The sequence below is a fragment of the Dicentrarchus labrax genome, unplaced genomic scaffold (assembly GCF_905237075.1).
Source record: "Dicentrarchus labrax unplaced genomic scaffold, dlabrax2021, whole genome shotgun sequence".
Lineage (NCBI taxonomy): Eukaryota > Metazoa > Chordata > Actinopteri > Moronidae > Dicentrarchus > Dicentrarchus labrax.
The window spans coordinates 5212381-5284469 of NW_026136710.1; the positions used below are offsets into that span (position 1 = coordinate 5212381).

The window sequence follows — 72089 nt, forward strand, 5'->3', positions numbered from 1 at the left end:
TGAGTAAGAGTGAGGTAATAAAGTATGAATATAGATTGTGCTTTATTGTTATTTTATTTAGAAGGAGCACCTCTCTGCCGTTCAACTTTGCCTTCACATGTGGCTGTTAGTGATGTGTTGGGTTGAAAATGGTTTAGTAACTTTTTTTTTGGTCAGTGAAAACAGCTCACACGGCCCTAAATTTTAGCAAAAACTATTAAAACAAAGCAAAAACATTTACCATAATAATATTACACTCTGTTAAATTTAATCAAACCATTAAAGAAAGTAAAACAACTTTCTCCTCATGTGCATTTTACTTTTGACTTATTTCTGTCCTGAAAAGAGAAACAGTCAGCCCGTTCTCATTAATGCAGTTGGCCTATCACACATTTAAGACATTTATTTAGATAATAAAAATGTATAGCATACATAGGGTGGCTTATCATGACTTTATTTCAGATTGAGTGACATATTCAGGTACTGTGTGGCCCCTCAGTAACTTTTCAGATGTTTCCATTTGACCAGCGCCATCTAGCGGTGAACTTGTCTCATAATTAAAACACTTTTGTCCATTAATAAAAACTTCTGCAGTTGTAGTTGACACATCCAGGGATTTATACTAATGTCCCTAAACTTTTTTGATGCAGTTTATTGTAAATATAGTTTATCCGACTTATCATCCTGGCATACATCTCTAAACTACTGGCCTCTATAAATATAAATAGAGTTTTATATTTAATAAACGCACTGCGCTATTGTAAAATTATAGTAGAGTGAAAAATATAAACAATAATCTCGGCATACACTGATCGTTACTTGTCTTCATTATAACAGATTGAGGCCTCTATTTTATGTATTATTAATCACCTGCCACTTCCCAGTTTGAAATAGCTTTACTATCACCATATAATTCACTTTTATACTGATTATTGGTTTTTAATTTATGGATAAAATATAATCTGATAAAAACTCGACAGAGAAAGTTAGACACACACTCGCTAATCACGTTTTATATGAATTAGTTACAAACATTTTGATTAGTTCTTTAAAGCAAAGTGAAGGAATAAGTTTTGTCCATGGATGTAGACGAGCAGGGTGAGACTCGTTCATGCTGAGACTGATGTTGTTTTAATCGAATCCGCTGTCATAAGCTTTTTGGCCTCACTGATATATTACCTCGATCAATAACCAGTTCATATCGATTGTGTTGTATCTCATCAGGAATGATAGCAGGCTAAAACACTACACAATGGGTTTATCAATAACAAAACAAACAAAAACATCTGCCTTCATTGGAAAAAAGTTAACTTCTTTCCAATTTTTTTTGTGCCTTATTTTAAAAATCACACCAAGGACTTGTGCACATTAAATAGTTCCATGTCTTATTCCTCAGATATGTATTATGTTGAACTGACTCCCTAACATTTGTAAATTCAAGCCAATATTAAGTTTTATTTAGTTTATCATTAGATTTGGTCAGGTCTGTTTTCCCAAGGTTACGCCTTACTTTATTCTTATAGAAAACTAAAAACTTAATAAAGTAGCGAATAAAGAGCCATAAATATGTGAAATTAAACTCAAGCACAAGAACTCTTATAGAAACTTATTTCAATGACACTATCAGAAAAAAAAAAACCTGAATGAAGTCCAGGCGATTTTTTTCTCCCCCTTTTTAAACCGACACTTACAACAGCAGCACTCGCATGTGTGGTAAACCACCTCTAAAGTGTTTCTAAATTCCCCCTTTGCGATCCGAGGGTGTTTCCGTGCCACGGGGTACCAAGAAAGCACTTAGCTGTTTAAACGCAGTCCCTGCCTGCCTGCCTCTTGCTCTGACAAACCCCGAGTGTCACCAAAACGGTCCGTCGGAGAGAGAGGGTCTGTGGGGCATGTGATTAATGTGTATCACATGCAGAAAAGGCGAGACAAAGCACCAACAAAGATACTGTGCGTGCGGTGGAGTGGAGAGAAGAACAAGCCACGTGTGTATACATGAAGACTATCACACTCATCCAGGTTTAAAAAAAAAAAAAAAAGAAATTGCTTGATTAAAATTTTAAATATTTATCTGTATTAAATCTCAACGGGAATATTTAGAAAATATATATATATAAATGTAAAAACACTTTGAGGGTATAAGTGCCATACTTTTGGATACTTTGGTCTCTCAATATTTCCAAAATAAGGTTCTGAAAAGCTTCATATCTGTTAACGCTCCGCAGTAATCCAGCATAAGTAGTTAGTTCAAGCCTCTCTTCAAATGTGTTCATATTACTAAACCAAACAGTTAATTGATTGCTAAGAAGGGGCCATGTGATTCTTATGGGGGTGCATGACAAAAAAAAGATATATGAGCTAATTGGTGTTGTTATACCAATTATTAGGCCTTATGTTCTGGTTATGAATATATGAGTGTTATACTGTATAGGCTATTGTGTGTATCCATGTTCCTGAAGGTTTATTGTTGTCTACAAGGGAACATGCTGATTTGTTATGTTTACTTTTTTATTTATTGTTTAGATATGTTTTAATGTCTTATTGTGGAAGGTATCATATAATAGGTGCTGCAAATATTTGCTGCACATGCAAGTTTAAGATAACTAAATATTACTATTCATTCATTTTTTATTTTGAAGTTTTTTTTTTTTACAGAATATGTTTAAGATATGCCCCTATCATATATGTGTGTTAGTTGATTTTAATTGAACAGCTCTATGTGAAAATGTTTCTTTCTAGACTGACTGTTTTGTGTTATAATGTTCAGCACCATACAGGAGACGAGGTTTGTCACCTAACAGCAGCCTAAAAAGACCAGAATGCAATGCAGGGTTGTGTTTTGAGTGATCAGCCCGATAGTCTTACCTTCCCCCCAGCTTACTTCTGCTTCTTCAGTGCAACAAGCTGGAAACCCTGAAAACTACCTAAAAGAGAAACAGACAAAGCTGGATGAGGTGAAATCTCTTCACTCGCTCACACACACACACACACACACACACACACACACACACACACACACACACACACACACACACACACACACACACACACTACGGGATCTACGGGATTAAAGATGATTTGAGGTGAATTTTCAAAGAGAGTGCACTAACTGATATCATATCCTCCTATTTTATTCTCCTGTTTTATGGATTTGAGTCATTTATCATCATGAAAACATCAGTGTGAAGTTACTGTAATAAAAGACCCCAATGAACACATTCATTTGCTATATTTGGGCAAAAAAGATATATATCACATCATATTTATTTCATATTAAAGGACAATATGCTGTTACTGCAATCCATTTGTCTTATATTCCCAATAAATTACAACAATTACGTTGTTGTAATTATACATGTCTTCCTCCTTCTGCCATAACAACTCATCCATCTTTTAAAGGGGAGAGTGAGTGTACAGTGAGAAGTAATCACGAAAATATAACCGGTGTTCATCATAAAACAATTGTCTTGTGAGCATGCCAAAATTGCTCTATAAAATGTAAATTTAACACTCAGTAGTGTTCTGGTCTATAATAAAATGCCTCATGCTCTTTCCATGGGTGTCTAACATGTCCATGTCCCATGACCACTCAACTTGTGACTGTGTAATAAACCTATGTCCATCTAAATGAAGCACAATCACCTGCGGCTTGAACTATACTTTCATCAACCAACACAAACAAACAAGGTAGTGGAAGGATTTCTTAGTGTTTTAATTTTGAATCACCCTCCCTTTGAGGCAAGACTTGAGGAGAGTTAAACATAATCATGGCCAGAGAATGCATTTAACAAAGGGTGGAGTTTATTCCCAAACATATGAGGGCAACTTCTTGCGCCAAGAAACCACATTGTAAAGTTGTTGTGTCAAATCTTAACATCATCTTAGTGATCCTCTGATAACCATCCCATCAGCTGAGTTACTTTGATCCACAGCCCAGAGGACCTCTGAATGGGGAGTCCTATTTCAAAACAGGATGAGGGTGTCATTGTCATAGGACACAAGTTGTTTTTAGTGAGTGCACAGTTTACAGGCAATCTGACCATCCTGGAGGTATCCACCACTCCTATTTCAAACTCTACAGGTTGCAAAAAAATCCTGAAGAGAACAGGGGATCTTGTTGCTCAGACTAAGTTTTGGATGACAATCCCTTGTCTTTGTCTGTTCATCGCAATGACCTTACAAAAGAGCCCTGAAATTACTCACTTCAGCAAGCAATCACTTCACCTTCCACGCTATCTTAAATGTCTATGCACATTGTGCACCTGCATGTGCTTCACAGTAAAAGCCTTCCACTCTTGGAGATGGACAATCTGACAAAAGCAATGAATTAAGTACAGAGGCATCGGTGGAAGACTTTTACATGTGAAGCACCTGGAAGTGTCTGGCATGCCTGTTGCTTGAACTTAGTAGATGTCAGTCTAAAGATTGATTGAATTAACATTTCTAAAATGGTGCATAATGGTTGCGTATAATATTATTATTTCATTTATGGTGTTTATTTATTTATTATATTTGCATTTCAACATACAGTAACACAGCTCATTCCAGAGGTCTATAGAAAACCCCAGGAAGTGACAGCCTATAATAAGCGTTATGTTTTTAACACATGCATACAAATTTCAAACATCTTGCATAATCTTCTCAATCTGAGGAGTCTGAACTGAACCGAATCTTTACATTTCATTGATAAAAGATAGTTTCGAGCATGAATGTGTTAAGGGAGTGGTGAAAGTGTTGCCTGCGAGGCTAAACTCAGGGCGAGAAAGAACCCACAGCTAGATTGCGCTTTTCGCCGTACGTCACTTCCTCCCTCCTCTCTCTCTCTCTCTCTCTCTCGCTTCCATCTTGCTCCCCGCATGTGTCTGCCGTTAGTTTACAGGTCAGTGAGGAGCTTTAAATACCTTCTTCCCTGCACTGTTTCCCCCCGATCCGACGGCAAGAGGTAAACGAAAGCCTTTTCTGTCTAGGTGGCTGAATTGTGCCGGGGTTTGACGCTGACGTTACTGACGGTTGTGTGTGGCTGTGTGAGAGGCTGTGAGTGACAGGCCGTCCACTCCACAATCTCCCAGTTAGCTGAGAAAGCTAGCTCAAAGTTAGCCTACAAGTTCTTGCATAAAAGCTAAACCACACCTTGTTTCGGTGGAGTGGGTCGGCTGAATTAGTCAGCAGCCGTTCGCTTAAACCTGTCTGACGTTACCCGCTGAGCTGTTGAGTTGTGCCCATTGCAGCCTTTAATAATTTGGCTGTCTTTAGCTTGTTGTTCACAATACAGATAACAAATGGGGTGAGCCATTAGCTCTAGGTAGCACTGACAGTTCCTCACTGTTCTTCTTATCGCTTTGAAAACGGTCCTGCCGCCGACCACCACACCCACAACAAAGCCTCTGCTCCCCGCCTGTGTGTGTGTGTGTGTGTGTGTGTGTGTGTGTGTGTGTGCACATGTTGTGTTGAAGTAGGATTTCCATACATTCACTTGTGTACACCTTGTTTATCATTAGGATGCATTTCTGCCATTTTCCCCAGGGACACAGTAAGCATGTGTGAGGCCCTATCCAAAGAAATTAGACCCAGACAGTGTCAGCATTGTATGTATTTCATGTACATTTTTTTATAGTAATTTATTAGTTTGAATTTTATGGACTAATTTGAGGAATAAAAACAAAACAGTCTATTCTGCAGGACTCAGCTTTGTTCAGAATAACACAATTCTCAGCATGTCACATGTACGCTGTACCAGGTGTGTTTGTGTTCCCAAAATTCATGTTCTCTGAACGCAGGGATCAGATACACAGCCATTTGGTCATGTTAAAGCCCCCAAGGCTGTAGCTCATTCGCCTGATGTCTGTCAGCATCTATTGTCCTTTTCCATTATCCTTTACGCTCCATGCGTGTACCATATTGTTTGTGTTCTGGGTTAGAAGTGAAACAGAAGACTGTGTTTGCAGTGCTCAATGAGCTCAGAGCCTCTAGTCATGAATGAACCATATCACGCCCAGTGTGTGAAAGTCATAAAACACATGAGACAAGTGCCTGTGAGTTAATTGGTAATCAGGAGGCTAGGTAAGGAGCTGCGAAGCTTTCAGGGAAGCATTAATTTCTGTGCTCAACTGTACATGCATTATAGATTCATTACTGCTAGGCTGTAACATTGCAGCTCACGTTCTAAAAAAAAAAAAAATGAATACGTCTCTGAGGGTTCATCTCATTCACCCAGACAAGACTAAATAATATACTGCTGCTTATACAGCTTCTAATGTATTAATACTGTAAGGATATTAATCTTTGAATCAGTACAAGAAAAGATAGAAAGGTGGTTTCATTTACTCTAAATTCATGTTGGGTTTTTTTTGTTATTTGATGTCAGACAACTACAACATGGTGTGTTACAGCTCCTTAGTTGCATGGTGTGCTTTGTGTCTTGGTGCCTGCTTTGTGCTGTATTTTCAGCAACATGACATTTTGTGAATTACCCTTAACATGATTTTCTGTCTTAACTGTGACACTATGATACTCTAGATCAGCTGTGCCAGTGACACTAACGTTTTTTTTTTCCAGATGAAAGAAGCAATTATGAATCAAGAAAAACTTGCTAAACTGCAGGCACAAGTCCGCATCGGCGGAAAGGTAATTGACAAAATAAATGCATTATTACAGGTAACATGAAATGCTCGATTTTCTGCAAAGCCCTCAGTGATCTGTGCTATTTCTTAATGCCTTACTACATACTTAGTTTTAAGGGTTAAGCACCAGGTTGTCAAAACCATTACAAATGGGGCTACATCATCAACCCAGTTACTGCATACTTTACTGCACCAACCTAAAAAAATGGAGAAAAGAAATGCTCTGACGTAAAATACTGTACTATTTTGGTAGATAACATGGAGACACAAGGCTGAAATCAGGCATCTTAACATCTTAAGCTGTGAATATGCCTTTTAAAGGTAGTTTCTATGACAACCAGCTATTTTATCCATAGTTTGTGTTGCATAGCAGCAGTAATTTTAGGCAACAGCGTGCTGTAGGCCAGAGAGTGAACTAAAAACAGTTTTCAGTTTCTGGGGCAAAAAAGGTTTATTATCTAGCCTACAAGTTATGTTAGATACAGAAGATGATGCTTGGATACATCCTTCAGAATTGAAGGTTTACACAAAAATATGATTGTATGAATTTCCCCATAGGGTAGTGCTCGCAGAAAGAAGAAGGTTGTACACAGAACAGCAACCGCAGATGACAAGAAGCTCCAGTTCTCCTTAAAGAAACTCGGTGTCAACAATATCTCCGGCATCGAAGAGGTAGGCAGAAACTCTCGTCTCAGTTTTGTCCTACCGTGATTTAAGGTGAATCTGCGTCAGTACTGGCCCTTATTTTGTTGCTGACAGTATAAAACTTTGGTCTGTTACAGGTTAACATGTTTACAAATCAAGGAACAGTCATCCACTTCAACAATCCCAAAGTGCAGGCCTCCCTCGCGGCCAACACCTTCACCATCACTGGCCACGCTGAGACCAAGCAGCTGACCGAGATGCTGCCGGGCATCCTGAACCAGCTGGGAGCAGACAGCCTTACGAGCCTCAGGAGACTTGCCGAGGCTCTCCCCAAACAGGGTCAGTAATTTATAATACTAAATCATATTCAGCAATGTTGAATGAAGCATATACCTCATTATAAATTCATTGCTGTATTTTCTGTTTAGTCAAATTTGGTTCAAGAGATGAGTCCTTGCCCTTAAGGATTGTTTGTTTCTGGCCACTTGACCATTTGAACTGCCCGTCAGGCTTCTCACAGATCTTCTTTCTCCCCACACAGCTGCAGATGGAAAAGCGCCGATTGCAACAGTAGAAGAGGAAGATGATGATGTTCCAGGTGGGTGCCCTAAATGTCTAATTTTGCACTTCACTGAACTGTCCATGTACATTAGTCTGTTCCACCATTCAAAATTAATTCTGTGTCTCAGGTTAAATTTGGTCCTCTTGAGTGAAACTCCTTCAAAGTCTTATTTGGAAATACTCCTTCACACTTGTCCATTATCAGACCTTTTTTTTTTTTTTTCTTCTTTCTCTCGGTTAAATAACCATGGCAGGTTTGTTTTTCTTTTGGCTTGTGAAAGGGGTCATATGAAGGGGATTCATCAATGACTTTACGTGATGGTGCAATGCAGCGTTTTGTGTTTGAATCTCATGTTCATTGTTTATAAGATCTTAAGGTCCAGTTTGCTTTTCTTTGTGAGCAAAATGGGCCAAACACATGAGGTTGCCATTACAATAATCTCAGCTTTTCCCAGGGCTTCTCTTCCCGTAGCCTTAGTTCTCACTAATGTAACAAACGATTACACATGTATTCAGCAATAGAACAGTTGAAGCCTGATGGCACAGGGTTAACAGACACTGCCATCATGTTGTTATTAGAGTTAAGTTTCCTTTTTGTTCTCCCACTGCAGGAACATGTTTATTCAGACCTTTTGGATTGTTTCCAGTTTAACCCTCGACCCTTTAAGCCAAAACTTGGAAAGGCAGATTTCTCACATTTCATGGAGTAATTGAAGCCAACTTTTTGATGCTTTACGCCATAATTTTTGCAGCTGCTTTCAGTAGTTGTGAGGGCCTTCATATGCCGAGCACATTGCAGTCTATATAGGAGTGGGGAAAGATGAGCAGAGAATTGGGATTGCATTACACCTATTATGTTTCAGATAAACACGCCTTTTCCTGAATTGGGCTCTGGCACTTCATTCTCTGGCAGTCATTTGCGCAGATGGACATGCCTTTCTCTCCAACTCAGCCAATTTACCACCGAATCTTTTGTTGTTTCAGACCTGGTGGAGAACTTTGACGAAGCATCCAAGGATGAGGCTAACTAGAGGAAAAGGGACTCCCTGGAGTGTCAAAACTTGACAGGACCAAGTGGGGCACAAGATGTTTTTCTGTCTATTTTGAGAGGTGGAATGTTAATAGTTAAAGTACCTGACGTACCTGTACCAGTAACTGAGAAGATGGATAACCTGTCAACCTTTGGCTGTGAGAATTCTGTAATATGTGCAACACCTGAACAAAGTACTTGTATACTCTTAAGTGAATTATTTTTGAGTAATTTTCTAGAATAGTACTCTGAAGTATTAAAAAACGGGGGGGAACAGTATTTAAGCATAAGGTATTTTAGTACTCATTCCACCTCTTTTCCACCAGACTCTCCAAATGCTTGTTGTGCTCTTTGGTCTGTATGTCCAGTTAGAGTGAGAGATTGTGTGTAAAATGTGGTGTTTAAGGCTCCTGCTGTACATCTGTTTCCTCATGTTACTGAACCTTAATTTCCTTGTGGCCTCGCTCAAACCACCATATCTGGATAAACCTTTGCTACTGTCAATAAATTGCCAACATTTCTGTGTTTCTTTTTCCCTCAAGTACTATTTCCACTGCTGAAATACTGTAGCATGCTCTAGTGTGCAGGTTGATCTTGGCCAGACTGTTTACATCATTAGAGCAACTCAGTTAAAGGAGCACTTCACTAAAAAATCTCAAGTAGATTTGAAATGATTCTCACTGCTTGGATCACAACTGTATCACCAGGTGTTTGATTTTGCATAATGTATAAGATATTACCTGTAAGACCTGTAGTATAACGATGTAGATACAAGTAAGACCTCGTAACATAATCATATACATAGAGACAGAAAAAATTTATAACCACAAACACGTGAAATACATTTTTAGCCATGCTGGCAGCACGACTGTAGGGTTGGTGATGTTGGTCAGTTGACCAGTTAAATCCAGACTGAATTATCTCAGTGACTGTTAGCTGGATGGCCATGTAGTTTAGAACTGACATTCATGGTCCCCCAACTTTGGTGATCCTCTCTAGAACCATTATGAGGTTGACATTTGTGGATTGTTGTGAAATGTCTGAACCATTGAAAGGATTGCTGTGACATTTGGTGCAGACATTCATATCCCCCCCCTCCAGGAGGAACTGTGCTGACTTTGGTGATCATCTGACCTTTACCACTATCATCTGGTCTAAAATTCAGTATGTCCACACAAGCCCAATTCTAGCATACCAAACTAAAATGGTGAACATGGGAGATATATCTGCTTAAATCAGCTTGTTGGCATCATTGAGAGCATGTTAACAGCACAGCAGTGTACCTAAGAATGGCACAGAGCTGCTACCATGGCTGTAGCCTCTTATGAAACACAGCTCAATATTATGAAATGTTATTTCATCATTCTACTTTTCATAATAAGAGCTTATTGTGGGTCTTTTTTTCCCCTATTCCCGCAGCTTTTATTTCTAAATGTCATCTTCCCCAATGACCTGCCTCAGTGGAACTTTGCATTCATTCACTGTGTGTCAAACATGACACACTGGCCACAGCCAGTTACGTGATTTGAGACTTTGAAAAAAGGACTCTGAAATAAAGACCCACAATAAGCAGTTATTATGAAAAGAAGCATGATGAAATAACTCAACATTTTAAAAGACAATGAGCTTGTTGGTTATGGTTATATATTTTGGCTATATTCATTCAAATGATTATTTGTTTGGCTTATTTAATGTTGTACTGTATTATAAATGTACAGAATTTAATAGTACCCTACAGTTATTATTAGATTCTTAACTTGTAACTGGATAGCCCTATAGCTTTACATTCAGTGATACAGGCTTCTCTCCTGTCTTACTATCTATCCCTACTAGCCACTAAATAAGTGTATATTCTCCACATAACTGACTCTGTTGACTGCAGTTTAAAAAGATATTTTAATTAAATAACAGCTTAATTTCCATTACTATAAACAGTGGTTTGACCTTTCTGACTTGCAATCAGATAAATATCTGTACAGAATGATGTCTGAGACTGAGGTCAGTACAAGTAATTTCTTGATACACCACTTACAGTACGACTGGTATAAAACACAAGCACACTCATACAGTGGCAAACAGCACCACAATAACCCCGTGGGACATTTAAATGAGGTGTGAGGTCACAACACATCAGTAGAAATTAGTATCACAATACAGAGAAACACAAAGGACTTACATCAATATGATCATTTTATCACATTACGACACAATGTCCAAATTATTCAAATAAATAAACTCAGTACAACCAACACAAACATCTTCAGGAAAAACAAACAGCTTGGCAGCGTCGTGAAAGCACACAGTCTGTGCCATAGGCCTTCCAGTACATAAAGTATTTCCAGTCCACCCACTGCAGTCTTCAGCGGAGCCTCACAAATGTGCTCACTATGAAGACCATACAGCATGAATGTCAGGAAATTCAACGTATTATATTAATATTCTTTAATTCTTCAGAACGGTTTATTATTATGGTTAATAAGCTCGTTTAAAAACACTTGCCATGATGGCAAAAGGATAATGTAAATATACAATATTAAAAGATTCAAAACAAAACCTCCATGCGTATTTCAATCAAAATCAACCATACACTGCACTGCACATTTTACAGCATACTACAGGTGCAGTGCAGTGCATGCTGGGTTGTAGTGACGAACGTAACTTTTTACGTTCCTGTTGAAAACCTTTCAGTGTATCTCGAGCTGATTTGCTACTCCCCATTCGGTGTGAAAAAGTGCAGAGTAAAACAGTTTGGGGGAGGGTTAAAATTGAACATTTACACGGCACAAACCTTATCGTGCATCATGCCAACAACATAATATCGATATGATGCAACGCTGTTGAAATGTCACTTAATGGAACAAACTATTTCTGTTGGTCGACAGCCTGGGCGTGCTAAATGATTGTCCAGAGCCCAGCGTTGTCCCTTCAGTATTTGTTTTCCTCAAGTGTCACAGTTCATTCTCTGATTCCCATCAGTAACTTCAGTAAGTGTGCCTCCATCACCTGTTGAACTAAACAGAGAAACACAAGATAGTTTATTGAATTGAGCTGTGTGTCATTTCAAAGTGGATAGTGACTTTTTCTGAGCAGGCTTTTACTGTCTTGGGAGCAGCAGCATTATCAACATCTCACCTGCTCACCAGTACAAACTTGAATTATGTACATTTAGAGAAAAAATCCAACTTGCCTCCTTTAATGCTCACTTCTGAGTCATGAGTCAAAGTGACTTTATTTCAAGGGATTGTGAGACTCAAATTAAATAGAAGAAAATGTTTCTCAGCCTTTGTGTATCTACATGTTTTGTTTTTTTTTTGTCTATTAGGCTAATGTTTAATTTACACATACCATTCCGGTGGCCCATAGCCACAGCCATGTCCATTGCATTGAATCCAGAATCTGACTCTATGGTAGGGTCAGCACCACTCTCTGAGGACACACAGACATACATAACACTTTAGTATTGTACAGGTTGATGTTAGACACATATCATACCAATACAGAAGAACTGACTTGTTTATCCTTATATCAATAAAGATGGGTATTTCTGAACACAGGTGTTACTTTGAGTAAAATATTTGTCCTTACCTAACAAGATTTCGACACAGCGCACATGGTTCCCGTGGACAGCGTATAGCAGAGGGGCTCCTCCATTCTGAAATCCACAATAGGAACATCAACAAGGCACATGGACTGACGCCGCCTTACTTTTTTGTTGTTATATTCTACTTAACCACGTCAGATGAACATGTGATAATGACATGTTAGTATTCTTACCCAGTCATATTCATTGACGTCAACCCCGCAGTCAATGAGCATCTTCACAATATCGGTGTATCCCTTACTGCAGGCCAAGGACAATGCACTTTCCCTCCCTTTGGCCAGGAGGTTGGGGTCAGCACCCTACAGCAAAGAATGATACAAAATCATGACCAGTGAATACATAAAGAGCACATGGTCTAATATGATAAAAACCTTTACTTTTCCATACATTTTGGAGCAGAAACTCGACAACAGCGATTTGTCCATGTGCAGCTGCCCACATCAGGGGGGTAAAGCCTTCCTCATCTTGGAGATTGATCACAGTCTCTATTAAAATGATACAGACACAGATTTTTTTAAAAACCCCAACATGATCACTACATATATTTTCATCATCATCCATATGCACTTCATTTGCAGGATTGTGGCTGCCATTGGGTGAGACTCACTCTTTATTATATATTAAGTACCATCTTGTTCAGCATGTGATTTATATGAAATAATAACTGCCAAACATTTTCTTTTTGGATTGTTGGTCTAACTAAAGAAGACACGTGAAGACATCATCTGGGGCTCTGGGTAATTGTGGTGGGTAATATATATTAGCCATTTTAAGGACAAATCAATCAATTGTCAAATTAATCTGTTATGAAAATAATTGTTAGTTGCAGCCCTAAACACCAATGGTTATTATTATGTTTCTTTATGCCTGTTTGATGACCCAGATGGACAGCCTACCTTGTTCAATCCTGCTGGCCAGAAACACCATTTCACCCTGGGCCGCGAGCTGATGAATGGACAGAGCTGAGGCGGAAAAAAAACATGCGTGATTAACACTTTGACTTGATTTACGTTAAAAACATTTTTAATAAATGAGCTCAAAACAAACTGTGGTACTTACAATGCACCAAAAGAGGCGTGGAAGAAACTTCATTGCCGCGGTGCTTATTGGTGAGTGTGGTGGACTGCTTGATGGGGGAGAAATGTTTGGTGGTGGATGGTGTGTAAACATGGCGTACTTGTATACCTGGGGAAGGTGAGGTCTGGATATTGCACTCGGCTGAAAGAGAAGGAAGACATCGTGTGGTAAAGTAAGCTCACATTAGTCGTGTGTTACTTGGGCATTATAACAAAAATGTAAAATCTATGTCGTTCTTACCTTTAAATAAAACAGAAGCCACCTCCAGATCAGAGTTGACCTGGTCCTGGATGTTCTTGCTGTCCTCCTCGTTGAGCGACTTGACAAATCTGGAGCAAACATTCATGTCAAAGCGGTTGGGCAGGATGAACTTGATGCCCATGGCCACATTCTGGGTCCCTGGGTCATCTCCTGTCGACTGCTCTGTCTTGATGGCACCCAAATCCGGCATTACACAGATCCCTTCCATGTCCTCGGGTGCCAGAGGACACTCTCCTGTCCCATCTGAGGCTGACACGGTAACGTTGTCCATCCTCTCTGCTCACACACTGAACTGTCAATCTGAGGTTACACTGAAGCCACTGCACGCCTGAAAAGGGTTATAAACAAGTTATATTGAACTAAAATGGGTACGTGTTGCTCTAGTTCACACTGCGTATAGCGTTAACATGACCTAAGTGTGGCTGACGATGCTACTATAGATATAGTATTATTATAGATATAGTAAAGTCCCAATGTTAAATACCTACCAACTGTCTGTTAGCTTTCAGTTAGCAGGTTAGCTATTGTTATCGTGACCTCGCGTTAGTTACTGACTAACTGTGGCAATTACATTTGAACGTGGAAACACGTGGAGCGTAGACGGCGAACTAGCTATTAAAAATGTAAAGACGTTTCTTACTCGCAGAGGCATTGTTTTATTTGAATATCTTCGTGCTGTTATCTCCCTTCTTTCGGCGTTTTGATTGATGTACGCATGCGCAATGGGCCGCGTCCACAACCCGGTGCACCCATTATTAACCTCCCTGTATTTAGTTCCGGAACCTCCACATCATACTGCTGGTGGACGGATGGATTTATTTGATTCACTATGAGCAGACATTCAATTCATCAACATAGCATTATAGGATTCTATAATCTAAAATCAGTCTGTTCAGTTAATACAATAAAATTGTAATCTATTTGATGTATAGTAATTTAGTTATTTATGTCAGTAGCACATCAGGGATTTAAAAATAAGTTCATCAGAGTGCTAACATAAGGTGTCTTGATATTTTCACTGACTTATTAAGGCAATCTTCCACATCCAGGGCTATTTTCCAATGAAAGCTGTAACCAATTAACTAAATGACTAACTGAACAAAAAAGAATGATCTGAACTCGATACCAAGTAAAGCTGAGCCAATAGCCTTCTGTTGTACTGCAATTGTATTGTAATAAACAGTTAACTGATTGCGGTCACTTATTTATAGGGCACCTTTCTCGGGGGAGGAATTTTCCATCTTTATAGTTAATTCAAATCATCACTACTACATAACAACGGACCGATTCAATTACTGTGTGTAGCCAACATGAATGCTGAATGGCATGTTACCACATGACAAAATAAACAGATTCAAATGAACTGATATATAAACAAAATTAAGTTTTAATCAGAAATAATTTCAACAAATATCGCAAGTCCATTATACATCATTAACTGACTTCATTACAGGCTCTGAACCATTATTTTTGGGTCTTATCTGGCATGCCCTGTTGCTATTAATATCTTTAAATCTAACTAATGGTTGTGTAAAAAAATTACTGACCGGAGATCGCTGATGAGCAGATGTTACAAATAATAATCAAATAATGACACCTTATCCTCAAGAAGGGGTACGCATCAGAAAAGTTCAACAAAGCATAGAGATTTTGAGCTTGTTTAATATTCTTTTAGATCAGTTTACCACATTAATGACGGGGAATTACAAACTCCTTCCAACAGTGGTTATTATCTTTGCTCCAAGTTCCAACCCGTTAATCTGATTTAGAGGTAACGCCAAGTATTTCCTCAGAATCCGTCAAATCCCTTCATCGAAAGGCATAAACATGGCATTAGTCTTCTTTTTTTATTGAATTCAGAGATGAAGAGGTGAGTCTCACCTCGCTTCGCAGTGATCTGTAGTACTTTTCATGAACAATATCAATCAGTCAATCAATCAATCTGTCTGTCTGTCTATTGATCTATCTATAATGGCGTAATTAGGCTTTTCAGGATAAACTGTGTTTAAGCCCCTGGAGTATTTATCCCATTCATTAGTCCAAAATAAAATGTTTAATTGCCATCTTTCCTGTGTGATGCTTTATTTCAGTAATTTCAGAACATGTTGATACTTATTTTATTTAACCTTATTTCTCACTTGGTACATGTCCCAAAATTAAAATCCCTAAACTTTAATTTAAGGCCATAATTTTTATGATTTGTGTATTTGAAAGGTCAAGAGAAGCTTTCGATGTTTGTTTGTGGTTTGTTCAAGTAAGAATTACCACACAGCAGTTCCTAAGCTGTTGTTCTTGGACTGGATATGGAATTTATTTTTTCATCAAAGAAGTGCTGATTGACTGTGCTGGGATCACACCACCAGGCACTGCAAGGAGAGACATTTGTCCTGAGGCCTCTTTGTGGGCAGTTGTTGTTGCTGTTTACTTATTTACTTGTTTTGTTTTTTTGTCTGATAACGAGGTCAAGGGTCACGGTCCATCCATGCCTCTATGATAACATGAGGGGGTCTTGAGGAGGTTCACATGCTCTGGTCTTGGCTGCTCTCGCCATCTACAGGACACCTGGATTACTTGCACTGAAAATACATGAGATTACACTTTATACTTTACCTGGCGTGGACCTCACTTTGTGCTCTATTTTGAAAAACTATTAAAATTTTTAGAAAAATAAATTAAAAAGGATTAAAGATGATATGATGTTATTTGGAAAACCTCCACATGATGGCAGTATTGTACGTTTATTCAGTTTCTACTTACTTATTTGGCCAACAGATGGCACCACAATTTAACAGGATATGAATTGCAGTGCTGCATACTTGATGGGCTTTGTTCCTTTCCCAAATAGCCTATAATCCTCTCATCTTCCCAATTAAGCAGGACAGCGCTATCTGAGGGAAACTCTAAATTAACTGACTGCCGACTGTGTCAAAAGTAAGACAGTATTGTTGCAGACTGTCAGCTGTGACCTCGTTTCAGACATTTAATCTGTTGCTCATTATCAGTCAGTAGGATAAGTCTGGGAAGTTTGGGAGCAGGAAGGGTGGGAAAGTCTTCCTCTTGCTTCCTGTTACTCTCATACATCTCTGTGAACGCCTGTTTCTTCTGTGCCTGTTTATGGTTACAATCCAGCTGAGACCCGAAAGATTTTTATCCCACAGAAGAGCATTAGTATTTCATACAAATTGAGCACCGTTTTTTTTTTTTTTAAACCCTAATGCACAAGTCATTTGACAGTTCACATGTTCATCATCTTAATTCACTCTAGTTATAATTCAGTTATGAGAACAAAATGTCTCTAATGCTAAAATAAATTATATATATGATTGGCTACAAAAATCTCAGATTAACTGCTATTACTACAGTCACATTTATATGATAGAATCAGCAATCGCTGAATAGTTTTACAGTAAATATGAGCCTATAGGATTATAGTAAATGCTGTTAAACTCCAGTGGAGAAGAGTCATAAAGTCAGTGAACTAGCTATCTAAAGGTTGCTAACATCTGCTAACATTAGCCACCATAAACTACTGGTCATACCAGACCAAGTAACTCTGTAGCAGCAAAACTGTGGAGTGCATTTAATTGATCAAGGGTGCGTTTAGTTGGTAATGAATGTAACATCTCATTTGTAAGGCAAAGAATGTTTTTTTTCTTCATTCAAAAGTTATATTCTCACTTTAAAATAGTTTTTGGGTGTTTTATTTTGAAAATAGGAAAAGAAAAGCTCATATTTTTATACGATTACAGGTTCTCTATCTACTATGTGTATTTTTTTAAATTAGTATTCTGTATTTATATAGCGCCTTTCTAGTCTTTTGACCACTCGGTGCGCTGTACACTACATGCCACACCCTATTTGCACACATTCATACAGTGATGGCAGTGGCTGCCATGAAAGGTACCAACTGCTCACCAGAACGAAAACTAAGCATTTACACACAGTCATACACTGAAGCACAGCACCGGGAGCCATTTGGGGTTCAGTATCTTGCTCAAGGACCCTTCGACATGCAGCGAGAGGAGCCACAGAGGGGCCCTCTATTGATTTTAAACATGATGTTCAGTTCATTAGACATGATGAGTTCTACTCAATCAACTAGGAGAACAGTTGTTTAATGTTATCTGTGGCTCAGAAGGAGCTTTCAAAGTTTTTTTTAAATAAACCTTAGCTTACCTTTGATGATGTCCTTGAAGTCCTTGGCTTGAAGATTAAAAGTGATCAGAACTGTGGGACATTTAGAAGACAAAGAGGTCTAATAAAATAAATGATTGGGTTGCATCATGGGAAATGTAGGATCCAGCATTTTTGGAGCTTGACCCATTATACAGTATAAAAGTAAAGAAAAGTTCTATGGAAATGCAATAGTAAATTTCTAAAACCCTTTAATGAACACAACCCCTCTGACACAAACAACTGTCTTGTTTTCTTCTTACTGTCATGTAGCTCAGTAGTGGCTAAATATATCTGTATACTGTGACAAACACTGAGACAGCATAGATACACAGTAGATATTAATAACACCCACATATTGATATAATGATATAATATCATACAATATCAAAAACACTTCCGCGGTTTAAAATTATCTCTTAGTCAGATATATCCTGTGTCAGAATCAACAAAAATGCAGTGGTGGAAGAAGTGATCAGTGTTATTCAAGTAAAAGTAGTTATATTGTGTAAATATACTCAATTACAAATAGAAGTTATGCATTAGACACTCAAAAAGTGCAGAAATATTGTCAGCAAAATGTAATGAAGTATGTATTTAGCAGAATCACCCCTTTTAGGGTGTTTATTACTACATATTCTGTATTATTGTATTAGTATCATTGATGTTTTAATGTGTAAGCAGCATTTTACTGTTCAACTATTCTATATAGACATTGTATGTTGTTGGTCATTGTTGTTTATTATATATTCATATAGGCTATACACCTATTTTTTCACCAGTAGCATCCTATTTTGGCCTCTTGTGCATGACATTTTTAGCACTGTTGTTGTTGTATTAGGGTTTACTGTATATTGTTTATGTATGCTCTTGTGTTGTGTGTGAGTTTGTGCCCCTGACTGCAACTGCAGTTTCCCATCTGGGATAATAAAATGACTGTACTGAACTAAACTGAACATATACACTTTTTGTTGTCCTTGTTTTTAGCTGTATGTCTAGTTCTACCTCCCTTAAATTGTGGGACTGTGTGTAACACTGAGAGCAACCTAAAAGCAGATTCAGATTCCTGTATTATATATACACATATTTGCTGATTTCTCATTCTGACTGCTGTTAAATCTATTATCTATCATATACAATATTTCCTGATACAGTAGCAGGCTGTAAAATGGAAATGCATAAGTAGAAATATCTCAAATGAGTACTTAAGCACGTGAGTACATTTCTGCTTGGTGTACAAAAGTGACATCACTCCAACTTGTCTCTGATTGGAGGAAATTGAAATTACAACCGACCCTGATGCAGGCTGAACAACGCCATAAAGTACAGTAATGTTAAACCCACAGTAAATACAACGCATGGAAACACCATGTAAAGCACGAAATGTCACGTTTAACTCACCATATACAGGGGGACATTACATTTATAGGGGATAATATGAGCATATATCATATCATGGGAATCTCCCTGCCTCCCTGGGGAGGCTTCAGTCCCGCAGCCCGTTTGTGTGTGTGTGTGTGTGTGTGTGTGTGTGTGTGTGCGTGTGCGAGGGGGGCTGGACCAGGGCAGAGGAGCAGACTGCTGCAGAGTGGAGAAACAACTCTGGGCGACACCTGCAAACAAACTCCCAGCCGACTCTCTCTTTCTGAAGCTGAGACTGAACAGTAATGCGGAATAAGGGTGTGAGAGGTGTTACTGATTATTAAGCGCAGAAGCAACAGCAGAGAAACTTTTTTTTTTTTTTTTTTTTTACGATAAGTCGTGCGAGTTCCCGGACAGACCGAGAGCTGAGAGCTGAGAGAGGCGACAGCAGGTAATGGCACGCTTATTCACCTTTTGCTGCAAATGGTAGTCGTTCAGCTCAGTAACATTATCGCGATGATGTTCACTTTTTTAATTTGTGGTTTCTTTTGTTTTATAGTCGATCTAATGCTGGTGCGTTCACAGGTAAAACGTAAAAACAAAAACAAAAAACGTGGCGACTTCTCTCATACTGTGGCACTGTTATGGTCATTTTGCTCTGATGCATTTACTGACTGCATTTGACTGCAGGAGTTTCACTTCCCGGTGAAAGCAGCAGAGGTCATTTATTTTTCCCTGAGGATATATTTGACTGCTGATAATGTGTATGCTAATCTTTACAGCCTGTTTTTCACTTCTTTGTTTGAGGGATTTATCGACCAGTCCATCCAGTGGCTTAGCAGCGAGGTTGTTTTCCATTATGTCCTATCATAAGGGTGTAGTTTTTGTTGTTTACCCTCCACTCTGAATTACCCACAAGCCTTATTTCCAAGGTTGCCACTCATATTTATGTTACCATCACTGTGAGTACAGAAGAAAGTTTTCACACATTTTTATTACATGAAGATACAATGACAGTGCTGAGTGAGAATGACAGTTATCTGTGTTAGTTTAAGAAGTGATGAGTAGCATTAGTCTCAAATTTATCTTCATGATATTTAAGCTAAAAAAAAATGATAATGTGTCACACATTAAAGTGTAATAATAACCAAAGAGCCGAAAGCAGAAAGGAACACCTTTTCATTCAGCCTTTAACTCATTGCAGCTTGTCATGTGAGAGGAATTAGATTATTCAATCATGCATCACCTGAAAAAATGTTCAGGACAACAGGATCAGCTTGCTCACGTCTGAGAGTATTTGAATCATGTATAGAGATATCATAATGAGCTTCTCAAATGCTTTTTGACAGCGTGCGTTCTCTTGTTATGTGTAATCTCTTTTCTCACGCTCTGTTCTGGAGTGACTGGCCACCAGCCAGGTCAGGTTTCTTATTCACATTGAACATGTCAGAGGCTGGAGTGAGACTGAGGACAATGACTGACACAAATTCTGTGCAGACTAGAAAACTGGACTCTGCTTTAAGAGTCATTCTTACAAGTACTGTGTCTTACTTTGGTCATTATGGTTATTTTTGACCTTTGAACCCAAGAAGCTCAAATCAAGATGGATCTTGGTCCTTTATAAGATTCTATCTTTTAAACCTTACGTAAACACCAGAATATTCACGTTTGTTGATGTAATGGGGCGCAACCTGCCAACCTAGGGCAATGTTTATTCTACAATATGACACGTAAACCTTCTCTAGTTCCACTTTACAATAGTGTAGCCCAGTTGATATCAGTAGGATTAAGAACAGACACCCAGGCCTGTGGCATTGCACTCTTCTATTGATAAGATGTCCTTTTGACACAATATTACAGCACGCAAAAGTGATAGGGATAGTATTGTTACATAAACCCAAAGGACATCAGTTAGTGTATTATAATATAATGTGACTGGATCTGCTTTAATGACACTGGATGCTGTTCTTGGTGTTGGTGTCACTTTATAGTTTGATTTGCGCAAAATAAAATAAAGTCATCTTGGGTTTAACCCAGATTCAGAGGATTGTGTCTCTTGCCATCAGAATTAGGATTTTAGATTAATTTACTTTATTTACATGCAACGTTAACATGATAAATGATCGGATGTTTTATTTTGTTTGTGGAATAATGTGGTTATACTGAGAATACTCATTAGAGCTGGACAATTAGTTGATTAATTGTTTAGTCAACTAACGGACAATTAGTCTTGCACTATTTTGAAAATTGAGTAATCATTTACGAACATATTAAATAGCTTTTCTCTGTTTAATATAAGTGTAAATGTAATATATTTTGGGTTGTGGACTGTTGGTCAAACAAAACAACACATTTCATTCATATTGGCCAATGAGTATGTGTGATGGACACCAAATGATTAATCGATTAGTATTGTCAGATTAATCAACAGTGACAATAATTATTATTTGCACTTCAAATTGGGACAGAAACTCACCATAGATGCCTCTGAGCCACATAATTAAGGGCTTGTTTGAGAGGCACCAGCTCATGCAAATGAGTGTCTATGGACAAAGTGCAGACTGCAGAGCTGACACCACTGTGCAGCTTTGAAGTCATGCACTATTCACAGCTGAGAGTGAAGTCACAGCGGATCAGGTGTGTGCTGATGATACAGTTACCCTTTCCTCCACTGCTGCATCCTGCCTGTAGAGGCGGACGCTGCACAGCAGTTAAAGTAGCTTCATCCATCCAGGTGGTTATCTCAGTCAGTGCAAGCAGAGCATCATAGTGTTTACATCTTATATTTCACCAGAAAAAGTGTTGTATTTGCTGTTTTAAAATCGTTATCAGTTATCACCTGGGCTACTCAGTTCATTGGCTGCAGCATATGTTTCATTTGTTCTAGGCTTTATACACAGTGTCAGTGAAATCAATGCAATGATTCATTATATGGGAAATAGATGATAGTGTATTGTTTTCTAATTACAGCTGGCTATAGATTAGACTATACAACAAGAGACAACTTTGGACAAAAAATAGATAAAAGTCAAAAGGTTTCAGGTGTTATTATCCCAACATTGTAGTAACTTGACTATTTCCTCCTCAGGCATCTGGTGGATGGGGAGAAAATGGAGGTGAACAGAAGAGAGGTGCCTCTTTATGTAAGTACCTTTATGTTTTGCTCCTGTCTGTAACGATCGTACGTATTGGAGATGTCTATTTGGATATTTATTTGGGTGTGGTCGGGTGAATACATTTCTGTTTTTCATTTTTTTCCTCACCGGAATTAGAGCTCTCTAGTCTTTCCCTCCAGCCATCCCTTTGCTCTCAGCCCTGACTCTCCCTCTGTGCAGTGGTTGACTGGCAAGCCTTGTGTCGCAGGTGAAATCCAAGCCAGGAAGGTTTCAGTCCCCTGGGGAAGCCAGGCCTTACACAGCCTGCTCACCAGGTCCTCCGAAAGCAGGGCTTTCACAGAAAACAAGGGAGCCAGAATGAGCGACTATACCCAATTGTTTCTTAGCTTTTGAGGAGTACACCAGTGTATGAATTGAATGCAGTCTTTTCTGTCAGAATGTAAGAGTGCAGCGTGTGCAGGTGTGTTTGAATTGACAATAGTAGAACTTTGTTTCTCTCTGATACGTTCATTTCTTCCATCTGTACTCCTTTTCCCCTTAAACCTCCATATCCGCCATCTCTCCCTCTCTCTCACCCTTTATTCTCCCGTGTGTGGAAGCCTGGGTGGGCCAGTCACTGAAGCGTTGCCAGATTTCTGGTAAGCAGAGTGTGCTTGTTTTGCTGTGTCACCAGTTTCAGAGTGGGTGGGGTGGGGGGGGGGGGGGGCTCATAGAGGCTGATTGAGGACCGGTCTAAAACCCAGGCATGTGAATCATTACGGGCTCTACCACTTTCACATACACCTCTCCATTAAGAGGAAGTGGCGTCTCCACCCTCTAAGGTCACAGCTCAACAAGAGCAACTCTCACTGCTGAATGAGATCCAGATTTCAATGCCGGGCTTTGTGTGGGCAAGCCACGGCACACTGCTGTCATATAAAGGCTGTTATTGTAACACCCTTAGTAAAGTGTTATGGTGCACCTCCACACATACTACACAGTGTCAGGTCCATAGCAGATACTGTTAGGCCAGATCAATGGATCAATGGTTGCATTGAATTGCAGGCAGAAAGTGTGGGAGTTCCTGTGTTTGAGGAGGTTTTATTGAGCTCCAGTGTAGGACTTCACGTCAAATTGATTCTGTTCGTCCAGGTGCATATGTGTGTGTGTAAAATTTCTCCCCCTGCAAGAAGACTGTGTGCTCACGTTGGTGAGCTGAAAAGTTTCTCAATGTATAGTCATCCCTAGAAACACGACTAATAGAGTAATGGCTGCCAGCCTATTTGTCAGCCAACCACTTTGGTTCAGAAATGACTCAATAACTATCGGAGGGATTGCCAGGGAATTTTGTACGAACATTAATGTTCCCCAGAGGATGAATTATGACGACTTTAAACTTTCATCTAGCATCATCATCAGGTGGAAATTTTGTTGGTACCTGTTGGTACTGTTATTTTGAGTATGTTAGTATGACATTAGCGTTTTGTCTAAAGCACTGCTGCACCTGAGAGTCTGCAGAGCATGGCTGTAGACTCTTAGGCTTTTTTCTTTGTGGCAGCTATTATTTAAAAACAGCACAAATGGATAGTAGTTTATCTTTTTACTTTTTTTTGTAGTATGGTTTGATAGCTGCAGGTATCACCATTCTGTTTGAGCTAGTGGGTATGTCTGTATTACGGTTTATGGTTTTCCTCCCCCTGTAAGTGCTTCCACTGATTGTGTTTGTCAGGCTTTTCACATGTCAAACCAACAGAAAACATTTTTGTTTTGATAAGGTCATCATAAAAGAAAAAAAAAAAAATTTTAGTGATGGCATGTGCTCTCTATTAGAGCAGCTTTTCCAAATATTGCAGCCCTAAAACATCAATATGAGTCTTAATAATGATTCAAAATGCAGGTAAAATTCTTGGTAATTATTATGTAAGAATGAGTCTAATACTTGGCAGCCCTAGCCTTTGAAATGAAATGTTTGTGGCACCACTCCAGTTTCACTGACAGCATTGTAGACTAGTTATTAGTATCTCATTTGCACAGCAGATTAAATCAGAGGTATGTGTCTCAGCTGAGTATGAGAAAAGGCCTCCAGCACAGTTCTAGTTATCACCCTCAAGACTCAAATGAGATTCTGGTCCACTGATTTTCTTTTAGCTCTGATACACGTACCCTACGTGTCACTGTGATACTGTGTGACTTAGAAGTGTTTTCACTTTGAAACGTTATTTCAAAAGTCTTCACTTGATGTAAAAAATTCTGAATTAACCACCAGACTTCGCCTGCAGCTTCCTCAGGTTCACTCAGCAAACGATGTGTTAGATTGTTTGAGTGTTTATGAAATTCATTGAGCATGTGGAAGGTGGTAGAATGATCTGCGCATATGCCTTTTCTCAGTCCTCTGTTGGTTTTTGATCAAAGCCAAACCACTGAGTTAGAATGATTTATAGTGACTGGAACAGCAGTCTTTTTTGTCATTTCTCTGAGGACTTCAGCACACATCAATATGTCATTCGGGTCAGTTTCTTAACTGTTAATATTTAAAACAAAAAATACTCTGTCCCCGCTGACGTCAGGCTGTCCTCTCACCGAGGGAACTGACTGTTATTGGAGCTGTTTTTGTTGTCGCAGTGGCTGTGATCTTGCTCCCCTGATGTCACCTACGTGTTGCACTCAGGAGATCATGGCAAAGAGCTCTAAAGCTGATGATTGCTGGTTTCCTGGAGACCACAGGCAGCAGATTTGATGTTGTTTTTCTCCACTAAATGGCCAACAACATGGGGAGATTATAAAATCATGTCCCTGGAGTATACTTGGATTTAGTATTCTAATGAAAACAAGTATTAATACCCAGCACTTAAGTCATATTAAGGTGATCTACACAGCACAATTGCCTTTTAGATCTTTATTAAGCTCCGATTGCATATGTAATAAACCTCCTCATGTTTATGTTCCGTAATTAACACATTTTGCCTGATCTGAGAACTGCCCATATGGGAGGCATGAGGTAGAACCACAAGGTGTTGAATATTTCATTGTTACTGGATCAGGTTGTGTCATGGTAAAGCCCTGGAGAGAAGGCCATAGATCACATCAGTCTGACGTCTTATCACCAGCCAGCCATCCTCCTTCCTCCTCCCCAAGGCACAGAAGATACAGTTAGGATCAAGCATATTCTGTCTGATCAAATTGTACCTGTGTAAACCAATATTATCTGAGGTTGGGACAATTAAGTGGGAACTACAGCCTCCTTGGAGGAGTGAAAACAAAATCAGACGATATTAAATATAAGTTTTCACATATGTTTCTGTGTCTTTCAAAGACATTGAAACCTAATAGCTAAAGGACAATGTCAAAAGAATAAAACACAAAAGACAGAGAGTAGATGAAGCTAGCTGAAGAATTATTTTATGATCCAAAACTTAGCAGAGCAAAGTCACTCCAGGGCGAAAGTTAAATAAAGTTTCATGGTTACTTTGAAAAATATAAAGATATTCACAGTCACATTTCGATAGAATGAATGAATTCTACTTTCAAAAGGCACAAAATGTACAGTAACTAGCGATGCCCTGTGTCTACCCAGCCTCTTAAGAAATCAGGAAGGCTGCAGAAACTACAGGCCAGCATCTTATCTTCGTTAGGTGGAAAAACAATCAGCGATAACATTAACAGTGGTAAGTGTGCACTAAGTGGTACTGTAGCTAACCAGTGCACACAACAAGCTGAGAAACTGCAGCATGAGTCAGACCTCTATTATCAGTCCAAACAGCAGTCATACTAACACAAGAGGTCAGCTGCATTTTTACCTCTGAACCACTACGGACTGGACTCAAGTAGAAGCTGTCGAAAGCTCCCAAGAGTTAAGGGTCAAATAAAAAAAAAATCAGTCTGAAGGCTCAGACTGATATCAGTCTGAAGGCTCAGTCAGAATTGGAGATTTTATGCTTGTCTTATTATTGATTTGTGAACCAGGGGACAAGATGGTCTTTTCTTATGAGGTTGCGTAGGAAAATCTTTCACCTGTAATTACATTAACAAGATGCATTTTGAAAGTAACATCATGAAGCTCTCATCTGTGTCCTTTTACAGGCAGCTTGCTATCATGCTATATCCTAAATGTACTTCAATGGATATTAGGAATATAGAATAAGAATCTATTTATAATTGCATTCAGCAAATTGATTTACTGATCATATTACAGATGGCAGTCTCCGTCAGTCAGTCCACCACATGGTCCCTAGAAGATGTGCTGACTTTGGTGATCCTGAGTTTTTTTATTTTAGTTTTCACTAATCTCGAGAAATATTACAACATCTACTAAACGGATTCACACAAAAAACTATAAACTGGCCAGGATGATATATCAGCCAATATGAGTTTATTTTAGATTAAATATCAGTGGGGCTATAGTAATAAGCTTGATAATACTAATCATTTGATAATTTATTTGGCACCATCGTCGAGCATTGTCTTTTTGAGCATATAAACATGGTGATGGTAGCATTTAGCTCAAAGCACTGCTGTGCCTAAGTATCCTCACAGCTTAGAGGGGATATAGATAAAACAAAACGCAGTATCAGGCCCTTAAAATACATTTTAACATGATGGATGCCTTAGCCTAAAATATTAACAATAAGACTAAATTAAGGATGGCCCCATAAATCATAAGATAAAACCCTAAGCTGAGCACAAGAAAACAGAAGATAAGGATATTGCACAAGCATGGAACTCTAAGTATGCAATCCCTCTTGAACTTGAAAGATACACTCTGAGCTAACCCTCTTGTAAAGGTCAGCCTCTGGAGAAAAATAATGCTGGGTAGGTGAAGTAAATCTTGTGGTTTCCGTGTTTAGTAATCTATATTGATATTGAGGAGAAAAACATTTACTTTGTTTTGTCAGTGACAAAGAGGCACTACTTTCACTCTTCCAGTGTGTTGTATTGGCAACCGAATGTTGCAGAGACATTTTCTTGCAGGCATCAGTCGCAGTTTGGGTTTGTGTACACATAACATGAGATTGTTCTCAATAAAATCTTTGTGCTTTTCCTGCCCTTTGCTTCTTCAGTAGAGTGTAGACACTCCTCAGAGTTGTCTTTGGGGTGATGAGGAGAAAGCAGAGTTTAGACGAGGTCAATAAAAAACAGAGGGAACAGAAATAATGAATCTCATTATGAAGGTGGATCATGAGGTAGACGCTCAGTTGGGTGCCGCTCACTCCCATTGTGAGAAAAGGACTGGTGTCTTTCTTCTTTTCTGCCTGCTGCCCCATTTTTATTCTTCTATCTGGTTCAATGAGTACAGTGAACCTTACAGTGGGATAAGAAAATACATTTTCTTACTTATTTCCACTTAAATTGGAGCTGTTACAATGCAATGATGATATGCATTTTACATTGGTTGTGAGTGAAGACTATTTCTGGGAATTATATACTTTGGTTGTGTTGTATAAGAAATTAAATTGGATTTTCTTTCTCTCATTTCAGGGACAAGTGGAGGACCATGTAAGGGTACAAGAAACCAATGCTCCTGAAGACGCAGAGTTTTATGTTGTTGTACAAGGCTCAACGCTCACACATGTGACGGGAGCAAAAAGAGGAGATGATGGGCTGACCCTCTGCTTCACAGTTCCCGGTATGTCCTACAACAACACTCACTCAGATTTCTCTCTGTGGCCTGCCGTTGTCTCAATACCACCTATCATGACTTATCTCCCATAGGCCATGCCCTTGCGGAAGTTGTCTCTGTCACATCCTACTTTTACGCAGAGGACCAAGTCAAGCCATGCAAGGGGGAAACATCTCTTGAATACCTTAGCGACATTGCCCAGGAAGCTGCAGAGTACCTGAGTGCAAGCAGGGACCAGCTTGGCCCCCAGAGCTACCTAGAAGTCCTTAATAGGTTTTCCACGTGGACGCAGGCGGCTGACGAGGAGCTCCCTACTGTAGGGTCAGACCGCGGTGAGAAGGATGTGCGGAGCAGACAGAGTTCAGGTGATGAAGCTGGTCTCAGGCAGCTGGATGAGAAGATCACGCAGGCCATGGCCAACATGGATTACCCTCCGCAGTGGAAGAACATTGACAGTCAGCCTAGAGAAGGTAATGAAATAGGAAGTTGGAGTGGTGTGGTCTTGTAGGTTGCCAGAGGTCCTTTCCTATCATCAATGTTTTTCTGACACTTCCAGAGCACAGATAGATCTACAGATTGTGCTGTATGAATCATTGAAACTTCAAAAACCAAACTAGTCTGACCAAAACGAAGCACATTCAGGAGGTTTGTATTTGTTTGGATGTATTTCAGTCTCCTATATGAGTTAAGGATGTTCAGCCACAAATCCTAGAGGCCTCATCCACACACACTTGTGCTCTGCTATTTCCTGGAACATAGAAAAACCCCAGAGGTCAAACATCAGGGATTCCCCTCTGCTCAGCAGATATGAGGAATACTCTTGAGTGAGTGGCAAAAAGCAACTCTTCAATTTCCAAAAGACTGTTGTTGCTGTTATGTACTTCCTGGAGATGTTCCTAATGACTGGTTCACCTAAGTTCAAAAACACATTTTTGGTGACTTTACTCTAGGTAGTTTACCCAGGTTTTAAGATATCCATCCTGTTTTCATAGGGACTATTTCTTCAGTAGAAAGGAGCTAACTCATCCAGAGTGATGTTTTTAACCCTTAGATGAATAGGTAATTTGAACGTACACGTTCTACAAGTGGGTCAGAAATGACCTATATTAGAATTAGTGGTAGTTATGATTTATCGTCATATCTTTGCTCAAACTATTTACCTGATTTCCACACAAGCATTTTTTTAGTTTATGTTTATTTGTCATTTCATAATCTCAGATATCTTGAAACCTGCTAAATTAAAACCACAACTATCGTCATAGCCGCATAACACTAGGTTGTTTTTTTTTGTAATTTGTGTGAGCTGACCCTTTATCAAACAAACAATATTAGTTCTTCTGGTTAATATAGTGGTGTTTAGAAGGTTTCAAACTCGACATGAGACCTGACTGCACAGCCCAACTCTTTCATCACATGATGTGCAGGTCCAGCCAGCCAGCCAGCCGGGCAGAGGTTGGTGTGCTCCAAAGAAGGAGCAATTACTGCCATTATTCCTCTTCAGTCAGATTAGACTTGTCTTGCAGACCTCTGTGTCTGTTAAATCAACTCCCACAATCCTCCTCTGCACTGCACTTCACACCACAGCTGTGTCAGAGTTGTTTCTGGCGTCTGGCCTCAGATTTTGTTATTTATGATGTTTCATTATTTCAAAGAAGTCTCTCCTCATTGTTAGGAACTGAGGGTGAAACACTCATAGCTTTTCAAGGTATTACTAAATATTGAACAGAGGTGCAGTGAGATTAAGACATTGAAGAGAATGCCTTAGTATGGAAAAGTATACTGAGTTGATAGATTGGTGCAGATAGTTTATTGCCTCCTGAAAGTTCCAGATTTATTTATTTAGCATGGGAAGAAAAAGGAAATGAGGCTGTCTGAGACAGACTGGATCAGCCCTCTGCTGATTCAGTCTTAGAAGGTATCCTCTCAACAGACAGCAGCATAGTATATTATGTACATGGCTTGCTTCAAAAAACAAATGTATATGCAAAACATGGGCGAGGTGAAAAATGCAAAGTAGCTGTCGGCCCCTAGTCTCTCAATGCGCTATTTATTTGTCTATTTAACAATGACGTTCTTGTTTGTTGAACTTTGCATGAAGAGCATGTTCAGTATTCACTCTTCTCAGTTGGTTGAAACTGGGTCACAATTAACGGCGCCACTGTGGAGGTGATGGGGCATTTCAGTTCATCTCAGGGCTCCTACAACAAATTGGGGGAAAAGGAGAAAATAGGAGTTGTTTTCTTCTGCTCATTGTTTCTGGGTTCAAAAGATAGCACCATGGCAACCTTCAGCTCTCACACTTAGAGGGAAGGCCCAAAGATAAAGTACCTCTGGCCCTCTCGGAAACAGTCTTTCATCCTGTGCTTACAAAACAGCAAGGGTGTATACGGAGGATTTGTGCCAAGCTGTTGCCACCCTGTGCTCCTGCATGATATTAACCTAGAGAACGTGTGTTAAAGAATCATTCAGTCACAGTGAATCGGGACTGTTTATATACCATTATACTTGCTGTTTATGCTCCCTTATACTCCACTGCACACAAGGCAAAAGGCAGCCACTGTTTCACAGCAGGTGTTGGCTAAGTGAAACATCCAGTTTTTCTGGGTAGTAATATTATTGATATACTGCAGACCTTAAGCCTTTCATTCCTTAATCTGCACAGTTTGCTACTGTCTCACATTCTGTACATATGCAGCAGATGATCTGTGCATCTGCACAGAGTTGAGAGAGCATGTGTAGAATGCCAAACCCTGATTAATTTGAAGGTTGATGGAAAGGTTTACTCTGCATACTGTAAGGGGCTGATGCTTCTATCAATTTGGGAGTTGTTGATAATGATATATCAGTAATTTTTTTATCTTAAGTATGCATGGTCGGGATATTATACCCCTGTATGCAAATTTGTTTTAAGATGAAAAGCCTTTCATAGTTTCTGATTCCTGCATTCATTTCAGGTAAAACTGCACTACACAGTGCCTCTCCCTGCATATCATTACCTCTTCAATCTTTGTCTCTCCCTCTAGCTGCTGAGCTTCAGCCCAAAGAAACCCTCCTTCACCTCGCAGTGCGTTTGGGTTTGGTCCATCTCTCCCGTTTCTTAATTCACCAACCAAGAGGTCAAAGGGCATTGACTTTACCCAATCGGGAGGGGGACACACCCCTCCAGCTGGCTCAGAAGGATGGACAGCATGCCATGTTCAGGGTGCTGGCAGCGTAAGTCTATGATTTTGTCTTATCTCTTATTTGTGAGAGGAGGAGGGGTTTTAAGGCTTTCTGGAATCATTTTCAATTGCGAATGAAGCTCATGCTATTATTTTATATTAATAAGCTGCTGGAAACAACACATCATCCAAAAACAAGTTAGTCATGACTTAGACATTATCAGTACAGGGAGGCCCACCACTTTATCAGAAGACCACACATGCAAACATCAAACACCTTTGTCTTATCAGGAATTTTTCATTGGTAAAATAACACACATACAACATAAATCCACTCGATAAGCAAAGGAAAACACGAGACTCAGTTAAAACCATCTGTCCTTTATAGACAAGTACAGAAATCTGCTCAAGCAGCAAAAGAAAATAAAACTGTTTATAGACTGCACAGTAGAGTTCCTTCAGACATCATATTTCAAAATGTGACTGCTGGTTTTAGAAAGTAACAGGAGCTGTATGTGGAATAGATTAGTAAGGACTGAAATGTACACAAAATTCTCCTTTAAACACCTAAAATGTGTTTAATATGCCCAACGTTTTTACCTTCTGTGGTAAAGTTGTACAGATAGAGTTTGAGAAGGCAAAGTAAATGATGACTAATGAAGATTTCTGATAAGGCTTATTCATAGGGGAGGCTCCTTTCTGTTCTCATTAAATTCACTTTATGTTAACTTCACTTCCTCTGATATGTATTCTAATTGTGGGTGCGTCTTTGTCTCGCCTCATCAGTCCTCCAGGTCCTGTAGTCGGCCCTGTTCCAGGTGTGTGGTGTGTATGGTCTGACAACTCCTGCATGCTGAGGTATTGTCCCAGGACGGACTGTCTGACCCTGACTGTGCGGCAGACACCCGGCAGCTGCCCTCAGGATGGCATCACGATCCTCCGAGACAGACTGGGAGACAAAAGCATCCTCAAACTGGTGAGAGTGAACCACCTTTGTTTAAAATCCTTATCGCAATCACATCTGCTTTACAATATAGCACACAAATGGCTAATAAATATTCCCATGCGTCTCTGTGCATGATGTAATGTGTCGTTGCCGTTGAGATAACGCCATTTGCACCAGTTTTGTTTGGGCTTGTGTAAACAGTAAACCCTCTGACTCTCACACCCTTTAACGGGCAATCATACATTTTGATAAGGGTTGAGCAAGTAACAGTAAACACAACACTGCAGCGATTGCAGTTTGTAAATCAGAGGGTATGAAGGGGTAATATAACAAGGACAGGCAGATCAGGATGCAGTAATAGTAGCTCGTTCAGACTGAACTTGCATTATGTTATGAAATATTTGATCTCATTAGTCACTCTACAGATTTTTGCTGAAGCAGTTTTACAGCATTAACATTATTGTAGTCAATAATTATGGCAGTATGACCATAAAACTGTATAACATCACAAATCTTTGCTTTTGGCTAGTATTTGCTGATTTCCTTGTGTAATTTACAGTGTGACTGTGTTAACTTAAGATCTGTTATTGTTCCAGATCAATGTGCTCAGAACTGATAGTGAGGCAGACATGGGAAGCAAAGACGAATCCCTTCCTAGTGATGCAGGTAAGGTGATTTTATTAATTCAATTCCTGTTTACAGGGGCCATTTATTACCTTCAGACTTTGCAGCCGTTTGATAATGAGGTTTGGTTATCAGTGACTATCCTGATCAACCTGCATGCGAAAGTAGTTAAGTGCAATTCTACATCAAGAATTTCTGAGCAGAATTACTTATTTTACAACGAATAGTACAAGTACTTGAACCTGTACTCAATAAGTAAGTACTTGTAATCAACTTTGTGTTTACCCATGATACTCCTACTTGAGAGACTCAATCCAGACATGTGGATTACCAGCATTCTCCCTTATGTGCCACATGCTAGCTGTCCCATGGATGTAGCAGCTGTGTAACATGAGCTGCAATAAATAAGCATCACACACGCAGAGATACGAGAGACACACAGTGACAGAAACTCATCAGGACTCACAGATGTAATGTCTAGTCCTTAAATGTGTTGTCAATTAGTTGATTTATAAGAATTTGGATAATCCATTAATTATAATATTTTAATTCACATATGAATTGGTTTCTTAATGCAGATTTTCTCTGTTTTTATGTCACTCTAAACTAAATATATTTGATTATGGACTGTTGTTTTGACTTCTGCAAAATAAGCAATTTAAATACGTCACCTCAGGGTCTGGGAAATCGCGATGGCCATCTTCTTTACTCTTTTCTAACGATCAACAGATTGCTCAATAATACAAATAATCATTAGCTGCAGCCCCGATATTGCCATCACTGCATGCACAAACAGCTCTTATTTGCTGTCTGTGTGTGGCGGTTATGCAGAGTGCAGGGACTTCACTGAAGGGCGGTGCAAAACAAACCACCACAGATCCACTTGAGCAAACATTTGTATGTTCAGACATCCATCATTTACAACCTAAAGAGACTAAGAAAACATTTCCAACAGACACCATAAAAGGAGCACTCTCTTTTACACGTGTGTTTCTTCTTCTTCTGAGTGTACAGAGCAGATTGTGTTATTGTTTTCCTGGGGTGACATGCTCAGGCTGGCATGCAACCACACACAGAGAGAGACCCTTGCAGATCTTCAGTGCTGCCATTACCTCTTTTATTATTCGGTTTGCCTTTCTCTGTCATACACACTCACATGCACACACATTTGGTAGCTCTCAATTAACCTGTGGCCACTGTTTTTGGTAACCATAGAGATGGCAGATGGCAGTATCGACTCATAAAGGGAAGCAGTAGGTGTACCTCAGTATTGACCTTAACCCTGTCCCGTCTTCAGTAGCCATCCATTAATCCTCTGGAAATAACAACCTCACAGTAGGGAGTATGTGCTCTTCCTCTGGACCTGCTGCTTTGCACGAGCACAACATCTCATTGGCCAGTTTTCCATTCCTGGATAGTAGAGTCATATCCAGAGGACCTGACTGTTCCTGGGAGGAGGAGGAGGAGGAGAGCATGTTATGCATCAACTTCTGGTTAAATATTTTTATTTTGCACAGGCATTAGCAGGGAGCTCCGAGTGGAAGAGCATGTGCTGGTGGACAATGTGAGTATACTTACAGATACATGTGTGAGTCTGTGCTACCGAGTGTGTTGTGTGTCTCTAAATATTTATAGACTTGCCTTAAAGTTTTTTGCTGGTTCTTTGCATGCAACTGGGTATGTATCTGTGTTGTTTTAAAGTAAACAATATTTGACTTTTCCTAAGAGCAATACGCCCTCTGTTGTGTTTTTTATTGTTTTTATTTGTTTGAAGGTTTTTGAAGAACAGCTTGTACTGTCTTTGGATGACGACGATGATGTTGAAGAGTACACATCCTCATTATCTGGTAATTCTTCTCTTCTCTCTCTCGATCTTTTTATATCAAGGATTAAAGATAACTGAATTATTTTCTTGCTCAACATTTTGGCTCGGCAAACACAACAGCAACTTATCAAGACCAAAATTTACATTTTAATATTATGGAAATAATACTTGGGCATCTGGCTTCCATTGCTGGGTAATAGAGTCATATCCAGAGGACCTGATGTTGTGCCGTCAACACGACGTGTGTCATGCATCAACTTTTGGTTACATAAGTATTTTTATTTTACAAAGGCATAAGCAGAAAAGCACCATGTGGCTTAAATGATGAACCGGTAATTCATAAAAAAAACACAGCAACATATTTGTGGCTGTACTGAACAGCAGGGTGTGGGAACAACAAGCAATAAGAGTTGAGAAGCCTTGACAGGAATGTTTTCTCTTGTGGCTTTGGCACAATATGGAGAGCTCTGTTTTGAATCACATCATAGGAAATCAATATACTTACTGTTGCACAGACAGAAATTCACTTTTGTCTCAGGTTGATGAGCACTTTTCTTTGATTAAATGGATGTATTATCCTTCAGGCAGAGCAGGTTGGGGTCTACCCGTTGGCTTCCACTATGACTCAGTCTGAGACTTCAGAAATCTGCCCTGTCACTGGGACAAAGACAGGAATGGGGTCAGGCTTGTCCCACTCGAACTCTGTCTAAGCTGGTAAATGCCCCCCTCCCCTCTGGCTTGTCGCACTGCCATCCCCTCCCCCGACTCCCCTTGGACAGTGGAGCTCTGTACTTGAATTGAGAGGGGGGATGTTAACAAGCTCAAATATCGTAGGTTTACAAAAGCTGACATTTTAGACGAGCTACATACATTAAGCTTGAATTCTCTTTAACCACACACGTGCACAAAAGATTGTACAGGCCTGGCTAGCTGAAACACTCACAGGCTAGTAAAACATTTGAGGAGGATGCTCAAAATGTTTCAGGTGTTGCCACGGTTACTGTGAATGTTAATTTCCTGTGTGTTGTTGTGGAAGAATGAAGAGTTTGCTGTAAACTCTAGAGGGACCCTGGTGCTGCTGAATGTAGCCTATAAACTTTGTGACCATAAACTGAAGTGTGTCTCCTTCGTGAAGTAGTGATGAGTGACAACCCAGGAGCATTGATCCCCCTTAAGCAGACTGCAGATTCTTCGGTGTTGCTCAAGTCATCAAACTCACTGTTGAGCTGAATACTTTTGTTGGGATGTGAAGTGCCTCGAAGACGCTGTGGTACAAAGTTGTCATCCAGAGTTATTGTTTTTTCCAGATCTGTTGAAATGATCGTAAGTTTTTCTCTGGTTTCACTGACATAACTCAGGAGTGTCAGTTATTGTTGGAGCTAACCAGTGTGACAATTAGTCTACCAGCTGAGACTGGTGCTGCCTCAATCTGTCACCATCCTGTAAATGAAACAGAGGAGAGATTTGTGTGGAAAGAGGTATGCACACTGACAGTTTGATTTGAGCAAATAGGCAGACAGAGACATATAGAGAAAACAAGATACACACGATGAGTGGATATAAGAAGTGTGCCTTGTATGTTTTAGCTCCATGCTAATGGCTTCACTGTGTGAGAGCAGCAGAGAGGAAATGCCTCTGTGATGCCCAGGATTTCCCTTACACTAATGCTGGCATGGTTGGTCCAGACATCAAAATCTGGGTGGAAAGTGCACAGAGAGCTATAAAAATGGCTTCTCAACAAGGGAGGTTATTTTCCACATTGTTATAGTTGAAATACCTTTACATTTTTTACACTTTAACTTGAGAAGATGCTACTTTGTACTTCTGCTTTACTACATTTCAGAGGGAAACATTGTAGTTTTTAAGTGCACTATATACGCTTGACTGCTATAGTTACTAGTTTCTCGTGTCTCATGTTAAAAAGTAACAACACTAAGGGTCTACACAGCCATGCTTGTAAATCTGTACATCCCGCCTGATTGGTACTGAGGATGTGCATCTGTAAACAGAGCTGAGAAGGAAGCGAGATGGCTCACTCATTCGCTATTTCCATCGTCAAAAGAATTATGTGTTACTTAAGAATGTCATTGAATAAGACAGTCTGCAGTCTGATGGGTTATATGATATGGTGTAAACATGGTGATTTATATATACTATATAAATCGTGTATGTCATTTTTTGACTTTATGTATGGGATTGTTCCCTACGGAGTCTTTTTGGCCCCTATGGCATCATGTAACTTGCAATATCAAAGTTTGCCGCTGAGCCCTTGCAGACGTGCGGGTCAGCGCTGATCCTGGGGGCCTGCACTAGGTTAAAGCTGGGTGGGATAAAAAAAAAGAAATGTGGCACATTGATGCTTTGAGCTAAATGCTAACGTCACCGTGCTAACATGCTCCCAGTGACAATGGCAACATTCTGATGTTTGGTAGTTTTTTCAACTTAGTTTAGCATGGTAGCATGCTAACATTAATAAGCACCAATCACAGAGTATAGTTGAGGCTGATGGGAATGTCATTGTTTTGCTATGCATGTCGCCTCTGGAGACTCACCTGTACTGGGGCCAAAAATAAAGGAGGACAAAACAGAACAAAGGAGTTTCTGTGATAAACACTGGTTTTAAACAGCTCAAACAGAGCCCAGGTGTTATAGTCATGTTATTTTTTACCCTGTGTATCAATATCATACAGAGAGGTTGTGTACATGACTGTTGTTCAGCAAATAAATGACTCAACAAAAGCCAATAATCCTGTTTTTTCCAGCAAATAGAGAGCCTGCTGGTAAGGTTGATATGTGGAGATTTCTATGAAAACAAACCTTTAAAGGTCAAACAGGGAGTAGGTATGCAGTGTCTCATCCCATTTTCCTTTCTTTACTCTAAGCCTTGACATTTAAATGATGAAAGATCAATGAATTATGGCACAATGATCTGGAATTACTAGAAAGAAGCAAAACAGAAGGCTTATCAGAACTGAAGTCGATATATTATTAAATGTTGGTTTATTTTTATTCTTTTTTTTTATGTTTATCTTTTCTGGCATTTTAAAGTTTTCTCTTTTATATGGTTGTTGATGTGTTTTTGTTGTCTGGTTAAGATATCTGGTTGTCTCAGGCAGCACTGAGAGCTGCTGCCTGTGTTCGGCCAGACTTTTAAGTGTCTGGCTGCTGCTAGGATGAATAATGGTAACGAAAAGTGGCTTCTCACCATGTTCTGTAGCAGTAAATCATTCAGCAGGATCAAAACAAATTCCTGGTAGACATCTTGTACAGTACAGTACCGTTGAGTCGTTGATCTTAACAGGGAAAATGGAGTGGAGACAAAGAGAAGTTGTTTTAATGATTATAAACTATACTGAAGCTATCCTGAGATTCTACTGTGTGTTTATCACAGTAAATGGGCATCCCGTGCAGTCCAGTGGAGTCCAGAGCCAGTTCACCCAGTGTGCTACAGACCCTCTGCTCTCCATGATCAACACCAGCAGTCAGACCATCACACAGCAGACGCAGGTCATACATCAACCTCTGCCATTAAACCCCAAATGATCGTTTAATCTTCTCTGTTTTGCTACTTTTTAAAATGTATTTCTCTCTTCTTTTACCTCAGGCGGAAGATGCCGACATCCAGTACAACGTCAGCGGAGTGACCAGGGAGAGCACAGGGACAGACAGCGGGTTATGGGATACAGTAGACTCAGAAGATCTCTTGCTAGCAACCGACACTCCTCCACCCTATCCTGAAGATCTCTACTCTCCCTGTTCTCCCCCACTCTCACCTGCTGACCAGGCCCTCACCAGGCTGAACCGTCCCGCCTCCTCTGAGACGACCACCCAGAGAGAAAGTCCGCCCATGGACAGCTGCGACCTCAGGTATTAAATATCTCCAATCAGAAGGTAGAGTTTTCCCGTTGCTGGTGTGTGTCTGTGTTTAACTGGTTGTTAATTCCTCCAGTCCCAGTCTAGTGGCTCTGGAAGTGGACAGTGAAGAGGACACAAAGTCTCCGCTTTCCCCGCTCTCTTCAGATGTTGAGAAAAGTGAGGACAAAAGGGAAAGCTGTCGTCCATCCCCTGACCTCACTTGCACCCGCAGCCAGTCGGCCTCCTCAGCATGTGAACCCACCACAAAAGTAAACTACCATGTCACCATCCTCTCACCCATGTCATCAGATAATTTCACTTCTCCTAAAATCACAAGAAGCAAGTCTTATGTTTTTGTTTTCAATATTTTTTCCTTGTCTAGGAATTGGGTGACCAGGGGATTCGACTGCGTTCGTATTCCTACTCTTCCCCCAAAATCAGTTTGCGTCCTGCTCGTTTTTCCCGGGACAACCACACCTCAGATATCAGCCATGGTCAGTATCACTGGGACTCCCTAACTTGGTTAGAAATCTAGTCTAACTCATAACTAACAATGTTTCCATGGACCCAGAACTGACTTCATTTGTTTGGTGTGTCATTAATGGTGTAGTCTCATACAAGATTTATTGCACCTGACTTTTTACCTTTTGTTCATTTTAAACCTGCTTTTAACTGTAGAAAGTCTCACTACTAACATAATGCAGTCAACTCCCAATATGTGCTTAAAGAGATATTTGCTATTCGCTTTCTTGCCATGAGAAGATCAATAAATGTGAAGCTACAGAGAAAAGACACTTAGCTTAGTTTAGCTTGTCTTAGCTTTTTTTTCCAATGTGGATTGATGGGGGATTATATGCTGCATTATTTCTTTTCTGGGGGCAGTGCCTTCCTGGAGTTTTGTCCTCAGACAAGGTTGTCATAACATTTCTGAAAAAGCACAGACATGAGCATTGATCATCTTAATCTCTTGGTAAGAAAGCAGATAAGTAAATATTTCCCAAAATGTCAAACTATTCCTTTAACAAAGGGCTTTTTTTCTCCAAATATTCACAATGAGGCTACACCCCTGCATGAACAGTGATTTAAGAGCTGTCAGACTGGAGTTGACTGTACGTGGTGATAGTTTACATCCTCTGTAGCTGATGTGTGAGTAGCCCTCTGTCCACTGTGCCCTGTAGATGCCGTGCTCCACAGTGTCAGCCACAGCCGATCTCTCCTTCAGGCCCTCTCTCTGTCTAAATCTCTGTCTCTGCTCCACCCTAGTAGTAAGTACTGGACACCTGCAGCCGTCACACTGCGCTGAGGCCCAGCGCCGCCACTGTCAGTGTCAGTGCCTGTGTGTGTGTGTGTGTGTGTATGTGTGTGGGTGGGCTGACTTGATTCGAATGCAAAAGATCTTTTAAAGTGGCTATAATCAATAGTTTTATATTAACAATGGAGCATATCACTAACACATGACACCTGACCTGCAGTTCCCCTTGTGGCATGTTTTAGCTCATTGTTTTGGTTTCACAGCCCCTCAGATTTCACTGTTTTGGTTCATTCTCACCGCTCTCATCAGCATCTTTTCCTCCTCATCTTTACCTGTTTTCACTGATACAGCTCTGATACACTCACTGTATACCACCTGCCCAGCACTGAACAAAGTTAGCAACTATCTGGTGAACATAGTGGAGCATTTAGCTGCTAAAAAGCTTGATATTTTCAGATATTTTAAGTGAATATTGAATTTACATTCATCAAGTGGCCAAAAACATGACTCCACTGAATGCTAATGTTGCTCCGTAACTACCAAATGTTGCCTGGTTCAAATATAACCAAAACAGAAACATGACTTTGAAGTTTAGTTTTTATCCTCCTGTGTGGAGAGAGCAGGACTTTTTTCAGATCAGAACTGCCACTTGCTCTCCAGATTTAAGGGCTTTTATATAACATTAGTTGAAAACACAAAGGTTATAATTCTTTGAAATGTTAAATCTGTGAATATTTATCCAAGAAAAAGCTCATTTTGAAAAAACGAAAAACTAAAAGTAAAAATCAGCTGGAATTAGAAAGGTGAATTAAAAAACAACGATCAGTACAAGTACAAATTAAATTAGAATCATGAAACTATAATAACCTTTGGTGTGTGTTTGCATGCGTGTCTGTGCGTGGCTTTCCTGGCACAGCTTTATCGTGATTAGAATAGGTGGGAGTGGGAGTGCAAGAAGAAATCACAGTTGCAGTGACATAAATGTGCAGCCTTGTGAGGGACGTGAAGTGTCTCTGAGGGCTCAGTGCTTTGTGTCTGTCTGTGCTGTTGTTCTGTCTTTGTTTACGTACCTGTGGATCATCTCTGTTGCTTTGCATATTAAATGTGGTTGTATTCAGATGCTTCTATGTGAACCTGTTCAGACGGTGAACAGCTCCACCCGGCTTGAAATGAAACCTGACAGGATTTTTTATACATTATATGAAATGTATATTTGACTTTATGATATTTACTTTGAAAAAAATGTTCTTCCCCAGTCTGAGTGAATAAGAATGGATAAATATTTGTTATGCTGCCGGAGTTTGTCTCTTTTTTTTTCATGTCCATTTTTCCGTTTTCGAGTTCTTGAACAATTAGTTTAACAACTTCTCCTCATTCTTTCTGTTCACAGAGCAAAGAGCATTCGGTACATCAGAGCAGTCGCATGAAAAAAGGTATTTATTATTATTTTTCCAAATACCAAACGTCTCAGCCTTCCTTATTGGCTTTGCTCATCTGGGCTTTTGCTCTTCATTAAAATGACAGCACGTTTAATCAGATATGTAATCCCCAGGGCCAAGAGCAACATATGTGTGTAACCATGACAACCGGGTTGCTTGGTGACAGCGGTACTCTGTGAAGTTTGCTGCCGCCTTTTATAAAGCTCTTTTGTCCTTGTGAAGCAGAGCTGGTTTCGTGTGTGTCACTGGTGTTTTGATCCTCTCTGTGTCTTCGAGTGACAACAGAGGTAGTGACGTACAGATATCAGTGTGACCCTGAGCTACTTCCAGCCCTGTTTTTAATGCACAATGCCTTCGCTCTGTTTTTCATCTATGGCTTACAGTGTCATCTTGCCCCTGGGAAACTTATTTTCAGATATGACCGGCTGTGTCATGGGTGCATGTCGCAACACATAATGAAAGTACTGTATGTTACAAAGCACGGGCAAATTATGGTCAATCTAGTATAAAATAATGAACACAGTGTTGCTTTATATGGCCTTAAAGGAAAGATCCTTTACTTTTCCCATTCCAATCAGCCTATTTTCACTGTTGAAAGATGCTAATTGATACAGTATTTCCTCTGCCACTTCATGTATACATACCCTAATTGAACTGCCACTCTTCAGTAGCTCCCCCTAGTGGAAGATACTAGACAGAATCAGGGATAAAAGAACAGCAGACAGCATTATTATTTTCCATTTCTGTTTTGTTTTCTGTTAAGGGAAGTTTCTTCTTTAATATTTAATTATAGCATGTGTCCTGGGCCTTTGTGGCCTCTCATCAGCGTTAAAACACCAGTGTATGTCCGTGTGTGTGTGCGCTGTCCTTTGCAGGGAGATTAGGTTCCGTAAGCGAGCCCAGTCTGCTGATGATGAGGGCAGCATGGAGCTGGCAGAGTCCCTCCAGCATCTCACCCTGTCTGAGTTCCTCAAAGAGTATGTGGGGGGGGGTCGAGCCCCGTTCGACTGTTCTAGCATCCTTGACCGTCCACGTCAAACAGATTAACCCTAACCAAAATTTACAGCACGTTTACGCCCTGACAAAACTGCAACCTCCTCTCCTCTCCTCGTTTCGTCTCCTTTTTGTTTCCTCTTGTCTGCTCTCGTCTCCTTGTTCCCCCTGTGCGCCTTTCCTTGTTTCCTCTATTCTTCTTGCCTCCTATCCTTGTCTCCTCTCCTCACCTTGTCTCCTCTCCTTGTTCCCCCATTCTCCTTTTTTTCCTGTACTCTCCTTGCCTTGTCTCTTCTCCTCCTCTCTTCTCCTTCTCTCCTTACCAAAACTTACAGCATGTTAACCACCTGACGAAACTGCAACCTCCTCTCCCCTCCTCGCCTCTCCTCTCTTCTCCTCTCCTCGTTTCGTCTCCTTTTTATTTCCTCTTGTCTGCCCTCTTCTCGTCTCCTCTTCTCCCTTTTCCTCTTGTCTCCTTTTCCCCGCTCCTGTCCTTATTCCCTCTACTGTCCTTGCCTCGTCTCTTCTCCTCCTCTCCTTTCCTCTCCTCCCCTAGCAGCAGAACAATAATTACAGTAGGTTGTCTTTTATCGTAACACTGTGCACCAAAAGTCTGCCTTTGTTGTTGTGCATGTATCCAGCCTCTAACAATTCTACTAATTTTACTTTACTTTCAGAGCAATGTCGCTGAGAATTAACATAATTTTGTATCCCAATTTAGCGACTAACAAAGATTTATTTTTTAACAGAATTTTATGTCATTTGCTTTCATTAACATTTATTTTAACAGAATCTACATGCTGTGCAGTATCAGATGAAATTGTATTTTTTGGATGAAATGTTGAAGTTTGAACTAAACACAACCCATGACATTAACCAGTTGTTTGCTGTGCACTATAAGCATCTGTACACCTACACCAAGTCCATCATACTTGCTCTCGTTGTCCTGTTGATTCAGCAAGAAGAGATTCTTCTGCAGACCAACAGTTTTAGTATTGTGAGTTATAAAACACAACTGCGGGGTTGAGAACTTGCTCTGACTTTGTTTTCATTTTCCATCAGAATTGAAGAGGAGGAGTTGGATAAGTACAACATCCCGACAAAGGTGGAGTCAGAGAAGTACAAAGTCATTCGCACTTTCAGTTTTCTCAAGAGCCGGATGTCCAGTACCCGCAACAAGACCAAGGTAAACCACCAGCATTCCACGCCTCTGTGGTTACAGCCATTAAACACAAAATCTAAATTAAAACTGGAATATAAGAAATAACTGAACAAAACCTAGACAGGTATGTATTGGCTGATTAAATTTGACTTATTTATGCCTTCAGAAGTATTTGTAATTGTAGATTTTTTTGTAAAAGCCTGTGTCCCCAGGTTTAGACTCAGGTATGGAATATGTGACTCCATATGTCTGCTCTGTGGGAGACACAACCAGGAAATGTTTCTGGGAATAACTCAAGGTCAGAGTGACAGACCAAACATGGTGTCCGGCCTCTTTCCTTTCAATGATTAATCCTCTGTTGTTAAGTCAGCACAGAGACTGGAAGCCCTCCCCGACATGCATATGCTGTTTACGCTGCGCTCCATTTCCTTTTCGGTGGACTTTCATACGGTTTTGGAAAAAGTCAGGGATTCCTTCCAGGCTCATATATTTACTTACACGTGGGAGAGTTTACTCTGCAAATAGAAACTTGACAAAGATCTTCACTCCAGTGTACAAAAATATGAATTAAGGCCTGCTTTGCTCAGAGTTCTTGGCTGTAGTTGTCAGTCACGTTTTGTTTCTGTCTGTATGGCCTCTTTGTTTACGTCTATGTCTCTGGCATGGTTCTCCAAGGGGAAAGGGAAGGACAGAGAGGCCAAGGATAGGCAGCTGAATGGACATCGGTTTAACACAGGCTCCTGTTTAGGCCCCACCGTGTGCGTGGTGTGCGAGAAACCAGCATCTGGAAAGGACCTGCTGCATTGCTCAAGTAAGTAATAGTGTAATTCCAGTGGTGGAATGCAACCAAGTAATCAACCTCCAAATGGGTGATTTTAAGTACTTTACTTGACTTGTTTCTTTCTACTTCTACTCCGCTACATTCTTCTGACAGCTTTTACTGTACAAATATGATGATAAATATGATGCTTTGTTATGAATTAAAGTACCCAACAGTATATATATATACATATATAAGTACAGCTGAACCCATCGGTCAATTGATAGAAATGTAATCCGGAAATTTGGTTTATGGTTCCAGCTTCACACTTGTGATAGTTGGACAAAATAAAAGCATTGTGAAACTGTCATTTTTGGAAAAGGGTAATTGTGACGGCATGTCTCACAATTTTCAGAATTTTACATACCAAACAATCTATTTATGGAGAAAATAATCAGCAGATTAATCTATGATGAAAATAATAATTAATAATTAGTTGCAGTCCTATACAAAATAATAGAGAATTAGCTCTACCTCAACCACCCAAAAACACATGAGTGATAATAATCTAATAATATAACTATTATATTTTGTAGTATTACAGTCACATAAGACATTATTCTGCATTGACACTTTCACTTGTAGTACATTTTCCTGATTATACTTACATACTTTTATTTAAATTTCAATGCTCTACTTGTAGTAAAGGTTTTGAACACTTTCTCTATTAAGAGGCTTACCTTTATGTACATAAACTTGAAAATATCTTTCTTCCCCAGGTTGCCCTGCTATTGTCCATAAGGGCTGTAAGGAATCTGTCCCCCCATGTCTGAAGGTGAGTACTGTCTTGAAATATTGGAATAAAAAAATGGTTTGAACTGCTCATCTCTTCTGGAGCCTTTTCCTGGTGCCAATTGTTTATATGCCGTAACCAGCCTCTCTAATTTGTATTACTTAGAAACTTCAGGATAAGTATGCAGTTACCATGGTGAAGAACAGGACAGCATCCCTCCCACAGAGTGAGTTTACAACACAAGGGTCGTCGGCCATGAACTATTTTTCTGTCAAGCTCTTTTGTTTGTTTTGTTGTACCATGTTGTACGAGAAATGTCCTGTTATGTTTTGGTTGCACTGGGGATGGTTCTTGTTCATTCTCTTTGCTTTTCCTGCAGATTTCACAGTTAGAGACAATCCTCCTCAGTGTGTCATCCCCATCTCCACCTCTCTACCTGTCATGGCCCCTAAGGAGAAGAAAGACACTGCGACCCAGTTGAGCCCCCTCTCTGGGAGTTACGCGAACAGTGACAGGTCACAAAGCTCTCAGACTTTAAATTACATGATATGACGTGGGCATATTGGTTAAAAAAATAAGGGGTAATAATGCTTGTCTATGTTCTTCTCTGTATAACAGTCGGCTCAGCGAGGGTTCAGAGACAGAGTCTGATGCCTCCAAGGTGACCAGCCGATCAGAAGAGCTCCTGCCGACTCCAGTGTCCTCCACCTCCACTGACTCATCCTTTGGAGAAGGTATAAGGCTCATTGTATTCACTTTTTCAGATTTCCATAGAGAAATACTTAATTTATGTCCTCACGCACCCAAACGTTAATCTGTTTCCTGCTGTGAGAAGATGCTGACTAATGTAGTTTACAAGGTCCTTTTGTAACCAGCACAGGTCAGAAAAGCATCCGGTACTAGAAACTGAAGAAAAAGTGGGGAGAAAATGCAAATAAGCTGCTGACTATGCATCTATGAGTTTAAATGCTACTGTAACGCACAAAACAGAAAATGGTTGGACAGACTTGAAGATTGAAAATTATTATTTTAAAAATGTAATTTTCAGACATTGTTTTTTAAAAACAAATGAGACGATTTGTGAGTAATTCACAGTGTTACAAATTAAAGCCACATGACACCGAAATATTACAAGTAAAACTTTACTTTGATTATTGTCTGATCAATGGGTGAGGAGCCCATGTATGGTTTGGGGAAAAACATACATAACCCTACTTTGAATTTCTACAAGAATGCAATGGGAAGCAAAAAATGTATCCAAGTTTTCCACCAGCACTTAAATGCAACATGCATTTGATTCATGGACCTTAAGTCAGATATATATGTATATGTAGAATACTGACATTTATTCAAGTTGGGTTGTTTTATTTATTTGTAAAATCTGTTCAAATTGGTCTGTATTTGTGGAATGTATGTATTACTCACATATCATCATACACATTTGTAAATAATTTGTTTACTATTATTAATATTTTTTTACCAGTATTATATAATTAGAGCCGGTAATTAAGAAGTAAATTGAGATGGGTGAAAGTCTCAGTAAATGTTATGAACACTGACTGATCTGAATCCTCTCCCTCCATAGACTGCGTGGATGCGTATATCCACAGCGACATGTCTGTTGACGCTGTGGATTACGAGGCTGAGTCATGGAGTCTGACAGTAGAGCACAAGTTCTGCAAGAAGCAGGATAAACGAGCTGTCAAGAGGCAGGATGTTATCTACGGTAAGCAGATGTTAGAGTTGTGAAAGAAGACCACTGGAATGTGTCATTTTCTGCCAGTGTCAGTATTTCATATATAAAATTGTTGTATTCACATATAATTGTCATAAATTCCTACGATTGAGTAACAGATAAGGATATAATTCATGTCTTTATGTGACACATACATTGAATTTTTACATGTGTGACCCTGACGCAGAGCTGATGCAGACTGAGCTTCACCACCTACAGACGCTACACATCATGGCCGAGGTTTTCCGGCGAGGTATGAAGGAGGAAGTGCAGCTGGATACAGAAGCGGTGGAGCGGGTCTTCCCCTGTCTGGACCAGTTGCTCCTCTTCCACCACGCCTTCTTTGCCTCCATGAAGGAGCGGCGACACAGCTCAGCCCGGCCGCAGGGACATAGGAACTACCTCATCCAGCAAATCGGAGACGTCTTGCTCCAACAGGTTAGCCGCTCTTCTGGGACTACCTTTCTCCTAGGTGTAATAGATGGAAACCAGTGAGGGTGTGAATCACTGTGTGTGTTTTATTGCAGTTTTCAGATGAGAACAGAGACAAAATGAAGCAGGTATATGGAGAATTCTGCAGTCGTCACAACGAAGCGGTCAGCTTTTTCAAAGAGCTCCAGCAGCATAACAAGAGATTTCAGAACTTCATTAAGGTACTTAACCTTCCCAGAGCATCTCTTTGTATCCTGCTTTCAACCAAACTAAACTAAAAGAATCAGTTCCTATCTGCTTAGGGAGATGTAGCATAACTCTCGATGTTACTTTTTCAAGCAACAAGGTAATAATTCTTTGGTGAGACGGAGGGAGATCCCAGAGTGCATTTTGCTGGTAACCCAAAGGATTACAAAGTACCCAGTGCTGCTGGAAAGGATCCTACAATATACTCAAGGTCAGTCATCTACTGCCCTCTGCTGGCTACACGGTCACATGGTCATAACAGCACAATACACAATATTGCAGTTGGAAATGTACAAGTAAAACAAGATATCTCTCTTAGTCTTCATGTATTTATCCTTCCTCAGAGGAAACAGAGGAGCACGCCGACATTTCCAAAGCGCTGGCTCAGATTCGAGAGGTGATCACGGCCGTGGACCTGAGTGTCAGTGAGTACGAGCGGCATCAGAGGTTACAGGAGGTGTGGAGCCGCATGGAGAACCGCAGCGCAGCCAAGCTCAAGAACGGCAACACCTTCCGCAAGCAGGACATGATGGGGCCGGGACAAACGCTCAAACACCAGGGCCTGCTCCTGTGGAAGACTGCCACTGGTCGGCTCAAAGGTGACACTGGCATATACTTTGTTGTTTGATTTTTTTACACGCATCTGCATAATATGAATACATGATGAGGCTGATGATATGACAGTGTTTTCCTGCCTGTCCTCACTTCCATAGATGTGCTGGCGCTCCTTCTCACAGATGCACTCATCTTCCTGCAAGAAAAAGACCAGAAGTATACATTTGCCACCGTGGTACGCACGCATTAATTACAAGGGATTGATCTCGAAGAGACAAATACTGAGCTATAACAGCTGTGCCTCTGTTATGATGTTACACCCTATTACCTGTTCTGTTTTTCTTATCACATCATGTAATATATTATTCCTCCGCACTTTTAACATGCTCCAGGATCAGAAGCCTCCAGTCATCGCCCTGCAGAAGTTAATCGTGCGAGAAGTAGCAAATGAGGAGAGAGGGATGTTTTTGATCAGCGCATCAGCCGCCGGGCCAGAAATGTACGAGGTTCACACATCATCCAAAGAGGAACGGAACACCTGGATGAGGCTCATTAGAGAGGCTGTAGAGAGGTGTGTATAAGTCTGTGTTGTATATGTGTGTGTGTAAACTGAGGAGAAGGAGGCTGTTGAGTGCTACATATTCAGATTTCACCAACAGTTTAACCTTCAGTTACTGCTTTCTTTCCTCAGCTGTCCGGAGGAAGAAGAATACACAAGTGAGTCTGAAGAGGAGAAACGAGCTGCTGAAGCTCGTATTCAGAAGATCAATAAGTGCCAAGGTATTCAAGATCTTTACACTGTTGAATGGTTTTTCTCACCCTTGAGTTAACATTTTACAATACCTCATCTGTGAACCCTGTGAACTTGTGTACCAGAGAGTCTGACGAGCCTGGACCAGCGGATCTGCTCCAGCCTGGAAGAGAAGCTGCAGGTCTACATAGAGCTCTCTGCTCTGAGTGGGAGGACGGATGCTTCGGTGGTTGAACCGCGACTGCTCGTCCAGCCGCACTCAGAGGAGCTGCCCCAGGCTGCCGTGTTGCTGGCTGCAGCTCTGCAAGAGGGTGAGACATTTCATATATACTGTACACTGCAGAAACAAACACAGACAACACAGAACAAGAACGTGAAAAGAAAAGATATTAAAAATTGGTATTGCAAGATGTTTTGCCTTAAAAGTGAATGTAACACTTTACCATAACCCTCATTTAGCATTTACAAGTACTATATACACATTTAGATATAAATAAATGGTTTATAACACACTCTACTGTAGTTGTAAGCAGATATAAGGACATTTTAAGTGTAATGACATATTACTTAATGGGATACATCACATAGGCACTTATAGTAACTTTTTTACCCCCACGATTTTATATTTTGTTCATTAGATATTTTAGGATAAAGGTTAGTTTCTCCATACAGTTTATTTCATGACAATTGCAGTCTAGTCGTTCTTGGTCGGAGGGTATTTTAAAGAGATATTCATCCTGTGGTATACATTTATTCAGGATTTTGTTCAGGTATAATGTAACAAAAAAGGAACTCCTATTACAAATCTTCCCATTATCTTTATAGCAATCTCTTGTCAGCATGAAAAAATTAAGGGGACAAGCCCAGAAAATCTGAAAATGATTGGTCATTTTCTTTGTACCTGAGAACCTTGTTTGTAGGATGTCATAAAATAATGAGTTGTGTTCTTCCAACAGAACTCCCAGTCTCATACTTAGTGTTTTTAACTGATTAAGCAGCATATGTAGTTTCACACTTGTTTGTATTCTGTTTTCCAGCTGAGAACCTGAAAGTCACACTGTCATCCAAGGCCTGTTCTCCATTGAGTCCCAGCCTGGCCTCGGACACAGACTCTGTGTTTCCTGTCAGCCCTGCTATACTTGTACGCTCTCCCTCAGACTCTGAGGCTTCACCCGAAAACCCTGAGACCAGTGATGGGAGTTGGACAGAGGCCTTTGTGCTTCAGTCCCCAACTCTCTTGCAAAAAGCAGACACGGATGACATCGACTTCAAGGTACAGCACAGCGACTGGTATAGAAATTGCATTTAACTTTTAGCAATTCTGGTAAGACCTTGTGATATAGATAAAAATTGAGAATTAAATTGGTGTTTTTGAATTAAATATTGATGCAGCAATGTGATGGAATGTTTTCCCCATTACTGTAGTTGTGATGGTGGAGGTACAGTGGTACTGCAGAAATATTATCGGTCATTATAGCCTTTTACAGCCTGAATCTGCACCTCACCTCTTTCCATTTTACCACAGATGTGTGGCTCAAGATTGCTAACAGTTGTTTTAATAATTCAGTGCAGCCTATTAGAATTACATTTCAGTCTTAATGTGATGAATCATTGATAAGCTCATAATAAAGGAAGAGGTCCATTTAGTTCCCAGTGGTATTGCTCCATTAAATATAGATATGGAGACTTATTCCAATTACCATGCCACAGTTGTGCTACCGTGAGCAGCTTTTTGTGACCTGTGAGGTAAATGATTTTCTTATCAACTGCAATGTGATCATTTAACTCTAAACAGTGTTATAGGACACCAAGCGTCCTCAAGGGGGCGCTAATGTTGCATGAATGCCACTTTTACCAAATGTATCTCTCTCCATGAGCTTGCCATGAGAGGAAAATATTTTGACTTCCATGTAAGTAGATTGTAAAGTGTATTTCATTAACTAGCTGAAACAATGTGCCATTTACATGAAATCCTCAAAATATTGCATTGATAACACAGCAGGCTTGTTAATCTTCAGGTTGTGTGCGATTTTGTCTACTTACAGGTTGCTCAAAGTGTCCAAAGCCTGACCCAGTTACTCTACAGTCTGCAGGTGAGTGCATTACTCAGTATGCAGCTACTTTTTCATCCTGCTCACAGCCGTCATCTGCTGGGTATTATTATCCGGTCAGTAAGTCAGTAAACAAACAAACCTCTTATGTTCTCACCGAGAACGTATGCATGCTATGTTAGTGTCATACACAGTCAAGATAAAGGCTTTAATATACCTGCACACTCCAGCTTCAGTAAACAGAGAACCAACTCCGCACTCGGCTGTTTGAAGCCAAAGGAAGTGTGCTACAGGAGCGAGAATCCCACTGATCTTTTTTTCTCCTCTGAGATATATGAGGGTCTTTTGTTTCACTATTCACACAAACACTACTCTTTGGTATAAAATGTAAATTTGTGCAGAGAGAACATGTGTGTGTGTGTATTTGCATAAGGGTATGTGTGTGCACGATTCTGTGTGAGTTTGACGTTTTGATCACAATGATATTTCCATATTCAAAACTCCTGTATATGAAGCTAAAAACCGCAGTGCTACCGGTGTCGGTGGGATTATTTCACCATGTAAAGAGATGCTGTTGCCTTATCACATAAAAAGTCAGGGCACCCAGTAAAACCTGATCATGATTTCCACCACATTTTGCCATTCAAATGACCTTCTCTTACTGCCTGTTGTGAGGACGCCCACGTGGTTTAAGTGGTGGTTGAACCTTTGCATCTTCATGAATCCCATCTATCTGCCTGTCCTTTCTATGCCAGGCTACAGTGACCATCCAGGACAGCTGCTATGAGGTCCAGAGGCTCCTCCTCCAAGAGACTGGTCGGCCATCCCCACGCGTGCAGCGACCGCATCTTCCAAGCATCCGGGGAAACACCCTTCAAGAACAGGAAAAGCAGCGTAACCTGGAGAAGCGGAAGGAGGAGGTGGTGGCGGCTCAGCGTCTCCAGGACCGGCTGCGCCAAGAGAAGGAGCGCTGGGAGAGGGAGTGCCAGGCCAGGGAGAACCAGCAGGGGGAGCAGGAGAGTCGGCTGGCGGAGCGGGAGAGGCAGTGCCACCTGGAGGTGGAGCGGCTGAGGCGCGAGAGGGAAGAGTTGGACGAGCAGCTGGAGGAGTACCAGCAGAGCCTGGAGCGTCTCAGAGAGGGCCAGAGGAATGTGGAGAGGGAGCGCGAGCGGCTGGAGAACCAGCAAAAGCTGCTCCAGACCTGGGGGCATGGCCGGCAGAGGAGTCTGCCCACTGTGATTCCTCACATGGTCATCCCTCTAGATGTGCAGCAGGTAGGGGGGGGGGGGGCACCCAACTGAGAGCTATCTTCTGATATTTAATCCGAGGCGTTGGTCGAGGACTCTGTAATGCTCCTGACTAAAACTCTTGACCCTGACATGAGTGTGAGGTGATTATGGAGTTTTTATGGAGTATTTCTTGGCTAAATTTATTAATGAGAAGCTTTTCTCAGACAGCTTTCAGCCTGAGTTACGTTGGTTCACTCATTTACACTGAGTTGCTCAATCCCCTCTTGATATACAACCTGCGATAATGAGAGCAATTTCAGCATCATTTGTCTTAGTGCTCCAGCAGCTCCACTCACCAATAAACATCTTAATGATTGATGATAATTAAACCGTTGCAAATAAAAGCTCCGACAAAATAATTAAAACCACAGGCACGCTGCCCAAAAAACCAATCAATCGTGTCCGAGAGGACTTAAATTATCAACACTTTGTTTGAAAAGCACTACAGTGAAATGTCCCCCGCAGCTGGAAGGCATGAAGGATAAAGGGTGCACTGTTCTCCGTGCCCTTTACGTCTCAATGTAGCTCACATGCGCAAGCAGCAGCAGTGAAACTAATATAGCACATACATCTATGGGAGCCACTGCTGGGTACGGCTTTGTGCTGCTCAGTTCAGCAGGTGCGACTGTTCAAAAGACGCACACAGGGAGCAGTCGAATGGACAGACAAATGAGCAGACTCGTGTTACAATATTCTCTCTCTCCCTCATTAATTTACACAGCACCTTGGGCTTTTTTCAGACTAGACTTGATGAGGCTCTCCTGGCTTTTTGCAAACTTATTTATTTCCATTCATCTATTTTAGCCAGTGTGGAGGCTGCATTAACAGCAGTGGTCTGACAAAGGCGTGTGGAGGCAGTTCATGTCCTAATGTTCCCATGCTAATGTTTTAGCCAGAGGCAGCAGTTCACAGGGTCAGAGACAGATCGGATGACGTACACACACACACATATACACACACCGGCTCTCAGGTCATTTCTAATTAGCTATGTTGCCTCTGCTCAGCAGTGGAAAGGAGGCCTTGTTGATGGGAAGATGGAGCTGGAGAGAGGGGTTATTAGGAGAGGACAGGAGGAGGGGATGCAGGGGCCTTGAGCAATCTGCAGCAGTGACACCTTTCACTGCACATTAAAGAGTCACTTCACCCAGATGATAAACATTTTTTCCCACTCACCTTCGGTTGTATTTGGTCATGCATTTAAGTTTTATATGTCCCGGGTTTGAGATATCCAGCGCTGAAAGTGTTTTTTTAGAAATAGCCTCTGCGTATCCTGGACAATAGTCCCTATAAAAACAGTAAAGTCCAATCAGAGTAAGTCATTTTTAAATGCTGTGAGGTACAAGTGAAATTCTATTCATTTCCACTGCATCAGGGTGGAGGCTGAAATGTCAGACACAGATATCTAAAAGCCTGGACAAATAAAACCAAAATAAAAAAAAAAATAAATAAATAAATATATATGTGTATTTATATATATATATATATATATATATAAATACTAGCACCCAGTGAAGCACCCAAAACCAGCCTTTTTAATTATAGTTTTAGAGAAACTGATCTAAAGGTCTGTTAACAGAGCCTTTTATAGGTTGTACCCGTTAAATAAAATGTGTTTCCTGCTCCCTCATGCAAATGCCTCAGTGCATTACAAAGGTGCATTGTTGAATGGTTTCACAGGTGTAGAAACCATGCAGTCCATCAGCGTTCCTGCTTTAGAATCTCTCATCCAGGAAAGAATATGAGCTTCATCTGATTGTCCGTTGGCTGTGCTCTTGATATTCATCTTTCAGCTTTGTTTCAAAATGTGACCATGACATTTTCTCTCTCCCTCAGGACTCAGCACCAAGTCAGTCAAGAGACCACGCTGGTAACGGCTCTGTGTTTGTGAATGAGGCCGCGTTCGCCGGCACCAGCGTCAACAACCGCCACGTCCACCACAAAAGAATCGACCCCAGCGCGCACAATTGTCTCAACACCCTGCTGGCAAGATCCAACAGCAGACAGAGCCCCTTAGCTAAAACTCCCCTCAGTCCACACTCAGAGTCCCAGGGATGGGTGATGGGGTCGGGATACCTCTACAACCCTGCAGGAAGGCTTGGACTGCAGCATGCGCCGAGTGGTAAGAATTACCCCCAAGATCATGTTTTATCATCCGTTGTAGAGGGGAAGTTTAAAGCAAAACACAAATTAAATGGCAACTAGGGGCTCATGAGGGATCGTATTTAATACATGCTATGTGAGATGGTTTCATATATGTATTCATATTGGCCTGGTGTGTTGACGAGGGCTGTAACTAAGAATCATTTTCATTATCTGCTGATTATTTTCTACATTAATCGCTTTAAATTTCTTGAAGCTCAAAGTTAAAATATCTTGTTTTGTCCAACAATCAGTTCAGTTTAACATCACACATCCTATCCTTTTGGGCTTGTGACTCCTTAAAGAAGCAGTGTTTACTTGTATACAGGCATCACAGGTGTTAGAAGTGTAAGTTTTTACTTCAACATTTCTCAGATTGTCTCATTTGAATAAATTTTTTAGGCACAAAGAGCTAAAACTATCACATATAGGAGAGCATAAAAAATATATAACTATAGAGAATGTTTGGTTTTGCATGAATAAATGATTATTCTTCTGCCAATCAACTAATTGATTAATTTACTATTTGTTCCAGATCCAGTGTAGACACAATTTTGTTAAGGTTTTAACTTTTTGAGTAATAAAAGGTAAAGAAACCACAACTACAGAGAAGCAGTGGGCACTAAAGTACCTTAATTTCCATATTAATGAGGAAAAATAGATTTTTATAAGCTGTTTTTGTGGCTAATAGGTAACCTAACCTAACCATCTGTGAGAGGAAGTAAGTTGCCATAGAAAAACTCTGCTAATGAATGCATCCAATAGCCCAATTTCTAATTTTCATTACTGGTTATGTTTAATATTCTGTATATTAGTGCTAATGGCATGATATTACACAGCTCAAGGACCTCTCCTATTGGACAGTAGTGCGCTGTTATCATAATGTCCCTGCTGCTCAACATAAATGAGAAATCTGCTACCTGTGAGAATGTAAACAAACCCTCTGCCTGCACTGGTTTCACCCATATATGTGAGAGCATACTGTAACACACACACACACACACACACACACACACACACACACACACACACACACACACACACACACACACATACTCTGCTCTCAAGGCTGTATCCCTGGTGAGGCCTTGTCTGTCCTTCCTCTCAGTTAATCAGTGTCTCCTGACAAAGGAACCCCTCCTCCTCCTTCTCCTCCTCCTCCTCCTCCCCCCACCACCTCCACCTGCACCAGCAACCAGCCTGGGCCCTCGCCTGCCAAAGGAAAATAAAAATCAATGGTTCCTCTATCTATCGACTGGCAGGGCAGACAACGGCATGTGAATCACAGTTCACAGGCGATGGCTGACTGATTGGGACATCGATCTGAAAAAAATCTTTATAAAACTCATTACAGCATGACTTGTCATCGCATCAGGCAAAGGGAGGGGGGAGGTGCGAGGAGGGGAATGAGAGATGCAGACACGTATTACTGTAATCTACGTTTCACTCGCGAGGTGTCGGCTACATTCTCACATTCGCCCATCCCCATTCCTAATCCATTCATGCACAAGCTCATTTTCATGTTCACGCCAGGCGGGGGCAAATTACAGGTTACATGTGTCCCATCCCTCAGCCCTGAGCCGCAGTTTCTGGTATTGTTTACCAGCTTTAGCAGGCAGCACAATCTCTTCCTCATTGATCAGCTTATTAACCTTTCCTCGTTATTGAGCACACACAAGCCCCAGTGAAACCTGAGTCACTTGTTAACAAGCCCGGAGTGTATACTTGGCTGCCATCTACATTGCAGGGTGCGTTCCAGCTGACATATTCCCACAATGCATTCCTCAGTGGATCCCATGAGGGCCTGCAATGACACTGAATAATATTTCCCAATCTTCGCATAATTTGTCATTAGATTTAAACCTCTATGAGGAGTCATTTTAGTGTTTTATGTGCAATTGCAGATTTTAAGACTTCCTTTTACAACCTCATACTGGATCACGCACTGCCCGGTATGCGGAGGAACCTGGTATCTCTTTATTTCGTGTGAAAAGAAAAGGAATCCCTTTCAAATGCAAATTCTCCATTCTGCTGTCAGTCACATGGATCAAATCTTGCTTCTCATCCTTACCTGAGCATGTGAAGATTTCTTCTCATGCACTCACGCACACAGATACAAATACACACCCTTTTTTCATTCAGTGGATTTCCATAATTCGTTCATGCACAATGTAATCTTGGGGAACCAGTTGGATGGAATTTTCTCAAATGACGTCTCATCTGATGAGTCGCATTAGGTTTTTTGTTGCTCACCTTTTCACACAAAAGAGCATCGTGAATAGGTGGAAGAAGAAAAGAGAGATGAAACTGGATGCTTTGTACAGTATGCAGATTCATTCACAACTTGTATAGTATGTTGCTTGATGCACAAACCTGATATGTGACTTTCTAACAAAGCTTGGGGCTGCACAGTAATGGCTAAATGATACTAATAATTATTTTACTCAATACTGAGATCATGACTAGCGTAGAATAGATTTGAAAATAACTTTTTCGTCCCACCAGAGCAGGAATTTGTCTGTTTTACCAATCCAGACAATAAGCACAGTAAAAACAATAGACAAAATAGATTCAAAAAAAAAAAAAGCGTCACAAATAATCAGCAATACAGCATTATAAATGCAAAAGTTGATACCATTTAATAAAATTTCCCAGTATTTTAGTGCTGTTTGTTTATTATATTAATTGTACACGGCACAATTTCTTATAAATCATTTGGTTTACCAAAGGGGTTGTATAGCAATGTTCAGAAGGCTTTAACTCAAATTCAGAATGGAGGTGTTTTCCTGTGTACAACAGCATTTTATATATTATCTAATGATATGGCAACCTACAATTTTCCAGGTTGTTCTACCAGCCCTAGCCAACTGGTTTGCGAGAGCTGGGTAAGAATACCAGACTAGAGATATTTAAATACAGATATTAAGGATGCACTCTATTAGACTTTGGGGAACCTTTTGACTGACACCAAAATCCTTAATCTCTGTTTACAGGAGTACTACTGCAAAGTTTGGTAAATTTCCTCAAGAGATGAGATCAATGAGATCAACATTGATCAGCAGGAGACTAGATTACACAATTCTTCCAACATACCTGGCCCAAACAGTCATGCCATTCTTACAAAACAGACCAACAATCAGTCATATCAGCATTTTCATACAGCTTATCATTATGATCTTGCAGTTGCATTTCATTGATGTAGACAGCATAACAATCAGTGTTTAGGCCCAAACAGTTTTTTTTCCCTCTTCAAATGTCCGGCAGCCCTAACAAATAGGTTTTTTTCTTTAAATAGCATGCATTTGCTGTCTGTGTTGTAACATATTAATGATGCTGAAATCTTATTACTTCATGGATAAAGCTTTTAGACAGAGATTGAGCGTTTGTATCATCCGGGTGCACACTGATGTCTCATCTATCAGAGGCCCGGCCTATATGGTGGCTTAACAGAGCTACTCTAACAGACTCTTATATAATTAATCAAAGAGAGACACTTTTCTACAGGGACACAATGAGGCAATTTATAGTTCGCGCCATCTGTTACCATGACAGCACACCTGCCCTAATGCTAGAGAGCACCCACCATGCACACAAATGTAAGAATGCAAGCACATACACAAACAGAGACACACGCGTTCTTAACTGGATAGCATCCATAAAAACACATTCTCTTTCAGATCTCCTATAATTGAATAATAATGTTATTGATCCTTGAGGGAAACAACCCTGAAGCTGGGGCTCAAAAACACTTGAGCAGGCCATATGTTTGCCGACTCACAAAGGTCTGAATCCTTGTTATCTGGTTGAAGGCTGCTCTCACCTAGATATTTGTTCATCTTTCCTTTTTTCCGGCCCCTTGTTTTTTCTCATCACTTCTTGTTAACTGTCAAGTGTGAGGAGGCAGGTGTCAGCAAATCCCGACCATGACGATTGATTATGTTGACAAAGATAATGATAAAAGTGACACCTCTAAGTAGAAGGGAAATGATGGATAGCATGAACATCTTTTTGTTTTCACTCTTGATTCTCATGCTCCGGTGCAGGAGGGAGCAGCAGGCTGAGCTGCAGCAGCTGTGGTTGATCTATATGCAGTTTGTGATTAGATGAGTGGGCTAAACAATTAGACTGAGCTCATTAAACAAGTGGCTGCACGTCCCATCCTGGTGATTATTTATCAGTGGATAGTAAATGATGAGGTCTCTTTAATTTGACTTTGGTCAATGTATTATCAGTGTCAGTAGCTGCAGTATAATTGTGTTTTTTTTTGTGTGTGTGTGCCCACTCAGATCACAACAGTTACAGCTACAATGGGGAGACCTGGTCGTCGACAGCAAGCGGAACCGACCCATATCCGGTGCTCCCGCATCCCGGTAACCCTCAGCTGGATCTCAGTGCACTGGTTTCTATGGAGACTGACAGCGGTGGGGAGGAGGGCGGCGAAGAAACCATTGTGTACCTCTGAATGTTGATACATTTCAGAAACTCTATAAACAGCCAACCCAGCACTTAGAAAACGATAAAGACATTCATGAAGCATCAGGATTGGATCCAGGATGGCTTCAGAAAGCCTTTCTCACTTTTACGTCTTGCATCATGCTTTTTTTTTTTTATATTTGAAAGATTGTTTTGTGGTGTTTTTTTGCAAAGTGTAAAGTTACTGGAAACATGGAGAAAAAACGTGTCATGCACCTTAGCTCGAGGCACCACTGGGTGTTAAATGTCTCTTTATTTTCAGTTTTTTCTGTGTGTGTGTGTGTGTGTGGTCTTTATCGACTGGGTCCCTGCAGCAACACCGTTAACCTTTCCACCTTCTTCTTACTGTCCCTCCCACACTGCCTTCCTTTCTCAGGTCCCACATATCTCGTCCCTTGAGCGCTCTATTTAATAAATTTACCACAAGAGGAGAAAAAGCGTCCGAATATCAGCAGAACATCAGGCTGCATCTCTCTAGTGGGTGATGTCTTGGAGTAAACTCCCCCTCTTTCATTTATCAGACAGGCTTTGTTTATGTACGAGCCGAATGTGAAGCACAAAACATTAGGATTGAAAGATGAGGTGCGACAGCATCAGTCCCACTTTTTTCAGACTCGCTGCCTGTAGCCATCATTTATTTCTTTTTATCTGTAGCATGTTTTTCTTGTTATGAGACATAAGCCCGTGTGGTTTTGAGAGAGTTGTTGCAGCTGTGCTAATATGTCATGCTAATATGTTTTAACAGAGTGCACAGATTGAACCCGCAAAAGACTGAGGAAACACGTTCTGAGCACAACTCCTCCTGTGAAAAGGGAAAGGAAGTTTTGGTGCGGGAATATGAACAGGAAAACATGTTGGGTCAAACCATTTTTTAGCACCAGTGTATTTTTTTTGCAGCAATTTTCATGACAAATGTCTGACTACATTTTTGTTTTTGTTTTCTTTCACTCCGTCATTTCTACCCACACTAGCAGCATGGTTCTAGGGAAGGAAACACAGTCCAACAGTTTGGTCCAGACTGAAATATCTCAAAAACTGTTGGACTGCCATGAAATTTTAACATTCATGGGTATAAATCATGATGTTGGTGATTCTATGACTTTTCCTGTAGTGCCACCATTAGACAGTGTTTTTTTTTTTTTTTGGATGGATTGTCATGAAATTTGTCATGCCGTGTCCCCCTCAGGTTAAATTATAATTATGTTGGTAATCCCCTTACTTTTCATTTAGCGCCACCATCAGGTCATAATTTCAATTTGTTCAGTGCTTTGGTTTATGATCAAAAGCACCTAAAAAAAAACTAATGACATTCCCGTCAGCCTCGGCTACTTTGTGCTTAGTTTTAATTAGCAAACGTTAGCATGCTAACACCCTAAACTAAGCTTGTGAGCATGTTAAACATTATGCATGCTTGACATCAGCAACGTCATTGTTGGCATGCTGAGATTAGCATTCAGCTCAAAGCACTGTGCCTTAGTATAGCCTCACAGAGCCGCTGTAAACAGAGGAAGATATTGTCCTGAATTTGTCACAACCATCCAGAACAATATGAAGTTGCCTTATTGATACTGTCATGCTTAACACTAAACTATTACACTTGAATATTCATGTAGTATATTTACATATTATCTCTCATGGGCATTTTATGTGTAACGAGGTCCCTGTGCCAATGCTTTAGATGTCTTTAGGTGTTTTTTTACAGACGCTATAAAAGATTGGTTTAATTACTGTTGTAGTTTCCTAATGGGACAATAAGGCAGTGGCAGTATTTGGATGTGACTATACCATGTATATATGTTTGCTTTTATTTATTTATTACATTACAAAGAGTTTTCATGTTTTACAGTGCTTTATGAAGGGTTGTATTGTACATAGAAGTTTACCTGCGTGAACAGATGAACAGGTGTGTATTCGTTCGTTCGTGTTGTGTGCTCAGACGTGGCTGTATTGATAAAATTACTTTTATTGAACTTGAAACAGTGCTTTGTTTTTCTTTAGGCTTTTAAATGGGGCTCAGTGAAACAGCTTGAAACACAAACACAATGTTCAGCCTGGGTACAAGTATCACCTCAGTTTAATGGTCTGAATGTGAAGCGTCTCCAACATTGTAAACAGATGTGTGAGCGAGAAGCCTGTTCAGTTGCCAGCAGTGACAGGTGGTAGACCAGGTGCATGAATGTCAATGATTTCCTGTCTGACTGTACCTCTGAATTGAAGTCACGAAAAACACATCAGTATTGGATGAACAAGATATGTTGTGCAGCAACTAACAGCCAAGTCACCTAATTTGTGTGTCATTACGTTTTTATTTTATTTCTGAATCCAATTTATGGGTAAATATAAATATTGCCACTAATCAAAGCCTGTCTCTCTAAGGCTTAAAATAAAAGCAGAGATGCCTCAACTGGAGTTCCCAGGCTTTCCCCTGACAGCAATAATGTATTTCATATGCTCCACCTGTGTCTCTGTTGCTCTTTCCATTTTAGACATAAGAGCAGATGCCTGAGATCAACAGGGTGCCTGCTCTTCCCCCCAGTATGCACCTTATTATTTTACCCGAAATGCTGCATACACACACCCACTCCATTCCTTGTCATTATTTTTTGCTGCTTATTCAATTTTGCAATATTTCATGTCATTTGAGGGAAATCCAGTGTAATTCCTGTCTTAATAAGCATGTATACAAATTACCATGTATTTATTTTAATAATTTAACTCAAACTTCATTAGACCTTGTTCTTTAATTCATCAGCCCCTCCCAACTTTAGTCTAATGACTGAGGTTGGAGTGAGTGCGAGCAGATGTGGATAAACCGTTCTAATTAAGTAGTACAAGCAGATGTATATCTTACTCTTTTATTTAAATCACCTTCTAAACCTTCTACAGGCCACAGAAATGTTTACGGTCTATTATTTGTATAGATTTTTTGGCATTGATTATAACTGTATATTTTGGGGGGATTTTGATAATCGTGTTTTTTATTTTCTAATTCTAAAGGAAGTAGTGCCAAAGAAGGAACTTTTAAATGACTCAATGTGAATCGATTTAATTCTTTTTTACAAGACAGAGACTGTGACATATTTGAGTGGAGTTCCTCAAGGGTCAGTTTTTGACCCTCCTCTGTTCTTTCTCTGCATGCTTCCACTACTTTAAATTACACCAAATCTGTGATCATCATTGTGCAGACAACAATTTACATGTTTCACTGAGCAGTTAGTATCCCTAAAAAATATGTGCCAAAATGTCTTCCACTATAGATAAGTCTGGTGATATTCTATATTTTTGTCATTGTTAACAATTCTCATTAAAAGATTAAAACTAACAATGAACTGATCATACAAAAAATTATTGTGAGTAAAAAAATTTCCCCAGACTTATCCTTTAAAAATAATCTGAAAATGAATGGAAAAACTTTTTATGAATTTATGTTGGCAGGGTGGACTACCGTTAAGTGTTTTCCAGGCCTCAATAGCAATCTGATATCTCCAGCTCATTGAGATGTTGCTGATAGAGATCTTACAAAGAGTAACCGGGCGTTCACAGACACATTTTGTTTCATTAAACTTAAAATGGGAAATATGTAAACAAACACTGTACATTTTCTCGAATGCTATTAAGACCTTTGTGGTTGATTGCTTGTACCTTTTTTCTTCTTTTTTTGTATTTTAACTATTACTGTATTACTCAAGTTTAAAATACCCTATCAGATCTGGTGTTATGAACCCTCAAGGCCTCTCAGGTCATCTGGGACTGCTTTGCTTCAAAGGGTAAAACAAAATACACTGAAGCAGTCATTAGTTTCTCTACACCACAAATCTGGAACAAACTTCTAGTGGATCTGAGGTCTGCTGTAAATGTAACCTCTTCTAAATCAATGTTTTTCTGTTTACCACTACTTTATTAAGTTTAGGGCTATTTTTGAACTGCAACCACACTATAACTTTAATTCCTTTGGCTAATATTCTAGTTTTATTTTGTATTATATAATTAATTTTATTTTTTATTTCCGTTATCTTTTAAATGTTTTAAAGCATTTTCCTGCCTTTTATAATCACTTTGTGTTGCCTGTCCCCTTCTCTCTCTGATCTTTCGCACTGGAGAGCATGTGGAGATGTGGTCAGACCTCCGTTTGATCCTCTTTGTACTTCTGGTAGCCCATTAAGGGTCCATTATGCTTATCATCTTTGCTGTTAATATTTACACCACACTCTCTTCCATCAGCTTCTTTTGAGCCTGTAGTGGAATATCTTGATTATAATCAGTTTGGAAACACTGTGTTCACTTCAATGAGCAGTAGCTTTTGCCATGTTTTTATGGACCATATAGTTGCGCATAATCAAAATGCTCCTCTGTTTTATGTGCCTCTGCATCTTTTTGAGTTCTGCTTAAAGGAAAATCTGTGAAAGGCGCAGAACAGCTGTTTGTGGATGGAATGTTTGTGTTGGTGTTTAAGTTTAGTGTTTTATTTAACTAAAACACAAGCTTTTTGTATGCATGTCATGGAGATGGGTATATACCTGTCTGTTTTGTGTCTGACAGGTGTTCTTGCACATACAAGCGTTCGTACTATGATGTAAATGCCAATCAGCCATCTGGGTATTTTGAGTTCAGCTGGCAGTCTCTGATATCTTTCCCTGATAAAATCACAAAGGCTTTTCATTTCCTGATAACTTTACAAAGGCCTGTGATTTCCAGATAACTTTTCATGAGAAGTTATTGATTCTTATATCTTTCCAGTCTGTTTACAGTGGAATTGTTCATATCTTTGTGTGAATTTCTCTTTCAGTAGACCACACTGCAACTGAAATAGTGTTAAATACTTAATAGCTGTTTAGTGTTTCACTCCCTCAGCTTCAGTCTGCATAGATTCAATAATCAGAAGTAGTCCCTTCCTTATTACACAGTAAAGAATCCTAGTATGTGGCCTCTGTCTGTCTCTCCTAGTTGTTTTTTAATGACCCCTGTGGAAGGTAACCAATAACACCAAAGGAAAAACCGATAAAGGGGAAACATATTATCGCTGAGTCATCTGCCAGGGTGAAACATGCGTTGCTAGAGCCTTTCCCAGGGGGAAGTGTAATGATTTCTGTAGGCGCACAGAATAAACCTGCCCAGCCCAAATATAAATAACAGCCATTAAAGCTTATCCCAGTGAGGAATGCTTTTATGAGAAACCTGAACAATATACAGCATATATACAGGTTATTAGATTTCTCTTGGGGTGAAATATAGTGACAGGCTAGACCCAATATATATAGAGGCTGTTCACAACCGCAGCTAGAGGAGAAAATCTACGATGACTCTAACAACTTACTGAATGTTTGACTTTCAATACATTGCCAGATTGTCTTTTTTTTCTCTATCAATATATTTAGTGCTACAAAAAGTTCAGGACAAATGTAACAGCGCTTATAACATGTATGTGCTTGCACTCTTTGCAAAGAATGCAGTGTTACCTTTGAAGTGACATTTTAAGTGACACGTCGTCTGATCTTTACTTTTGACCCTGGATTTTAATTGGTCTCACTCATCACATCTCCTGCAGCTGTGTCAAAGCCAAGTGCAATGCTGTTTACCCCAAAATAAACTCTAATTACAGCATTCACACATTAGACAGCTTTAATGTCACAGTTACATGTTGGGGCCTCAAAGCAATGGCATGCAGGTTAGATATGGCAGTGTTTTATGTCACTTTATACAACAACAAATTACACCATTTCTAGACATCTTTCATTATGCCTTGGGAAATTCAGTCTCTATTATACATATACATAGATAGAAATAGATTTCTGCATTTACAGTTGGCCCTGAAATAATATTATGAGCTGGATCCTGCAATAAAAAGCCAACAGAGTTTGGCTGGCTTTCCCTTTCATCTGAACAACAAGAAGCAGATAACGTAAATTAGCTCAGGAAAAAAAATTGTAGTTACATAAAATTAAGCTACAAAAAAAGGTTTAAGTTAGGATTTGTTTACCTTTTAATGGTTAATTTTGGTTGACGCAAGCCATCCGTGTTTGTTTGCTTTTCAGACATTTCCATATTGTGTAAAGCCAAGTTGGATATATCAGAGCTTTGGGAAAATCATATCCATCCGCTAGTCAGAGTTACGACTTGGAAGTTGGTTTTATAAGCTGGAAAACAGCAAATATGTTCCTTCCGTGTGACGTGAACACTGCATTAACAGGCTGGCCAACACTGTTATTATGAGACTGCTTTCAAATTTTCTAGCAGCCTACATAATCCTCAAAGGACATAAAAGTTCATCAGCAATGTTATCAATTTGTTTTCTTCTATACGTGTATCCAGGCCAACGCATCAACGCCAAGTAACTTCATATATATTTATCATCCAACGTAAAGACTTATGGCAGTAATTATCTGAAGAATTAACAGAAATACTGACAAGGCACTTATCTGCCACATCTGAGGTACATCTGAATCAACTTTCCCAGATTGAGGTTGGAGGCGTCACTACAGATGAAGTTGAAAGAAGATGACTGCTGAGAAGGACAAAACACAAACACACATACAGTATTTTCCCTCACTATGAAACACAATCACAAATACAATTTTCCCTTTTTGCTCTGGGTCAAGAAATATTTTATAATAAATGTGCAATGACTGAATTTTTTCGGCACCTTAGGGACAGCAGGAAACACATTGTGGACATATCACTGACATATTATCAGCATTAAAGCTGATATAGTGAACTTATAAGCAAACATTAGAATTTGTTGCGAATTGTGTTGTGTTTAAGTCCAATATTCACTCTCCTTTTCGTTCTGTTTTTGGTCTTCACCAACTCCTGAGGGAAATATCTGACTCTGCTGCTAAATGCTCCATTATGTTCACAAGCTAGTCACCAACTGCCTGTCATTTGGTGCTGGGCAGGTAGCGTACAGTGGGGTTTCTATTGCTTTTTTGATGAAAACAGTTGCCTGCTGTGGCAGGAAATTACACTATGAGAGCCGTGAGAATGAATCTAAACGGTAAAGCTTCCAGGTCGTAAAACCAAAACAATATTGTGGAAGATGCTACAAAGCTCCATCTAGCTGAGGGAGACTGAAGAGTCAGAATGACCTATCTGTGGGTTCATCTAGCAACTAGCAACACACATCCACATAGTCATTTCATGCATTGTTGATGTAAAAATATTTATTATAGGGGCTTTAAAGCCAAGTTGGATATAACAGAGCTTTGGGAAAACCCCATCCATTAGTTGAGTTAAAACTTGGATGTTGATTTTAAAAGCTGCAAATCTGCAAATAAGTTCCTTCCATGTGACAAGAACACAGCACTCTTCACATTAATTCAGACCTGCTGCCACAAAGTTAGGCAGTGGCAGGGGATTAACATTAGGTCACTTATGTCAGCTATGGTACCCTGTTATGATACTGTACAGCCCTATTTCGTTAGGTGAACTCTAAGTAAAGTACATACATATAATCGTCATCTAACCTAAAGTGTAATGGTAATAATTATCTTAAATCAAACAGAAATACTGACAAGGCACTTATCTGAGATACATCTGAATCTAGTTTCCCCAGACTGAAGTTGGACGCGTCACTACAGGTGAAGTAGGACGAAGATGACATGACACAATGGAAAGAGACAAAACACAAACACAGAAGCAAAACATTTGTCCTATTTGGTATAGCTGAAGAAATATTTCATATTAATGCTATTGATCAGGATATGTCAAAAGGGGTTGGAAGTGATAAACCATAGACTTCTAATAGCTTCCAAACACCTCACACTGCACACTCACTGAGGGTGAACACAAATACAATACAAAAATAATTCATCCATGTCAACACTGCATCTCTTCTTTTCTGTCCTTTTCTCCCTCTTCTCGCTACACTTTTGCTTATCTGCATAAACCCTGCCAACTCGCCTACATGCAGTGCGCTTTTCAGAATTTTTATTATTTGATTTGTAATTCAGGGAAGAAAAAGAAATAAGTTTGTAGATATACTTTGTAAATGCACGCAGCATCTGTCAGACCACCTGTTGGAGGCTGCCATGCACGGTGTATCATTTTTCATGATGTGCTGTTTCTGTAGAAGTGTGTTCACCGCCTGCCGTCCTGTCAACACTGATCCGTTCTTTCTGTCGTCAGTGTCATCAGTTGTTCCTGTGATGTTGTTGGTACAATACAGGAGCATGTGTATGTGTGTGTGTGTGTGTGTGTGTGTGTGTGTGTGTGTGTGCGCGCTAGTTTTTATGGGAAGGAGAAAAATGCATTCAATCGTGTGTGGTTTGGTCATGAAAGCATGGTAACATTTTTTCTATTTTTTCTTTCAAAACATTCACAAAGAGAGAGAATGTTTTCCTAACGGTGGCTTGAAAGAGTGCGGCCATTTTTAAATGCCTCCTTTAATTGCTATCTTAGTGGTTTTGCACTGGGGGAGGTGAGCGGTCTTCCAGGCATACTGATACATGCCAAAGGCCTGTACCTGTCAGCACTTGAGGAGTGTGTGACATGCATGTGATACCATTCGTGAGAGTGCAGGGATGAGCTATTCACTGTGATCCTGCACCGTGACACTGTGGTAATCCTCAACAATAGGCTCACTCATTAGTTCAACCCACCCACCTGCTTCTCAATAGGACCCTCATTTTCCTGCTTTGTCCTTCTAAATTATAGAGGACTGTCTATTGTCCATGTGTCATGCGTGTGAGTGCGAGGCAGTATAAGTATTAGGTAATGGATAATGGAAAGGTAGGGTGTTCTATGGAAGCAATAGTAAGTTAATGATACTTAACGTGTGGTCACTGAATAATAAAGCAAACTTAATTATAGTACGTTTCCTACATGCATAAGGCTTACCAGATTTAAATACCCATCTAACTTAGTTTTGTGTTGGATTAATTATATAAAAATGTTTGATTATTACATTACAAAGAGCTGCGTGATTTTGCAAAGAAAGACACATACACACAAAGTTTTTTGTCTCTTCACATGTGAAAACTTAATTGATCCCTGAGGGTCAAACTACCCAGCAAAGCATATGAATTAGCTCCACCTTTACCCTCTGCAACATTAAGTGATTTACACATGAATGCATCAATAATTATAATGAAAAAATAAATATGTTATTCTGAAATGGGCTTCATTATAAGTACTTTTTCTTTGGTACTTTAGGTATATTCTGATTCCAATTTGCATTTATACTTAAAGCTACTTTTACTTAAGACCTGAGTACTTCTTCCACCCCAGGTGGAAGTAAAACCAAAAGTGAGTGCACCCAAGATTTCGGTACATTGCGTAACATAGGAAAACTGCACACACAACTACAGTAACCACGGCAGGTCCAAGAGGTTTGTCTGTAAACTGTGATGGATGCTTACAACAGACAGTTTAGCTTTGCCTCTGTGTCCCAGCAATTAACTTGGTAGGTGCAACATTCTTATTATCACGAGGAATGATGGCAATAACTACAAAAGTTATGTCCAGGTTGAAATAAACTAGAGTTATTCTTCATGTTGGCTCATCTGAGAGCTCATCTTTTGCACTTACAATTACATCTGTCTCTAAATGTTCTTCTGTTCATTGGGCTGTGAGCTCTTTAATGTCAGTCTTTCCCTTTGATAATGTCCTTCCCGACATCAGAGGTGGCAGCAGTTAAAAGACTGTGCTGGCCCTCCTAGATGAACACTTGGTCATTAAAATAGGTGAAAACAAGGTCAGTCCACACCTCCATCCGTCCGTGCGCAAAGAGGAACTGACAATTATAGCTTTCAGGGGTCATTTGCTGTTAGTCGCAGACAGAGCCCTGCCTTGTGATCAGCCAAGACGGCTAGAGTGATTCTCTGTACACCAGCTATTTAGGCCATAGCAGATAAAACTGGTTAGACACCCGTGGCCAAAATGGGTCATCACAGATTTCCTTTGACCCACAAGTCAGATAAAGAAACCCATCTTCAGTTTGCCACTACAGGAGACAGATAGGAATAATGACTGTCAAAACTTTAGAGATTTATGTGCAAGTCATTTTTTTTATCAGTGCGCATTGATCAATCTGTTTGTATTTCACTGATACTGTGCATGTTACAAGTTAACACCTATGATGTACTTGCATAATAAACTCAAGAGTTATGCCTACATACCTTATGTGTACCATATGTTTGAGATCCAACACAACCTCGAGTGCTCAGATCACCATTAGTCACCTTTAGCAGTGTTGTGCATTACATCAGCCAAACAAAAAATATATATAAACAGGGGAGCAAGGTAAACAGACTCTGACATCTTCCCAGTGATTAATGTTAAATTAAAAGCTGTATACTTCATTTCAGGAGCAGAAAGAGCCAGCAGGGAAATCACTACCTCTCATTTTCTTTTCCATTTGCAGCGATAATGTCACTTAAGGTTGGGCAGCCAATGCTAAACAGATAGCTTGCATATTGTTTGTATTGCAAAGTAAGTGGAATGATGTAATGCTCTGTGTTCAAGCAAATGGTTTTCATTCTAACCTCTCTCGCCTTCTCGCTCTTTCATATGGAATAAAGATACACAGACCATGCCGGTAACTGGATTGATATGGGATGATTTATCTTAGCATGTTGGGGGATTCACAAAAAAGTAGCCTACAGCTGAGGCTAAAGGGAATGCCGATTGTTTTGCAATATTGGACAAACTGAAAGGTCAAAGGTTATTACTGTTCATCCAATGGGGACTCTAAATGCGCTAATGGAAAAGCTATGGATCATCATTCTCTTGGGACCATGGATGTAAAAATAGAATTTCATGGCAGCCCATATTGTTGAAATATTTTAGTCTGGATCAAAGTGTCTAGGGACTGACTTGTTTTAAGTTTGCATACTTGTTACAGAGCTGCCAACTCTCACACTTTCGTCGTGTGACACGCGGTTTTGCCTGTTTTCACACGCACTCACGCCACACATCCTATTTCTCACGCAAAAAAAATCCGATCTTGGGCCAAGACTGGTTCGTTCCTTTTTAAACTCCCCGACGGTAGATGGCGCTGATGACCGCCACTGAACCCTATGTGCTGCACCCATATATGCTGCACCCCGTTCTATATATACAGTCTATGGCACCCCGAAGTTAGCGACAGAAGAAGAGATACCGAGAAAGACAGCGGGAGAAACTACCTCGAGAAGTCTGATGAGAATCTGAGCTGAGACTACGTATGTAACAATGAAATGTCGTCCAATTGAGTACTCACTCTCTTAAACTTTCAATCTTGAAATAAATTATTTGTTTGTGTTTGTGTTTGTGCGTGTGAACATGATTTAGTGTGGTGAAAGCTGTCATAACAAGCAGCAGGAGACCGTTTTTGGCTGAACATAAATCATGAAGTGCTCTTAAGAATACAATTATTCACAACATAGGCTAGGTTTCAGTTAAGAATTAGATTAATACCATTCTAATCAAAATATCAATCAACCTACAGATACCTAGGTCAAATCTAGAACACATCTTTAGCAGACCACCCAAAAATCCACTAGAATGCAGGAAATCACATCTACTTAATCCAAAATTTCCTGGGGGTGGACTTTCAGCTATGTCTGCTTCTCAGAATGTAACCAATATTGTCCATCTCCAGTAGGCTGCCCCTATCAACAGCTTTGGGCCTCCCCACAAACCACCAGAATGCAGGGTACAACATGGGTACAACATCAAATGAATTCCAATTCTCTGATACCTGAGTCACCAACTTGTGTGGCTGCGTGCGTGGCATAATTTTGGTCACCCCCGACAAAATCTCACTCCAGGTTTTTTTTTTAAAAGTTGGCAGGTATGTTGCTATGCTATTGGCTTTGCACATAGGCAGGCATTTACCGGCCATTACTGTCATCAGAACATCTGCTTTCACTTTGTAGTTCCTTTGAATGAATACCATCCATGTCAACACTGCAGTAACATTTCCAAAGAAAATTCCCCTCCACACCTAAAAAGTGGCAAAGGTAAGTATATTTCCTTGTTGTTCATAGTAGGCTACTTGTTTGCTAACCTAATGACACCAGTGTGTGTCTATGTGTGGTCAAGTAAAGGCTAACTATTAAATAATTTTGGACACTTCCCCTGAGGATAAATTATTCTTTTACTGTAAGTTGCTGGCACTCAATTTACCGTTGCGGTGAAATTAAATTGCCTGTTATTGATGAAGATTACTGGTCTGGAAACTCAGGATATAAAATGTAAATCTAAAAGTCATTTAGATTTTATATCCTGGTCATAGTGTGGTCATAGTTTTACATTCCAGTCCAGCGCTATTGCTGAGTTAAAGCTTGAAGTCTGTCAGGTGCAATTTATTGGACACAAAGATATTTTCATTTATAGTTCAGCTGCAGTTCAGCTTCAATAATCTTTAAGGCCGTATATTTGGGTGATGTTAGCCGTGGTTCACAGACTCTGGTTGGTCTTGTGAGATGATACTCATGTGGCCCGATATTGACACTCCATGTTTTTGGTCTTTTGATGTCTTTGATGTGATTTCTCCTCCAGAGGAAACTGCTGCTCTTCCCTTTCCACCCCAACAGAAGGAGAAAACTGCTCTGAGCTCATCGGTACACACACACACACACACACACACACACACACACACACACACACACACACACACACACACACACACACAACTAACAAACACAGTTATATCCATAACTCCAGCAGTTAGGGCATGAGTTAAAAGGATTTGGTCTCATTAAAAGATTTTGGGGGATATAGAGGAAGAGGGATCAGACTTTATTTGATAGCCTGGGGCTGGGGAGTACTTCAATCACAGAACAATTGCTTTAGAATCACAGCCTTTCACAGTATCAGCTTTCCCCTCCCCTCAGCTGAACTACTGAGGCTCGATGTTTGTTTGTTGTTCGCACTGCTGTTTGTGATTGATGTAGCAGTGTTGTGCTGTGAGGCAATAATCAAATGTTATTTCTCTTAAATTAAAAACACATTTCAAAGCTTCGAAGCACGGAAACTGATATTCTCAATGCAAATGCACATCAGTGAGCTAGCAGCAGTTGTTCAGTTGCACTCACCAACAATGACTGACATCAATCATTTAGTGTTATTATCTAGGATTATAATACTTCTTTTTGCAGCTCTACATAGATTTCAGTTTATTTATATATAAAGGCAGAAAAGTTACATGATAGGGCTTTTATATGAATCATTAATTGATAATATTGTGCCTAGAAAGTTGGGGGAATGATACAAAAAATATCTTGTTATAAAGTAAACAAGGTAAATTAAGTGAAAGTGAAGTGAAAAAAAAATAATTTTGACCCATCTGTGCATCAGTTTACCTCAAGTTTACTGTTTTGATGAATGCTGTAAATGTGAAAGGAAACTTGTGCAGTAACTCATGGTGCATGTTTTAGTTTAGTGGATTAATGATCTTGGGTGAGTACCAGTGTTAAAAACACACAAGCACACAATGTAACTTTTCTTTTTGAATGTGTGAGGCCAATTTTGTGCATGCCCGGACGCAATATGATTAAAAATCTTTGTCTTTAATCAAAACTAAATGTTGTGTTACAGAGCTGTGAATCAGAAGCTGGCCACTACTACCCAGGAACAGTAGAGAAAAGAAAGTCAATGAAAGAGAAAGCT

The 72089-nt window shown here is 40.0% G+C and overlaps 3 protein-coding genes across 8 annotated transcripts; 2 read left to right on the plus strand and 1 right to left on the minus strand.

Annotated features, from left to right (window-relative positions):
- The first annotated feature begins 4751 nt into the window (after positions 1–4751).
- btf3 (basic transcription factor 3) lies at positions 4752–9360 on the plus strand. Of its 2 annotated transcripts, none has more exons than XM_051411747.1 (6): positions 4752–4858; positions 6535–6603; positions 7158–7271; positions 7382–7583; positions 7786–7842; positions 8790–9360. In XM_051411747.1, exons 2-6 carry the CDS (start codon positions 6535–6537, stop codon positions 8834–8836), a joined length of 489 nt encoding a protein of 162 aa, XP_051267707.1. In that variant the 5' UTR covers positions 4752–4858; the 3' UTR covers positions 8837–9360. The 2 variants fall into 2 exon arrangements, with proteins under 2 accessions (XP_051267707.1, XP_051267706.1); XM_051411746.1 differs by having other exon boundaries at positions 4778–4921.
- Positions 9361–10712: 1352 nt separating this feature from the next.
- Positions 10713–14516, minus strand: ankra2 (ankyrin repeat, family A (RFXANK-like), 2). 2 transcript variants are annotated; one of them, XM_051411736.1, is made up of 9 exons: positions 14415–14516; positions 13754–14102; positions 13496–13654; positions 13333–13398; positions 12824–12921; positions 12610–12735; positions 12421–12487; positions 12181–12261; positions 10713–11846 (listed from the first exon to the last, which is right to left on the minus strand). In XM_051411736.1, exons 2-9 carry the CDS (start codon positions 14043–14045, stop codon positions 11791–11793), a joined length of 945 nt encoding a protein of 314 aa, XP_051267696.1. In that variant the 5' UTR covers positions 14046–14102; positions 14415–14516; the 3' UTR covers positions 10713–11790. The 2 variants fall into 2 exon arrangements, with proteins under 2 accessions (XP_051267696.1, XP_051267695.1); XM_051411735.1 differs by lacking the exon at positions 14415–14516 and adding an exon at positions 14263–14408.
- Positions 14517–19501: 4985 nt separating this feature from the next.
- arhgef28a (Rho guanine nucleotide exchange factor (GEF) 28a) lies at positions 19502–60479 on the plus strand. Of its 4 annotated transcripts, XM_051411708.1 has the most exons (36): positions 19502–19760; positions 22398–22452; positions 27880–28027; positions 28114–28491; positions 31045–31234; positions 31969–32158; positions 32725–32794; positions 34270–34316; positions 34527–34599; positions 37969–38084; positions 38182–38444; positions 38527–38701; positions 38815–38926; positions 39611–39697; positions 41075–41117; positions 41999–42100; positions 43179–43302; positions 43954–44089; positions 44818–44873; positions 44997–45057; positions 45211–45346; positions 45450–45565; positions 46417–46557; positions 46754–47004; positions 47094–47219; positions 47338–47455; positions 47589–47843; positions 47958–48034; positions 48192–48370; positions 48491–48579; positions 48676–48861; positions 49588–49823; positions 50596–50643; positions 51357–51875; positions 53724–54009; positions 58316–60479. In XM_051411708.1, the coding sequence occupies exons 2-36, from the start codon at positions 22420–22422 to the stop codon at positions 58489–58491; spliced, it is 5343 nt and encodes a 1780-aa protein (XP_051267668.1). In that variant the 5' UTR covers positions 19502–19760; positions 22398–22419; the 3' UTR covers positions 58492–60479. The 4 variants fall into 4 exon arrangements, with proteins under 4 accessions (XP_051267668.1, XP_051267669.1, XP_051267671.1 ...); XM_051411709.1 differs by lacking the exon at positions 39611–39697; XM_051411710.1 differs by lacking the exon at positions 41999–42100 and having other exon boundaries at positions 19503–19760.
- Positions 60480–72089: the final 11610 nt, after the last annotated feature.

Coding starts and splice junctions, on each gene's coding strand:
- btf3 (XM_051411747.1), top strand. CDS start 6,535: ATGAAAGAAGCAATTATGAATCAAGAAAAACTTGCTAAACTGCAGGCA. Junction 7,272..7,381: donor ATATCTCCGGCATCGAAGAG/GTAGGCAGAAAC, acceptor GGTCTGTTACAG/GTTAACATGTTTACAAATCA. Junction 7,843..8,789: donor GGAAGATGATGATGTTCCAG/GTGGGTGCCCTA, acceptor TTGTTGTTTCAG/ACCTGGTGGAGAACTTTGAC.
- ankra2 (XM_051411736.1), bottom strand. CDS start 14,045: ATGGACAACGTTACCGTGTCAGCCTCAGATGGGACAGGAGAGTGTCCT. Junction 13,399..13,495: donor CACGCCTCTTTTGGTGCATT/GTAAGTACCACA, acceptor TTTCCGCCTCAG/CTCTGTCCATTCATCAGCTC. Junction 11,847..12,180: donor GGCTATGGGCCACCGGAATG/GTATGTGTAAAT, acceptor TTCTCTGTTTAG/TTCAACAGGTGATGGAGGCA.
- arhgef28a (XM_051411708.1), top strand. CDS start 22,420: ATGGAGGTGAACAGAAGAGAGGTGCCTCTTTAT. Junction 28,492..31,044: donor TGACAGTCAGCCTAGAGAAG/GTAATGAAATAG, acceptor CTCTCCCTCTAG/CTGCTGAGCTTCAGCCCAAA. Junction 54,010..58,315: donor ACTGCAGCATGCGCCGAGTG/GTAAGAATTACC, acceptor GTGCCCACTCAG/ATCACAACAGTTACAGCTAC.